The following is a 67,995-nucleotide window of genomic DNA, read 5'->3' on the forward strand; positions in this document are numbered from 1 at the left end:
GTTGTCATGAGGGGAAGCGGGTGCGAGAAGTGAAAAGCTTTTAAGAAGGAATAAGAAATGTAGTGTCATTGAAAATCAACACGAAGAATGTAATAAGACTTACTGGAAGCGAACAAGAAGCGTGAAGAAAGAGATGGAGTTCAAATAAGTTAAGGAGGAATGGTTAATGTAGGTTGGGATCACAAGTAAAGAGGACTTCACCTCTAAATATAATTAAAAGTTCTAGGAATTTATTGTTTCACATATTCTATTCATGCAGATTTAATGTTAATTTTTTGGACACAGATCCACATAAATTATATTTGAAACTTAAAATGACTTTATAAGTTTTTAATACACACCTTATGTAAATATGACCAATCTCCTACATGCTCTAGTGGTAGAGGCAATAAGTACTCATGTTGCCATGAGGTGTAGGTTCAAGACTGGTACAGAAAGACTCAAAGACCTTGTGTAAATATAATTTTCCTGCATTATCAACAGGGGAAAAAAATCTTTTAGGAAGAATAATCACCTAGGTAGGAAGCATTTTCTTAATTACGAGGAAGTGTGTATGAGGCACACTTCCATTAAATTTGGAAAGCAAAATGAACTTAGTTTCTGAAGTGCGCTTCCCACCCAACTAGAAGGCTTAAGATAACTACGGTAAATTTTTTTTTTTTTGAATTGTATCTTAATCTGCCCATGTTCTTCCTTATTAGGCCTCTGAAAATTCAGCGGGCTTGTTAAACCCACAAAAATTCCTAATCGACCCTACAAGAAACATCAGAACCTTATTTCGCAATTAGCAACAAACGAAGCTTTATATCTTTATCAAGTAGCCATGTATTTGATATATCAAACACCACGGAAAAATACATGAACTTGGCATCGGGAAAAAAAACCTATGCAAAGGAAAAACCAAATCAATATATTAATGGTGATTTGCAAACTACACCGTCCAGTTTATTTATTCTTTGCCATTTGAACAGTTCAACCTATCTATGAATCAACAGGGTTCCATCCATAGGATTGCTGGATTATTGGCTATGCCATCGATTTCTCTGAAACCTTTTTTGATTCAGGATAAGGAGCTTGAGACAGTGAAGGTCATGTTAACACAAAATAAGGTGGCAATATTCACATATTAGAGTCCAATCACGCTTTCAAGTCCAAAATATGACTAAATTCGTTGCTCAAAATTTTGCCTTTTCAGTTTCTTGTGAAGGGTTGACATTAAAAATGGAACAAAGAAATAGTATATGACGGTGGCTGATGTCAGTCACAAAAAATAGTTGCTTTTTTGGGATTTGCTAGGGGCCATTGCAGAAGGCATTTTGCTGACCAGCTGTTGCATGAGAGGGCAGCCACCTCAGGTGAATTACACTAATAAGACAAAATCTGTTGAAAAGAAAGCCTATGTGTCTGCTCTCTGATGCGACAGCCTGCGTGAGAAATGCCTTGATGGTCCCTAGCAAATCCCTACTTTTTTTAGTGATGAAGTTAGTCCTCCCAATCTCTTTTAATGAAATCAAGAGTAAAAGGAATACCAACACATAGGGCTGCACACGGTTCGGTCCGGTTCGGTTTAGGGAGGTATTTTGAACCGAACCGATCCCATCGGTTTGGAGAAAATCCAAACTGTAACCGAACTGATGGAGGGTATAACCGAACCAAACCGAACCAATTTTAACCGGTTTGGTTTGGTTCGGTTCATGGTTTATCCGATTTTTTATTCCACTTTAAAAATTCTCCCTCAAATGAGGCTTTTAAGCCTTTTATGTTGCATTTATATCTAGGGTTGATATTCTTAGGGTGATTGCAATGACAGAATTACCCCTAGACTACCCAAAATGGCAAAAATGCCCTCTAATAAGAAGACAAAAGAAAGGAGGTGCAATTTTGGGTTATGGGTGGCGGCCAAAAATGGGCGTCTACACGGGGTGGCCAAAATGGGGTGTCTACAATTTCCCATCGGTTCGGTTCAGTTTATTTTCTGATTAAAACTCAAAAACCGTGAACCGAACGATGGGATCAGTTCGGTAAAAGTCTTTACCGTGACCGAATCAATGCCTAGAAAAACCGAACCGAACCAAACTGAAAGGCTCGGTTCAGTTCGGTTTATCGGTTTGGCCAGTTTTTTGTGCAGCCCTACCAACACAAGGGGTTGGAAATATATGCTGCCATGAATGTGACATATTCACTGCCTTTTCTCCCACAAGCCACCCCCTCTAGTAGTCTAGTGTATTTATGACTACCTTTTTATACTACAAGGGGGTAGCCCTATGAAACAACCAATTACTCCAAAAGCTTAATACATTTGATCTGTTATACTTTAACAGGTCCTTGGAAGAAAAGGGGGAACATATTTCATTTCCCCGTGAATTGTTATAACTATGGCTCATTAGTTCTAGGTTGAAATTCCGGATTGTTCCCATTTTAGAAGATCTTCTACTTTTCTTTATGGGACTACTTGCAATCCACTTTGCGTGTACAACAAATGGTCTAATCAAAATATTTGGGGGACTGCCCTTCTCACCAAGCAATCCACATTCAGAAAATGTGAGTGCGAGATGCCACAGTAATCTATCAATTTGCAGAAACACCCACAGTGCTTCAGTTTTACCTAAATGGGACCACAATTGCTTGATGTGTTGTTCTTCATTCTAGCCCCCCATGAATGCTGATGTAACCTATGTTCGGTGTTTGTCGATTTTTACTTTGTTAGTAGATAGAAAAACACCTCGCCGGTAAGATGTACGGGAAGAAAAATTATTTAGTATCAAATGAAGAAATTTATATTTTGAAAAGATTTACGTCTTCTAAAAATTAAAATTCACGTGTGCCAATATGATCAGCTCTCTCCTTCTTCTTCTTCCTCTTCTTCTTTTCTTCGTCTCCTTTTTAGTTTTTCCATAAGTCTCCTTCTTTTGACATAAAATGGAAAACAAGCTTTAATTAAGCTCAATTTTAAGGGAAAAAATGGGCATAAAATTTGTTTTAGTCCCATTTTCGCCTGTTGAAAACTTAAACATTGTACTCACAATTGGGGGTGGCAATCCAACCGAAACCGACCCAATACCAAACTGAAACCGAACCGAAAATCCGGTTTTGGTATGGTAAAGCCAAACCGATACAAATTTCGGTTTGGTTCTACCAAACCGATTCAAATTTCAAACCGAACCGAAACCGAACCCTTGCCCATAAGTTTCAATGATTATGAGTAAGGGGTGGCAAAATTGGCCGAACCGAACCGATTCAAATTTCGGTTTGGTTCAGTTTGGGGGTCAAACTGAACCGAAACCGAACCGTTGCCACCCCTACTCCCTGTACACGTCGCATATAATGTTTCCATAAATGAAATGCGACTTGGATGCACATCAACACCTATTTGTCCATCTCGTCACCCTGGAAGTATAGAAGATATCACCATCATATCACCCAAATTATGACAAAAATATCAAATTAGACCTTTAAAATAAGAAAAGTATGAGAACAGATGAATATTTTTATAAAGATTGAAGGTCAAGGAGTGTGAGAAAATAAATACACGTGGGTGAGAGTTTAACGAATGTGGAGAGAGAGAGAGAGAGAGAGAGAGAGAGAGTTAAGTTACACATTAGATTGAGAGTGAGAATGAGATCATTGCCCCTACCAGGAAAGGCCCTCTCTATTTTGGATTTTGAGAACTGATTGTGAGTCCAATACTGATTATTGGACTCAAAATTAAACGTAAATTTGAGTCCAATACTGATTATTGAGGACTCACAATCGCTTCTCAAAATCCAAAACAAACAAGGCGCCTAAACATAATTTTGAGTCCAATAATCAGTTTTAGACTCAAAATTAATTATCAAAATCCAAAACAAACAAGGGCTAATATGCTGAGTTAGAATTATTTAAGGGAAGTGATTTCAGCGCTCCATTGTTTTGATAAACATGCGATCCACTTGTTTGTCATGTAATATTTAAAGGTCTTTAAGTGGTTTTTGAGAACCGTAATATTCCTTTGACAGCCCTTTAAATGCTACACGATAAAAATTGGAGCGCCTGTTTATCAAAACATTGTAGAGCAGAAATCGTTTCCCTTATTTAATTGTGAGAGCAACTTCTTGCCCAACTTATGGCCCTGTTCATTTAAGACTATGACAACCGATTGTTTTAAAGTATTTTAAGTCCAATAATAAGTTTGGGACTCACAATCGGTTGTCATAATCTTAAACAAACAGGGCCTTAGTGATGGTTCGTCAATCACCATATATAGATGTGGGTACGAGTTCTGACTAAGAATCCAAATCATTTTCCTTCAATTAATCCAAACACGATTGAAAATGACAAATGCTACGGTGGTCCATAAATTGTTGGACACGGGCAGAAGAGGCCGAGCCAACCCGGGACAAATAGGGCTCATTGTCTACTACGTACATCAGTAAAGTTGCTTTAAGCCAGCTAGCTACAAGGTCAAGTGTTCAAACGGAGTCTTGATCAAGGTTTGAAATTTCCACCGAAATCGAAATCAAGTATACTCGAAACGTTACCCAATTTTGAACGAAATTTAAAAATTTCTTCTTTTTTTGCCGAAATTTAAGGCATTTCACCTAAAAATCTCGATTTTATATATTATTATATGTTTTCCTGAAATTTCACCAGAAATTTCGTAGGAGATAAAATAATATTTTATTTGATTTCGGCCGAAATTTCAGTTTAATTTGATTTCAGCCGAAATTTTGGTTTCGGTGAGGATATAAACGCACTCAGAAACCGAAATTTAAAACCTTGGTTTTGATCAAGGTTTTAAATTTGTTTTCGGAGGTAATTTCGATCCTATCCGAAACTGAAATATTAGGCGAAATACCGAAATTTAGGGCAAAATTCGCTATGCTACGTTTCGGTTTCGGTGATGACCGAAATCCTTAAAATTTAAAACCTTGGTTTTGATAACTATGATAGTGAACACTACAGCTTATCATGATCAATATTATTTTAATTAAAAAAACGTATTCACAATAAGCTTCCCATGTGCCTCGTTTGCAACAAAATCCATATCGGATCCATCTACAATGGATTATCGGATCCATCCACGATGGATCGCCCGTCTCAAAAAACGCTATCTGACCCTGATTTGTTTGTCTGCTTCAGTTTTCTTCTGTATGCAAAATTACCGCATGCCCATGTTAAGACAATTCAGTGGTCTCCACACCATGTGCATTGAACGCCACGTTCTAAACTTCACATCCCTTGTTGTCGATAAATGCGAGATATAGTACAACTGCATTTAGTGATCCCTCGTGACTCTCGCAGGACGGTTGTAATGGAGTTAAACATTTTTTTTTGTTTTTGAAAGGACAGTCGTCCCGCGTGGGCTTCTCTCCCAGGACTGATAGAGACTTTCCAAAATGAAAACTCGTGTTGGGTTCTTTCATAAGATATACGGTAGCAATGGAAGGAGGATTTTCTAGGCTACCATGATCAGGACATGTTGGAATCTTTTTAAGGAAAGAGGTCCCACATGATAAGTAAAAATTATGTGTTTTTGGTCCTTTTTTATTGCTGCACAAGCCCAACCCTAACGCAATCCGACCCAATTGAGACCGATTTGGAAAATTGGGTTTGATGGGTGAGACTAGGGTTGAGAGATAAGGCCATGTCAAGTTGCCAGGAATAATTTTTTCATGATAAATTGGTATCTCCAAGTGGTGATAAAGGGGTAGGGCAGTGATAGAAGGATAGGTGATTTGAGAGGGCATAATTGAGATGAGTCTGAGAAGTAGTTAAAAGTGAGGAAAAAGTAAAGCCAATTTTGATTAGAGTTTTTTGTTTCCTGATTCTTAGCCACTTATCATCACTTAGAGACGCTAGTTTCTTGTTTTCTTGTCTCTTGATGTTTAGCCACTTCAACCTCATCTCCACTCGGAGACACCAATTTATCTTGAAAAAAATAAAAATAAAATTCATGGTAGCCAAATGTGCCCTCAAAGGCTGGTTGGTTTAGGTTTTACTTGAAGCAACTAGCCAACTCGGGTTGGGGCGGGTTAGTGTGGAGGTTTTGGGTCTTTGGATCAGGCAAAGGATTGGCCTTAACCTGGCCCAACTCGACCCGATCGACTTGCACTAGTATCATGCTTTCTTCATGAATTGAGGCCTTCCTTTTTTTCTTTCTTTTTTTTAAATCTTGCCGTTTAACAACCACATATTAGTGAGATAGAATCTTCTAATAGTAGTGGATTTTGCTCCATAGCCCATCCATCACTAAATAAGTAGGCCCCACATGTACCTGCGGCCAATAATTCTCAGGGATTCATTATACGAGAAACCGACCCGATTTTACTTCAAGATAGGCATGGGCCCTACGAAATAGGAGTCCATGGGAAAGTGCTGACATCATCATTGTGTTTGGAAAGCAGCTGTTGAAAATTTTCTCATGCACAATTGCACATTGAGGCATATACTTTGATTAGGGCTGCAACTTGAGCCGGGTTTTACCCGACCCGCATCGACCCGACCCGAAAATAGCCTGGGTTGGGTTCAGGTTTCATGGGTTTCGGGTCGAGCATTCAAAAGCCCGCATGAATCTCGGGTCGAGCCGGGTTTGATGGGGCCCGACCCGACCCGACCCGAGTTACATAAGTATATAAGTATAGTATGTACATTTTTTTCTATTGTTAGTTAAAAGTTAAAAGTGAAAACCCACGCACCCACTGTTACTGTTACTGTATGTGAGTGTAATTTCTGCTTCTATGAGTTGATTTGATTCAAGTGTTTGATTCAACATTGTTTGATTGTAATTACAACATTGTTTGATTACAGCATTGTTTGATTCAAGTGTGATGTGAGTGTAATTACATCATTGTTTGATTCAAGTGTAATGTGAGTGTAATTTCTGCTTCTATGAGTTGAGTTGCCTTGCCAAACAAGAATTTTCCTTTAAAAAATTGCGTCAACGTGAAAAAACCCGAACCGACCCGACCCGAGATATTTCTCGGGTAGGGTTGGGTTCTCCAAAACCCGACCCGCCCGACCTGAGTTGCAGCCCTAACTTTGATGGCTAAAGAAACATCTAGACATCATTTTCAGTTAAATTTATGCAAGATTGAATTTTTTTCCCATGATAAATAGGTGTCTCCGAGTGGAGATGCGAGTGAAGTGGAAAGTCAGGAAACTAGTGTCTACGGTGAAGATGACTTTTTCCTGATTTTTAGCCACTTTTAGCAAGTGATTTTATCCTCAATCTTGCTGATGAGCTCTCCCTTCAACATTGAACCTGGCCCACTAGGTCGCCCCCATCAAATCAGCAGTAGCCACTACATTTCTGTTCTAAAATTAGAAACTTAACAAATTAGTAGATAATAAAAAAGGCTATTGATTATCAATGAGATAACTTGATAATTAGAGGATGTTAAATTCAAATTTTTACACTTTAGCTTTAATGATAATTTTGTATTTAGTAACTACGTGTAGTATTTAACTTAAATCGGTCATCACGGGCAGTAAAGACCTTTCTTTAAAAACTAAATATGAAAAAGCAATAACATAATCCCCAAATTATATCACCGATCTAAGTTGTTGAATTGACTGTCTTGAATTAAACCCGGTTGGGTCGCCGTTTAGCCCGGCCCGTTTTATGTTTTTTTTTGGCCCGTTAAGAAAAAGTTATGGTCCGCTTTATAAGTGGCCTTTAGGGCTTATTTCGTATTCTAGTCTTGGAAAGGGTTGAGAGATAAAAAATAGGGGATGGGGGTGCTAGAGTTTCCTGTATGGGTTTTGGTGAAAGACAGTGATCTTCTCTTGTGATCTCTTGAGCATATAGTGAATTTTCTCGTTGCCTCTATTGTGGACGTAGGCTTTGCTGAACCACGTAAATCTTTATGTCTTTTTTGCGATTGCTTGTGTTTGCTCTTTAGTTTTGCTCTGCCATTGAAATTGCAGATCACTTTAGAAGAGAGGTTTTTTCATAACATAAGGTACTCATTGAATGGTTACAGTCATCTATACATAACATTCTCACAGTGGGGCTCACTAATTGGGTGGTTAGGTTCTACTCTAGATAGATGATTCATGGTGGTACCCGCTCATTGAATGGTTAGGATCATCTAATCAGGACAGCAATCAATAACCATGACAACAGTTCAGATCATATTATGATCCATCGTTGCTATAATTCGCAAGTGACCCTGAGCTTTGATAAATCCAAACCATCCATATCAGTGGCCCCCACTTTCGAATGTTGAACTTTGGACCAATACATGTTAGCCATCGAATGTGGAACTTCGCCCACAACTTTTCTTGTTTGTCTATGTATGGGGTGTCCATGCAACGGTTAGAATCATTTGATCATACAATATCGGAGCGAGATTTTCTATGGTGTAAGAACGTAGAGTCTAGTATTTTTCAAAAAGCCTATACGGCTAACACCATAGGATGATCCAAACCGTCCTTTTGATGTGCCGCAAAGTAAATTGGCTGTGCCCCATTAATCATTTCCATAGGATGATCCCAAACCTCATATCTATAGAGGTTTCCTTAATACGTAGTCCTTCTATAGATCGGAGGGCTAGGATCATCATAGCAACATGATTTTTTGGGGACAACCTATTTAGTTGTGGCCCATCAAATGGACGGTTTTGATCATCCTATAGTGTAAGCCATACAATGGTTTTTGAAAAATGCTGCCCTATACGGCTTTACCGGTTACTCCATATGCACCCTTCCGCAATATTCCTCTAACAACCCTTTAAATACTACAAGACAAATATGGGGGCGCATGTTTATCAAAACATTGGAGCGCTGAAATAATTTCCCTTTGGAAAAACATGATCTTTTTTCACTATTTTGTGATTGCCCATGACTTGGTTGAGACTTGAGAGGACTCGATTGCCACCTATAAGTTTAGGCTTTTCCACCCATGTTACATTTTCCTATTTCATTTATTTCTACTTTTTACCATATGCATGAATAGTCAAATTGTGGGAAGATTCGAATGGTATGGCTGATAGTGACTCTGATATACTTCCCAAGTAATAGGTGTGGACGCCTAAAGTAATGAGAGGGGTATATAGCAACTATTTAAAAATATAGCCATTATTACTATTCAACGTTTCTGAAGTATCATATGCCTAAATTGTTCCGATTTTCCTGGAAAAAATGGAGAGAGAGAGATGCTTAATAAAGTGATTAATGAGAGGAGAAGGTACCCATATCCAATAGTATTCCACCTTAAATAATTACCACATGAAACTCATTCACATATTATTCATATTTTTCTTGAGAGAGAGAGAGTTCTATATAAGTAGCAATTGCATGAGAGAGAGAGAGAGAGAGAGAGAGAGAGAGAGAGAGAGAGAGAGAGAGAGAGAGAGCTCTTCCATATAATTAGCAATTGCATCACCCAACCCTCATATTTCCAAACCCTAACTACAACTAGCCCATCTTCTATATAAGTAGCAATTGCATCACCCAACCCTCATATTTCCAAACCCTAACTACAACTAGCCCAGATGTTGAAGCCTCAGCTCCTTCAACAGTCTCCCCTTGCTCCCTCCACCATCCTGCTCCATAACTCCTTCACTTCCCATTACTTGAGTCCTACATCCATTTCCCAGGTCAGGCCAGTTTTCCATAGCCGGAGAGCAAAATCTGGTAGCATTCGGTGTGAGGTCTCAAGCAACTCTCCCGTATATGCCACTGACACAGAACAGACCACTGTCAGCGTTAATGCCATTGTAACAGTTAAGGTAACCATCGGCAGCTTCCTTACAAACGTAGGGTTGGGCCGTGGCCTCGACGATATAAGCGATTTGCTTGGTAAATCTCTTCTTCTAGAGCTTGTCAGCAGTGAGCTTGATCCAAGTAAGTGATTATTAGAACTAAATTTTGAAACCTTTTTTCCCCTTTTCTTAGTGTTTATATAGCTTAATTTGAAAAACATTTCATACTATTATTATCATTGAATTTTTGTGTAAATAAATAAAATGAAATAAATTAAACTGAATATATATACATATGAGGAAACTACCAAACTTATGGTGAGCTAGCTAGCCCAATCACATGGGGGCCCACTTTGTTAGGATGATCCAAAGCATTCATTTGAAAGTCCCTTACATAGATGGGGGGTGTACCAAAAATCAGCTCCATAGGATCATCCTAACCCCTCCATTTGTCGAGGACAAAAATGGACAGACACAAATCTGCCCCATTTTTGTCCTCCACAACTGGAGGGGTTAGGATGATCCTATGGAGCTGATTTTTGGTACACCCCCTATCTATGATAAGGCCTTGCAAATGAATGGTTTGGATCATTCCCCAAAATCTGGGACCCATGTGATTGGGCAAGCTAGTTCACCATAAGTTTCCTCATTAAAAAATATATAAAGGGTTCAAATATCTCTTCTTCTTCTTCTTCTTTTTTGAAACGGTGTAATTCATTAAAAAACGCATGACCAAGAGAGTCCAGGCAGACAAAAGTAGGAGAGAGAGAGTATAACTCATATAACGAAACCCAAGGCAGAAGAAAATAAAAATCTCTAAAGCCAATCTTGATGCCCTTGCCCGAGCTAGCCGATCCGGGGCGATACAGCTCCGGTACGATGTCCCAGCGAGGACGTTGGGCCCAAAGGGGGGTGGATTGTAGGATCCCACTTCGTAAAGGAAGAGGAGCTATACATTTAGAACCCCCTCTTTCCCATTGTAGACGTGCTTTCAGCATCTCCAAGGGGGGGCCGCAGAGTGGGTCAGGCACAGTTAGTCTTGCCGGAAAACAAAACTGGGAGGGTGGAAGATCCTATACCGGACAATATCGACACAGTGGGATCGGGACGTGACAGCCTCTCCATTCGCCGATCTCCTGATATGGAGGAATTGAACTAAATGACTTTCCATGAGAATTCTCATCAATAGGCTCTTATCTCCAAGGGTGGGAAGATCTCCCATCCAACCATCAGACAACATTGAGAGAATCACCCTCCACCATAAAGTTGTCAAATATCAAAAGTTTCTTCTTCGGGTGCTTCTACGAAAAGTAAAAAAAGTCACTTCAGCTATATTTAGCTTCTTTTTGGTTTGGTTAGCGATGTTGCTGTGGAATCTCTACATATATTAGAGTTTGAATAGCCTATCCTGGATGAACAGCATATCCGTTAGATCAATGCATACAAGAGTGACTTACCGATCAAGGGCTAGGTTAATCCAAATACGATGGGACCCACGGCAGCTGTTTGCGTACATGGTTACCTATTGGATCAACAGAACGGATCACGTCGGATCACATCGTTAAGAAAAAGAACTACCAGTGATAGCTGGATAAGACTTTTTGAAGTAGTAGGTAAACAAAGATGTAGGAAAAATCTAAGCTGGAAATGAATGGAGAGATTCTCTACCGATAAAGGGAGAGTAAGACCATTGTAAGATTTTGCTGGAAAAGTTGGTAGAAGAGATTTTTTTCCAGAGTTTCCAGCCTTTTTATTGTTTGATTACACATGAAAAAGAAGTCACTTTAACCACAGCAGTTCAAGTTTTATTTAGAGGGACCTTCAATTTATAATGATGTCCCACAAATCAGTTCTCTCTAATTTGTGGAAATGAAATAATTGTCCCAGGAAGAAATATTTTTCTTGCAATTCAAATAGGGTGGGCTAAGCTCTCTTTTTTATTGAATAGAGCAACATTGCATAGAAATAAGCCATTAACTTATTTATTTTTTCGGTTAGAAAGTAGAAACTTGTCGGGATGGATTTTTGTTCACGTCAAAGCTACTCATAAAAATATAAGTTAACTGATATTGGCACTACCATGTTTTAAAAAATTCAAAAACTCAGCTTGTCTTTTCATTTTTAATTTGGTTATTAAAGCTTTTTGGTAAATTTAACAACCTTTGACAGCTGATTAAATAGTAGAAGACGAGATGAATTAATGCCAACAAATGGGCGAGCTAATATCAGCATCTAAAATATAGGGTGTGGAAATGATTTTTGGGGCACAACCTATTTACGCTGTGGCCCATCTAATGGACGGTTTGGATCATCCTATGGTGCGGGCCATACCATACTTTTAATGAAGTGAGGAGTGCGGTCATAAAAATACAATAGTGTTGATAATATTTCCCAAAATATATTGTACCCTAGTTTTTTTTAGGGGCAAAATTATTGGGAGGGGCGCACACATGGATGTTTCGTGTCCGACTATTCTAACATTTGATTTTTTTAATTTTTTTGACTTTCTCATGAAAATCTCCTCGATCTTTTGGTAAAACATCTTTCCCATTCAAAAAATAGGATAAATGAAGAAGAAATGAAAAATAAAATGATGTAGAATAAACTCACTACACATCGTTGATATTTAGGGGCCGTTTAGATACGCGGATTTTAGAATCCGGGGTTTCTTCAAAATTGTAACTAAGAGACAAGAGAAGAAGCGGACCAGCCGTCGTTTTTGACTTCTCACCCTTCTTTCCGTCAGCAAGAGAGTAGCAGATTCCCCCATATTTCCAGGTTTTAGAAATCTCAAGATGCGGGAAAGATTTTTAAAACCTAATTTTCTCACTTAAAATCCAAGAAATGCTGTCATGACCATGGTTTAAAATTTCGACCGAAATCCGAAATTTCGGATACCGGTGGGGACCGAAACCAAAAATTTCTGAAATTCATTTTTTCGCCATTTTCGGATTTCGGTCCGAAATTTCGGTTTAATGACATTATTTATTTTAAAAAAGAAGTGTTACAAAATTTCGGCGAAAATTTCAAAATTTCGGTCCAGAATTTCGAAATTTAAGTCCGGAATTTGGAACCAAATCACCAAATTTCGGCGAAATCCGAAATTTCGGTTTTTTGTGGGGTCCGAAACGGTTACCGAAACCGAAATTTTAAACCTTGGTCATGACAGCATACAACAGCTTGATCAAGAACCCTCGTTTACACTGTTTTCAAACAAAAAACCTGGATTCTAAAATCCGTGTATCCAAACGGCCCCATAAAGTACGAAAACCCCATATGCACTCACATCCAATACCCCCAAAAGGTGAAAACCCTACATACACTTATATCCAAGCATCTAAACGACCCCTATATCTGAAGTGAATGCAACCCGTCAAGGAAACTGAAAGCTAGCTGAGGTCTGGATTATGAGAGATAGAGATGTGGGGATTGGAAGTTTCTTGATAATTAATAGATCATTTAAAAGATTGAATAAATATTTTGCAAATTGTGGTTGTTATTTAATATTCTCTATAAGTGGTGGAAGTTGGTTTCGTGCTAGGGAGATGAAGAGAAACATTGTTTCTTTCTAAAGATTTGATTAAATATTTTGCAAATTACTATTGTTCTTATTATCATTATTATTATTAATTTTTCTTACAAAAGTGGCATTTTGGAGTAGCTGGAAGCGCGAAGAACTAGTTGGGATTGATCTCCGTCAACCACCGATCAAGTAAACCTTCGAATCTACAAAGGAAAATTCTACAAACCCATGAAGAACAGAGTAAAACCAAGAAGAAACATTCTCATCCTTTGATTTTCATCAAATATAGTCAATTGTGCAAACAAACCTTCCACATACGTTTTATAAAACTACTAATTTTCTATTTCAAACAAAACTCTACCTAAACCATTGATCTAATCTATTGGTTGCAATTAAACCCTTACAACTCAAGTTCCTAAATCTACTATGGTTCTCATTATGCAGTGGGCAAAAGTGAGCTGCGAAATGACTTAGCAAAATTGTAGTGGCCAAACCCCACCGCCAATAACACCCGCTAATAACACACGGAAATACCCAAGATCTTGCACAAGAAGATGGAGAAAATATATGCAAACAAACCACAACCACAAAAATGGAGCAATTCACAAGCAACCACAAGAAGACAACAATATACGTTGTTCACCACAATGGGCTACTCCACGGACAAGGCAACACTCAATCCACTATTTAGAACCAAAACAGTATAATGTTACCGTCAACGGTAAAATCCACCAATAAAACCATTCTCTCCAACCTTCTACGTAGCCACAAAATAACCTCAAGCTCTACACCGGGCACATAGAAAAACCTTTTATGAGAAATAGTTGGAAAATCCTCCAACACAATGCTTGTGCTACAATAGAGAAAATCCAATGGAGAAGAAGAATGCACCTTGAGTAAAGAAGAAGAGGAGGACAAACCCTTTTTGCTTCACTACAAAAAGCCTTCCAAAAGCCCAAGAGAAAACCCTTTTTTTGCCCTAATTTCTTCTCAACCTTCAGTAGAAGAACCTTGCTTTTGCATCACCACCAAATCCCTCTTAGAGCCCCCAAGAGAAAACCCCTCTTGCCTTGCCCTAACTTTCTCAGCAAAAAGAACCTTACTTTAGCTCCACCAAAAAAGCCCTCCTAGGGGCCCTCCAGAGAAAACCACTTGTCTTGCCCCACCCTTTCTCATCTCTTCCCTACATTTTTCCTTCTTCAAACCCTCTCTTTCAAATACATACCCTCTATACAGTGAGAAAACACATCCCAGGGCCAAGTGGGACCCACTCAAAAAATGAAATAGAACCGGTGATTTTGTATCACCAACTCAACACAAATCCCATGCTATATTGATTGGTCTTAGAGAGGGAGAGAGTGAGGTAGATTTTTTCAAGCGTCGTCATCTGTAGTAGATAGATGTTGAATACGGGTGAACAAATGAAGACAAATATTGTCCAAATAATTGTCCCGTAAATGGATGAGATGCAACAAATTTTAATGGGAACGAATGATACGCTTTTGGTGTCTTCCCAGTCCAGTCATTTGCTGCCATAGTGATATCTATTTCAACACTTTGTCTATACTCGTGGGCCGCGTTCCGAGCCATGAGGGGACCATTGGGAGTAGCAAATATGGGGATAGGGGTCTGAGTCTAGTATAATCACAACAATGATCGTTGGATAGAAATTTGTACCTAGACTGCCACATATGAAAGAGACCACCCACATATATAGTTCAAATGAAAACTCCATTTTAAAAGTGAGTCAAGCTCGAGTTAGCTCAAACAAGTGATCTCTAACCCTATAAAAATGGGAGGACATCATTTTTTTTTTATTGAAATGGTGGTGATTTATTAATTAGAAAAAGAAAGCTACAAACCAAGGGGGTTGAGAGCGCAAGCATTGCAAAAAAAAACAAAAAGAAAAAGAAAAAAACAAAAATACAATAGAAGTCAAGGAAGCAAGGAATCAAATATCTCCAACATCGATCGTTCTACTCTGGCCTTACTCCAGCCCTGGCAAGCCTATCTGTCTCTCTATTAGCCGACCTCCGAGTATGCTAAATCAAACTGAGAGACTCTCCACATAATCGAATATCTCATCTATAATCTCCAAAAATCTCCATGTGGGATGTGCGGCCCATCCCATCCCCCCCCCCCCCCCCCCCCCCCCCCCCCCCACACACACACAACCCACCACCACTACACACACACACACACCCCCACGCCACCACCACACACACACACTACTCCTTCCTGTTAGATGCATTGATTTTTAATAGATATATTAAGATTCATGATCACATAGATGGACATCTTGTCCAGTTTAATCATGCCCGTCGTTCTGCAAATAGAGAGGCAGATCGGCTAGCTAGAGATGAAGTTAATTGGACGAGATTGGAGATATTTGATCATCTTCGTCCTTGAAGTTCTGTATTTTCTTTTATTGCTCTCTTCTCTTTTGTATTTTTGACCATCTAGGTCTTGGAGGTTTTTCTCTCCCTTCTAATTTTTTTAAAATGTCTCTCCCTTTTAATTAAATAATACCATTAAAAAAGAAGAAGATATTTTAATATTTGTTATATTAATTTGACACGAGCCTAAAGTCCTAGATATTGGCGTTATTTTGCTCGTTGGTTCGAATCTTCCGGTAGGGTTTTGCACTTTTTATGTCTCACGTGTTGCTAGGAATTCAATGTATAAATGATTAAAAAATAATAGAAACTCTTTCAGAGATATTATCTCATGGCAGGCTTTGGGTTCAAAACCAAACAAAAACTTTATATTAAAAATCCATGTGTATGGCAACCCAAAATAAGAGGGGGAGTGATCTAGTACAAATGATTAAATAACACCAATTCTAACAACCTAAGCTTTTGGAGTAATTGGTTGTTTGACTTTCAACTCGTTTAAAATACGAGTCCAGTCAACTCAGGATGATTTTCTAGTTGACAAGTTTAGTACTCTCTCTCTCCCCTCCCACCAGAGGTGGAGCTACATGTAGCATAAGGGGGGCAGCGGCCCCTGTTGAGTTGGGCCAAACTCCTCAATAGGCCCAACTCAATTGGGCTCAACCCCTTAAAGATTTGAAGTTTGCTCTCCTTAAGTATAAGCCCGCCCCCCTTATGTCTAAATCCTGGCTCCGCCACTGCTTCCCACGTGTGTATGGACCACATTACGAGTCCGGACCAGTCTACGAATCCATTTCAGATGCTAGAGTTCTCCGGAAAAAAATATATTATGTAAATGAATTTAAAATGGTTTTATATATCTGAGAAATTATATGGTGCCCGACATTGAAGTCCCTTGTGGGCAGTACTTCAAAAGTACTGCCCTTGATATTTGATCCAGCAGCAGACCACTTTTTCAGAGTCTGCTGTTGGTATTGTTAGCAAGGTACTTGATAGTCGGGGCACCATATGATGGTGTCAGAATCCGGGTCTGCGATTGCGCGGTGGGTAGAGAGCCTCCGCGGGGGTTTGCAATTACAAATAGAGGGGTCAGGGAGGTCCGGAGTGGGTCCCGGGCGACCACTTTGACACCCAAGTTAGATTCTGGACCAACAATATAAAGGACAACAAGAAAAGGCTGAGGTGCAATCAGGTTTACCAAGGCCAAAATGCAGATTCTTCTTTCTGTGCATGGGTGGACGGGTCGGAGGCGACGAGTGGGAAGTGGAAGAAGAGGAGAGCGGGGGAAAGGAATCTGGGCGTCCTGCACCTTTTTCTTTTCTCCCCAAGATTAATCTCCCTACTTCCTTTGTTGTCACTTCGCTTTTTAAGGATTTGCCCCTTCCTTTGGGTGGCCTTGAGAGGGATGGGATTTTCTTCTCTTCCCCGGCCCCCCTATTTTTTTTTCTCTCCCGTCGCTCCCCCTTTCTCCATCTTGCTTGCGAATCCTTTTAAGGGGCGTCATGCGGACCCTTTCATCATTTCAGATAGAGACCACACTCGTCGGATTGGGCTACCTCCCTGGTGTGACGGCACGCGTGGCTTTGCCGTGTAATCTCGTTCATAATCGTGATGATGAGGTTTGGGCAGCGGGAGGGTGACACGTGACGGGATTACACGGTCTTGTCGCTCATTAATGCCCTACTTAATTATGATTAGATTTCATCGGTGCATGGGCGACACGTGGTGAGATTCAAGGATCGCGCCGTATTTATGTCCCATCATAATACCCCCTACTCCTTTGGTCTATTGAATGGACCAAGGGAGTAATGTCTGGTCAAGTAATGTTATGGTGAGGGCATTTATGGGAGCCTCGGAGTACGAGGAGACGTGTCGTTTCGTTCGGCGGTTTCTCCCGGAGAATTGCAATGTCATTATGTAGCTTTAGCCGGTCACCCAATAGAAGGGAGACACGTAAAGGGTGGGTCGCCTCGCTTCCTGACCCAGTGGTTTTTCTTCTGAGTTTATAAGGGAAGATCACCCCGGTATTTTTTATTATTGTTTTCTTTCTTAGGCCGATTGCCTCTCTGCATCTTTTCCTTTTCTGACAACATGTCCAGTTCTCCTTCGCGAGCTAGGGGCAAAGCCCCTCTTTCCCAGGAATCCTCAAGCGACCCCGATCTGTATTCTGACTCGGAGGAGGATCTCACGGCTCATCAGAAGAGGATCAGGAGGGACCCGGATCCTCCTCCAGGCTTTCCCCCCCTTCGCCTTTCTTCCTTGCCTAGCAAGGACAAGTCGTCCCGCTCCTATGTCGCTAAGGAGTGGTCTTTTTTCTCCAAGGTCTATCGGCAGGGGATGGAGATGTGCGACCGGGTCTTGAAAATGGGTGAGGAGATTGAGGACTTGAAGTGGAGGAACGAGGAGTTGCAAAGAAGGGTCCATGTCCTTAACGAGCAGCCGATTGAATATGAGGTGGACCCTTTCCTGGAGAGCTCCTGGGAGGAGGAGGGGGATTCTTTGGAGGAGGAGTCTTCTTCCAGCCGCTCGGGCGATTAGTCTCTGTGGGGCCAGGCTCCCTCTGCTTCTTTATATGTTTTTTCTCTCTTTTTTTGTACCGGGCTTGCGTGCCCTATGTTTGGTTTCTTATTCCCTTCCCTCTTTTGTAAGCCTTCGGGCCATAAGGATGTGTTTATGAATGGATGGCCTCTTTTTTTTTTTTTTGAATTTGTGATGTGTTTCTTATGCTGCCTTTCTCATCTGTGCAGTAGCTACATTTATTTGAGCGGAGCGGAGGTAGCAAGGCCGGGCTTCGTTGTTGGACCCATGCCCTTTCCAATGTGTTTGGTATATGTTATCCTTATTCCGAGGGATTGAGGTGGCTCGGCCGGACCTCGTGCATGGTCCCGAGCCTTTATCTAGTGTGCTGGGTTTCTTCCATCTAGTGGAATCGTATGCCGAGCCCTTGTGCCGTGGTTCCGAGTCTTTTCTGCCGTGCCGTATGTTTTTTATTTGGTGCTTTGAGGTCAGATCCCCTTGCCAGGTTTCAGGCCTTCGAGCCCTCTCTCTCATTAAGTGGGGACGCTATAAGTGACGTCTCACCTTGTTTTTTTTTTGGCGGGAACGTCGTGGGGATGGCTTGTTAGGAAAGTTTTAGTGGTAGGGGTAGAAACATCTTTTTAGTTGTAGGGAATGGCGCTTCGATTTCTGGCGGTTTCCTCGAGTTCCTCAATCTGCGCCACGTGTATATGTCTCATCTGATTAAAAAGGGAGGGAGGTTGATCGACGCGTGTCCAAACCCTAGCTTTTGAGGCTTTTTTCAGGGATTGTTTTACCCTATTCCTTTGTCTTCTTTTCCTCTGCGGCAATTTCGTCCGATGGCTAGTCTTTTATCGACTCTTCTTTGGTTTTTGCTCTCCTTCACTTATTCGCCTCGGTGAGTTTCATTTTTTTGTTTTGTCTGATATTTGATTATTTTACGATGTCTGTCGCAACCGGTTCTCAGAGTCCGTCTATCGAGTTAGTAGAAGTAGCGGAGAAGGCTCCGCCAAGAAAAAGGAGGCGGTTGGTAAGAGGCGGGGGCAGTGGTTCCCGAGATGAACAGATGCCCAGAGAGTTGAAGGATAGTTCCGGGGTTTCTGGGTCGTCGTCGGGGACCGCTTCCTCTGGATCCCCCGCCCGAGTTTCTTCTGCTCGTGAGGCGGAGATTAGGGATATTCAATCTGGTGCTGTCATTCGCCCTAGTCGGGTGGCGTCCTGCAAGAGTTCTTTGGAGGAAGGGGCGGCGGAGAGGATCAGAAAGGAATAACACATTCCTGACGAATACGGGATTAGGCTTCCTTCTTTTAGGGACGGGGTGTGTGAGGGTGTTACGGAGGAAGAAGTGGCTTTTTACGTGGAGGCTTTTAGGGCGGTGTAGACACCCCATTTTGATAGGGCCCTAAACCCGCGTATTCGAATGAAATCCCGAGGCCAGGCGGAAAATGAATGGAATTAATCCGAGCAAAAGAGAATGTGGGGCCCGCTTGTGTGGGGCCCGCTTGTGTAGGGCCTGCTGATGTGGGACCCGCTTGTGTAGGACCCGCTTGTGTGGGATCCGCTTGCGTGGGGCCCGCTGGTGTGGGACCCGCTTGTGTGGGGCCCGCTGATGTGGAACCCGCTCGTGTGGGGCCCACTGATGTGAGATCCGCTTATATTCAAATTTCTTTCAATCATTTTCTTTCAGAAATAGTGTCGTTACTAAATCACTAAAGTTAAAATTGAAAATAACACCTCCACTAAAGTTAAAATTGAAAATAACACCTCCACTAAAGTTAAAATTGAAAATAACACCTCCTATAGATTTTCAGTTGAAAATAACACCTCCTATAGATTTTCAGCGGTAGCATCGCATCTATATATTAAAAAAAAAAGAGAGAAGAAAACGACGGGTCTTTAATTCTCTATTACTTTATGGGAAAAAGGGTGCCTTGTTGCAAGTTTCAAAATGCACAGAAGCCTTATGATGGTTTTTGATTTTTTTGAAAAATCAAGAGAAAATTAAGAAGTTAGGGGGGACAAGAGGGGGACAGAAAAATGATGATTACTCTCCTCATGATGGGTCTCCCCACTCAAGAGGAGAGCTCTTATCTCTCGCACAGAGGAGGAAACAGAAGAAAAGAACCAGAGGAGAAAAAAGGAGGGCAGAGGAAAAACCAAAGGAGAAAAAACCAGAGGAGAAAAAAAAAAGAAAAGGGGAAGGAAAAACCCACAGCCATTCTCCATCTTCCTCCTCTACCGTACCCCACCACCTCTACCAACTCCGGCCAAGCCTCCTCCACAGCCGCCCATCTCCGGCCACCACCACTGCCTCCAGCCGCCCACCTTCTTCTCCGGCAGGCTTGCCGGAATCCGGCAAGCCTACAACCTCTCCATCTTCCCCCACCATCCGAACCTCTCTCCACGGCCAATCACAGCCGCTCATCACCGCCACCACAACCACCTTCCTCCACAACCATACCCTCCACCATTGCAGCCACCCAAAATCCCCAAACCCACCACCACCAAGCCTCTCCACAGCCACCTCCTTTGCCACAAAAAAATAAAAGTAAAAAAACCATTGCTTTGAGCTGCAGAGAGAGAGAGAAAGAGAGAAAGAGAGAGAGAGTCTTCTCCTCCGGCGACCCAACCGGATTCCGGCCACCACCTTTGCAGCCACCTCTCCAGGCCACCATCTCCCATCTCCGGCCAACCTCCCACACCTCCACCATCACCTCCACAGAACCTGCAAACCGGCCACCCCTCATCGCCACCGGCCACCGCCACCTCTAGCCACCAAAAACCCTTCGAAAATCCTCCCAAGCCGCCGCCCATCCACCATCTCCACCCTAAAGCCGAACCACTTTCTGCAACTCCCTTTCCCCCAAAACCCATTTTCAAAAACCCAAACTCACCACCACCGTCGGCCACCACCCCCATTTCTTCCTCCACCCCCCATCGGCCGCGATCCCCATCTCCTATACCACCGAAACCCCACCAAAAACCCATCTCTACCACCGGCCAACCCCATATTCGGCCGGCCACACCCACCAATCCCCAATCACAAAAACCCATTTCTCTGTAAAACAGAGAGGGGAAGAATAACAGAGAGAAACAGAGAGAGAGGGAGAAGGGAAAGAAGGTGTTGGGCTAGTCTCCCCCGGCGGCCATCACCGGTCTTCCACCATCAACCGCCACCTTCTTCACCGATTGCCACCACCTTCTTCACCGTCCGGCCAGCCATCTACAACTCCCACCGGCCGGCCATCACCACCCAAACCCATTCGAGCCACTCTCTGCAACTTACGGCCATCACCACCCAAACCCATTCGAGCCACCCTCTGCAACTACACCCAGAACCCGAACCAAAACCTCCATCACCACCACCCTCGAACCACCTTCTTCGAAGCTCCGACCCCCATCTCCATCGATTCCGGCGACTTTGCCGGAATCCGACCCACCGGCCCTCCTCTCCTCCCTCATCCCCATCGGCCACCATCACCACCGGCCACCCTCTGCCCTTTTCCCCAACCCATTTCAAAAACCCAAATTTCTTCACCTCCCCCACAGCCGCCGCACCTCCCTTCTGTTTTGGCGATATTTATCAAAATAAAAAGAAAAAGAGAGAGAGAGAGAGAGAGAAAACGTAGAGAGGGAGGCTCGGCCCGATCGTGTCTTAGATCTGGCACCGTCGCAAGCCCGGAGATGCTCGACCATCATTTCCGGTGCCGGCATTAAAATTTCAGGGAACCCTCTGCATTGATGGTTTGGCTTCAGACAGGTAATGCTATTTGCTATATAATATTGCTTATAATATTGCTTTTGCTACATTTTGTTGACCACCGAGTCCTTAAAATAGCTTCACGTGTGAGAAGAATTCTAATTTTCTTTTTAGGCTTGATGTGCGCAAAGATGAACTCATATGCATGTGACCATTATACCTTGTATAAATGGTTTTCACACTCTCTTGATATTAATAGCCCTCATGCCTCATTTGATAATGGCAGCCCACTTTCTGTTGATATTGGCAGCCCACTATCACTCATTTGATAATGGCAGCCCACTTTCTGTTGATATTGGCAGCCCACTATCACTCATTTGATAATGGTAGCCCACTTTCTGTTGATATTGGCAGCCCACTATCACTCATTTGATAATGGCAGCCCACTTTCTGTTGATATTGGCAGCCCACTATCACTCATTTGATAATGGCAGCTCACTCTCTGTTGATATTGGCAGCCCACTATCACCCATTTGATAATGGCTACCCACTTTCTGTTGATATTGGCAGCCCACTATCACTCATTTGATAATGGCAGCCCACTCTCTGTTGATATTGGCAGCCCACTATCACCCATTTGATAATGGCTACCCACCCTCTGTTGATATTGGCAGCCCACTATCACCCATTTGATAATGGCTACCCACTTACTGTTGATATTGGCAGCCTACTATCACCCATTTGATAATGGCTACTCACTTTTTGTTGATATTGGCAGCTCAATATCACCCATTTGATAACAGCTACCCACTTTCTTTTGATATTGGCAGCCCATACTCTTATTTGATAATGACAGCCCTCACATCATTTTGGTATGTGCAACCCTCTTGCAAATGGTGTTAATACCCTTATTTATCCTCTCTGCTATAGGAGACATGTCATGTCTCATAAGCGTCAGTTGTCATTTTTCTTTTCAGAGACTAACCTAGTCTCACTGGCATTGTTCTCTCTTTTTTATAGAGCTATTGGTTTTAAGTTGTCCTTAGCCATAGAGTCAGTCTTTCAAGAGTCGGTCTTATCATCATAGGGGTTAGGGTTCTGTCCACCCTCTCATCAAGTCATGTGATTTTGTCCGCTCCTGCAAGGTATAGGATGCTGTCCAACCCTTGCAGAGTCGTGATTCTGTTCATTCCCCCCCGCAAAGCATAGGATGCTGTCCAACCTTTGCGAGATATCAGGAGCCTGTCCTCCCCTTGTGATGATAGGATTCTGTCCTCTTGTGTCGAAAAAATCAAAAACATCTGAAAAATCAAAAACTCGAGTCATTAGGAGTAGTTAGGAAATCCAGGTCCGAACTACGGATGGCTTGATCCCTAGCTGAGGGGTACGTAGGCAGCTCAGGCGTGCTGCTGGCATCCTGAGTGCAGTCACCATTTTTGTAAATATTTCTCACAATTCCCACAATTTCCGTCACTTCACAACTTTCAAAAAACTTCCTTCCGAACTACGGATGGCTTGATCCCTAGCTGAGGGGTACGTAGGCAGCTCAGGCGTGCTGCTGGCATCCTGAGTGCAGTCACCATTTTTTTACACACCATTTTCACTTTCACTCTTTTTACACCACTTTACAAATATTTCTCACCTTTCCGTCAGAACTACGGATGGCTTGATCCCTAGCTGAGGGGTACGTAGGCAGCTCAGGCGTGCTGCTGGCACCCTGAGTTCAGTCACTCTTTTTTATACCACTTTACCATTATTTCTCACATTTCCTTCCGAACTACGGATGGCTGGATCCCTAGCTGAGGGGTACGTAGGCAGCTCAGGCGTGCTGCTGGCATCCTGAGTGCAGTCACCATTTTCACACACTATTTTTACACCCTCTCACCTTTTCATCCACCCAAGTTCAGTCAAACCTTCTTAATAAATATTTCCAAACATTTCAAAACAAAAGCAAAAATGGGCAAGGATGGTGATTGCCAGGTCACTCGGAGCCCTCTTTTCATTCCATTTCCGGTTTTCATCGTGGTTTGCCGGTTTTATCGATTTTCCGACGTTTTTATCGCGTTTTGGGACGGGCGACGACGTAGCGTGGCCCCTTCGCAGGGATTGTCCTCGCTGAGCCCAACGATAGGCTATGACGATCGTGAGACCTATCCGATCTTCAGCGGATCAGGATTGTTGAGTTTGATTCATTAGACTCCCTGAGCCTATCGTATGCTCCCTTTTATTTTCCCTGGTATTCTCGGTCCTCATGTACCGTCGATTTATCGATTCATTTCTTTCCTCACATCTTTTGTTTATCGTGTGTTTGTCTTTGGTTCCTTGTGTGTTTACTTTCAGATTGCTTATTATTTGTGCGCTTAGTTTCACATGCTTAGCTGTGGCTATTTACTGCTTTTCGCTTACCATATCTGATATTGCTTGTTTAGCTGTAGCTGTGCATGCGGATGTTACTGCTTTCCTAGATGTGATGGGTTAGGAGTAGATGCGGTGAGTTAGGATTTGGATGTCTATTTTCTTTTGCCCATCCCCGGGTCATGCATGCTTAGATAGACGTTTTCTCGGGGATGCTCGTTCCCATTTCACATGATTTTCGCCCAAAATTCTTCAAAGTTAATAATAAATGGCATAAGAGACCAGGTGCTCGCACTTGGGCGAATTGGGGGCGCCTAACCCCTTCCCCATTCGTCATCAGGCACGGACCCTTTATATCTCTGGTTATCTGTTGCGACAGAGCACAGCATGGGATCCAGGGCCCACTTCCTTGGATGGCGACTCTTTCTTTGTTTTCGAGGTGCGTCTCGAATCCGGGCTGGTCCCCGAATCGAGAGGTATCTCACTTCACATCGCCGCTCATGCTGTGAGGGGCACTCTTTCGAGAGTTCCTTGGCGGAGCTCTCCTTCACGTGGATGGTCCAGAGACTCGTCGTGGGGGCACGTCCCCCGCGCCCCCGTCTCGGATCGCGGGTCCACAGGCTGGCGACTCTGCTGGGGAATTTTTGAAACATTGCCTAACTCTGTAAAAATGCCATTTTAATTAATTTTGAAGAAATTTGGGTCAAAATCGAGTTAAATGGGAACTTTATCGTTAGAAATCCAGGGGCACCAAGTAGGCGTGTAAATAAAACAAGGGATTCACACATCGCACATCATACATTGTCATATTCTTTATTTCTTTCATCATTTTCATTATTGGCCTCAGGGAATAGATATGACGCGTACCAGATGGGAACCGTTGTATCTATTTCCGAGCTATGCGCCGGAGCTGCAGCCGTAGACACTGGGTGTGCTGGTGTTCTACAGCAGCCGATGAGCAATGAACATACTCTGTATAATGCTGGGTGTGCTGGCGTTATACATCAAGGGTATGGTCATAAGCATAGTACCCTGCAGAAATGCCTGGGCCCTACTTTGTTTTATATATTATGTATATACTTACTGGCTTAGTGAAAACCAACTAGGAAGTACCCGTGCTTATATACATCTATATTGCATTCATATGAGGACGAACATGTGTTGCTTACACATGTGAAGCCTAGAGTTAGGAGTCTTGTCCCATTTATAGACTAGGATGGCTCACCTTGCGTGGCTACAGCGCGGTTCTAGTACACTCATCAGTCTGTCACGAGTCGAGACCTCCTTGGCTCCGCTAGATTAGACTAGGGTTGGTGCCCCTGGTTAGGATGTATATATATATATATATGTATATATATATGTACATATTTGTTATTAGATTAGGGTTTACTTCCTAGTTAAGTTTTCCTTCATAATCTAATCAATTATTCCTCTCTCTCCATTCTATGGATTATCATCAGATGCTTGGCTCTTTTAGCCATGATCTATCTCCCATGTGCTTGATCATTTGATTGATCCTGATCAGATGTACTCCGCATGTCGATTGTGAGTCTATCTTGCCATTATCATTATCGGAGTGTGTGTTCTTGCTGAGAACCCTGCTTTATCTTGACCATGACGGCATACTCTTCATGTTTAGTTGCTGAGACCCTCCTAGTATAGCCGTCATGCTGCCAATTTTTTTTAGAACCCTTGAGCGTAATCATTATCCTTTTGGGTTCATTGACAAACCATGTGCTTACCTTACCACATCTCCTGGTATAGCCGTTATGCTGCCGAATTTTCTCCAAATACCTTGAGTGTGGTCATCATCCTTTTAGGCTTGTTGACAAACCATGTACTTGTCGTACTACATCTTCATGTACAACCGTTAAGCTGTCAGATTTTACCCAACGGAAGGATGTATTTGTGCTACCTTTTGTCTCAACTTGCGCATTGCATTGCCATGTGATTAATTCTCATTGAGCTTAGTGTTTGTGGTGTCCATGAAAGGAGTCTTAGTCACTCGTCTACCATCAACCCCAAAAAGCTTTCATCTCTAAACTCGCTTGGTCTAGCCCGCTATACCTTTTTCCTCTCACATTGCCCAGATGGCTGAGTATGCTGAAAGTCTCGTCTTGAGAGAAATGAGAGAGATGGTGATGACATCCATGACCTGATAGACGGGGATCCCCTCAGTCTTCTCGAACTCAAATGCTTCTGAGAACCCTGCACATAACCGTGTTGCACTTCTTTCACCCACCATGGGAACCATTCAACTCATTCAACCCTTCACAGATCTTACCACCTCTACCTATACCACCTCTGGGCTGGAAAATGATTAGGAAGGGAAAAGAAAAATGTCAGAGCTTGAACTCCTTGAAAACATTATACCAGAGAAAGCCTTGCCATTGTCAGGTGCTAAAGGACAATTTGAGCTGGATCAACAGAAACCAAAGAGGCCCTCTCTTCTGAGATTCTAACTCCAGGATTGCTCTCTCCAATCATTATCAATGAAAGCACGTTGTCCTTGAACTTTCAGCGCCAATCCGTTGCCTCCGATGAAGTGTCTCATCTTTGAAATTTGTTTGGAAGAGTGTATACCAACCCTCCTGTCAAAGTTGGTAAGCCTAACCATGTCAATATCAATTCTACGTACGTTGTGTTTATTGGTCTCTCTCATTGTGAACCAATGTCCAATCTTTTGTTGAATTTGATGGAAAGCCTATCGTGGCGCGTCAAAAATCAATGTATGTACTTCAAACATTCAATGCAACGAACATTTGATTCCAGTGTCGTCATTATTCTTATATATGTTCACTCTTGGATCTAATGTTAATAAACAAATTAAGACACCCTCCTCAGACGAGGATGCCGATGAAATTCTCCTCGAGATTTGAAAGCTGATCAAACGAGGGGAAGAGCGTCGAGCAAAGCCACTCGAAGATGAAATCGATACCGTGGATAGTGGTATCCAAATCCGAAACTCGGGAAATAAGGATTGGCAAAATCTCCCGAAGAGCGCAAAGAATCGATAAACCTATTTAGAGGGTTCAAATAAGTGTTGCTTGGTCCTATGAGGATAAACCAGAAGCGTGCCTTGGCATTGTTCAACGTAAGTCACCCTCAGCTTCAGACATCGGGTCGAAAAAGCAAAAATTTCAAACGAAGAATACCAGATATCAAGTGAAGTTAATGAAAAATTGAGAGAAGACTTTCGGACAACAAAGTCATGAGCATAGAACATGAACCCCAAAAAGAATACTTGGGCTATACATTACGATGGAATTCTAAGTTAAAGTAATCAAAGGGTAAGGGCATTCCCGCATTTCAAATGAACAAAAAAAGAAAGATAGAATCCAGAGACGAAAGGAGAAGGGAGCATGCCCCACGTCAACTCCTTAGAAATATCAGAATCCCGAGAATTTGAGTCGGTTTTAAAGCATCTTCAGCATATAGAGAAGACCCTGAGTCTTAGAATACTGAGCATCAGTGCAAGATCCCAAAGACAAAGTGGGAATTCAATCAGTCAAGTTTGCGCAGTACAGATGAAGTCTTGCCAGGAAATGCCGCCAGACTCCTAAAAAAAAAAGAGAAAAAAGTTCAAAGCCATTGAACCTTAGCCATTCAAAAAGCTTGTATGCCAAAACACCAGAAGGCCATCCTTGGACGCCTGCGCTTTAAACGCCAAAAATCCCAAGTTTGAAAAATCCTTTTGCAAACACCTTTGAGCCTCAACAAAATCAAACATTCTTTTCAAACACCCACAAACCAGGGGTAGTTCGTTCCGAACTACGTCTGACCTGATCCCTTTCTACAGGGTACGTAGGCAACCTGATCAATTCAGGTTCGGTCAACCTTTGGAATAAAAGTCAAATTATTCCCTTTCAACCTTTGGAATAAAAGTCAAATTATTCCCTTTCAACCTTTGGAATAAAAATCAAATTATTCCCTTTCAACTTTTGAGCTTAAAGCCAAATCATTGTGTTCCAAACCCCAGGAAACTACGCGAACCTGATCCTCCATTTTTGGGGTACGTAGGCAACCTGACCAATCCAGGTTCGGTTGAAACTTTGAAATCCAAAGGAAATATCCAACCCTTTTGAATCCAAGCCCACCTAGAAAGTCCTTCTGGTGAACAAGTTTGCGTCATTCATCCGGTGAGGTTCAAAGTCAAGAAGAAAAAATGATGGAGTCTGAAGACCCGCTAGGCTGAAAACCCGAGAGGGCGGTCTAGGCAAAATTTAGGGTCATTCACCCGCTAAGTTGACAACTGAAAAGTCGGCTTAGGCAAAAATTAGGGTATCAAGCCCGCTTGATTGAAAACCCGAAAGGGCGAACCAGGCAAAAGTTAGGGCAAGCGGTCCGTCAGATTGAAAACCTGAAAAGGCAATCTGGTCAATGGCAATGACTTCCAACAAAAAGCGAATCATCGAGATGGAGAAACAGTCTTCAACCAGGGTAAAATCTCGGAGTCCAAGTAGTGCCAGCAACTCTAAACTAGGGGCATTGAAACCGAGCAATCTGAAAGGGGTAATAACCATGACATAAATACCGAAAGAGGAGAATAGTGCCTTTTGACACGGTCTTCGAAATACTCTAAGAGTGGCTAAGCCAAACCCTTAAAAATGACACATCAGATCCAAGAATGAGTCGAAAGCGAATCGAGTCCTTCGAACAACAAGAATCTTCTTTGATTGAGTCCTTGGAAATCTGTTCCTCCTCCATATTTGTGTTCCCTTTCCTTGCAAAGTCCAAACTGTCGGGTGCTGGAAGAATGGGACTGTGCCCTCCAAAATGCAAAGAAAATTCAGAGTAAATCCTGGTTTAGGTATCAGAAGGGGCGAGAGACATCTTGTTCAAACTTACTAGAGACCTTAAGCCTCCAAAAGTGAGCAATGCGAAAGAAGGGATTCTCAGACCCAGCCATCATGGTGATTGTCCTACTCTCTCCATACAAAAAAAACTGTGCAACCTCAAGCCTTCATGAAACGAAGCATCTTTTCTTCAACCATCATTGTCCTGCCTCCTTAAAACTCCTGTCATGGAAACACAATATACTAGGGGCATCTTTTATGACTTGTGTCATAAAAGATGTCAAGCACAAAGGCAATCAGTGCCAATGTCTCCAGCAAGTTAAGATAAGAGGAGTACAAGCACATCTCAAGCCAAACCTCTAAACTCCTCAGTTGAGTTCACCCTTTAGAAGAGTCAATTCTCCAAGAAAATCAGTTTTCCCCAGCGGAGTCTAGAATTTGCTCTCACAACCTTCAATCCCCTGCCGAATTCAATTCTCTCAAAGAAATGATCAATACTCAGAACCTCAGCAGATCATGTGAGTCTGGTCCTCAGCAAAGAACTCGCACTCCCATTTTCTCGGCAAGAGACAAAGCAATTTTCAAAGGAATCAATCTGAATCAATAAATCAATCAATCAAAATCAAAAGAAATATCCATCCCTTCTGTGTAAGACCCTTGAGAGCATCCAACCAAAGTCTCCCGGAAAGCACCTCACTAACGTCTCCCCGAGAGCACCTCACCAAAGTCTCCCTGAGAGCACCTCACTAAAGTCTCCCTGAGAGCGCCCATTCCTCTTCGTTCATCTGTCAAGATGCTGTCTTCTCAGATCCCAATTTAGGAATGATCATGATGCTGTCTAATCATTCCGCTGTGTTCATCTGTCAAGATGCTGTCTTCTCAGATCCCAATCTAGGAATGATCATGATGCTGTCTAATCATTTCGTTTTGTCAATCTGTCAAGATGCTGTCTTTTCAGATCCCGATTCAGGTTTGATCATGATGCTGTCTAATCATTCCGCTGTGTTCATCTGTCAAGATGCTGTCTTCTCAGATCCCGATTCAGGTTTGATCATGATGCTGTCTAATCATTCCGCTGTGTTCATCTGTCAAGATGCTGTCTTCTCAGATCCCAATTCAGGTTTGATCATGATAACTGTCTAATCATTCCGCCGTGTTGATCTGTCAAGATGCTGTCTTCCCAGATCCCAATTTAGGTTTGATCATGATAACTGTCTAATCATTCCGCCGTGTTGATCTGTCAAGATGCTATCTTCCCAGATCCCAATTTAGGTTTGATCATGATAACTGTCTAGTCATTCCGCTCCGTTCATCTGTCAAGATGCTGTCTTCTCAGATCCCAATTCAGGTTTGATCATGATGCTGTCTAATCATTCCGTTGTTTTCATCTGTTAAGATGCTGTCTTCTCAGATCCCAATTCAGGTTTGATCATGATAACTGTCTAATCATTCCGCCGTGTTGATCTGTCAAGATGCTGTCTTCCCAGATCCCAATTTAGGTTTGATCATGATAACTGTCTAATCATTCCGCCGTGTTGATCTGTCAAGATGCTATCTTCTCAGATCCCAATTCAGGAATGATCATGATGCTGTCTAATCATTTCGCTTTGTTCATCTGTCAAGATGCTGTCTTTTCAGATCCCGATTCAGGTTTGATCATGATGCTGTCTAATCATTCCGCTGTGTTCATCTGTTAAGATGCTGTCTTGTCAGATCCCGATTTAGGTTTGATCATGATGCTGTCTAATCATTCCGCTATGTTCATCTGTCAAGATGCTGTCTTTTCAGATCCCGATTCAGGTTTGATCATGATGCTGTCTAATCATTCCGCCGTGTTCTTCTGTCAAGATGCTGTCTTCTCAGATCCCAATTTCGGTTTGATCATGATGCTGTCTAATCATTCTGCTTTACAATCTCCAAATCCCTGAGTGGCTTAATTAGATGCTGTCTAATCATTCCATTCTGCAATTTGTGAGAGTCTGTCTCACTCCCCCTTTGAGAGTCCATCTCAGTTTTCTTTTCGAGATTCTGTCTCGTCAATCCATCTTATCATTCCTCCTCGATGAGAATCTGTCTCGTCGCGTCAATCAATCTTATCATTTCCTCTCGACGAGAATCTGTCTAGTCGATCCATCTCGTCACCCCCTTGCATCCATTCTGTTTGAAATCTTGGGCCAGTCAAAATGTGTTGTCTGTTCGGCTTTGGCTTTCGTGCGACAAGCACACTCTGCCAAAGAGGGGCATCTGTAGACACCCCATTTTGATAGGGCCCTAAACCCGCGTATTCGAATGAAATCCCGAGGCCAGGCGGAAAATGAATGGAATTAATCCGAGCAAAAGAGAATGTGGGGCCCGCTTGTGTGGGGCCCGCTTGTGTAGGGCCTGCTGATGTGGGACCCGCTTGTGTAGGACCCGCTTGTGTGGGATCCGCTTGCGTGGGGCCCGCTGGTGTGGGACCCGCTTGTGTGGGGCCCGCTGATGTGGAACCCGCTCGTGTGGGGCCCACTGATGTGAGATCCGCTTATATTCAAATTTCTTTCAATCATTTTCTTTCAGAAATAGTGTCGTTACTAAATCACTAAAGTTAAAATTGAAAATAACACCTCCACTAAAGTTAAAATTGAAAATAACACCTCCACTAAAGTTAAAATTGAAAATAACACCTCCTATAGATTTTCAGTTGAAAATAACACCTCCTATAGATTTTCAGCGGTAGCATCGCATCTATATATTAAAAAAAAAAGAGAGAAGAAAACGACGGGTCTTTAATTCTCTATTACTTTATGGGAAAAAGGGTGCCTTGTTGCAAGTTTCAAAATGCACAGAAGCCTTATGATGGTTTTTGATTTTTTTGAAAAATCAAGAGAAAATTAAGAAGTTAGGGGGGACAAGAGGGGGACAGAAAAATGATGATTACTCTCCTCATGATGGGTCTCCCCACTCAAGAGGAGAGCTCTTATCTCTCGCACAGAGGAGGAAACAGAAGAAAAGAACCAGAGGAGAAAAAAGGAGGGCAGAGGAAAAACCAAAGGAGAAAAAACCAGAGGAGAAAAAAAAAAGAAAAGGGGAAGGAAAAACCCACAGCCATTCTCCATCTTCCTCCTCTACCGTACCCCACCACCTCTCCCAACTCCGGCCAAGCCTCCTCCACAGCCGCCCATCTCCGGCCACCACCACTGCCTCCAGCCGCCCACCTTCTTCTCCGGCAGGCTTGCCGGAATCCGGCAAGCCTACAACCTCTCCATCTTCCCCCACCATCCGAACCTCTCTCCACGGCCAATCACAGCCGCTCATCACCGCCACCACAACCACCTTCCTCCACAACCATACCCTCCACCATTGCAGCCACCCAAAATCCCCAAACCCACCACCACCAAGCCTCTCCACAGCCACCTCCTTTGCCACAAAAAAATAAAAGTAAAAAAACCATTGCTTTGAGCTGCAGAGAGAGAGAGAAAGAGAGAAAGAGAGAGAGAGTCTTCTCCTCCGGCGACCCAACCGGATTCCGGCCACCACCTTTGCAGCCACCTCTCCAGGCCACCATCTCCCATCTCCGGCCAACCTCCCACACCTCCACCATCACCTCCACAGAACCTGCAAACCGGCCACCCCTCATCGCCACCGGCCACCGCCACCTCTAGCCACCAAAAACCCTTCGAAAATCCTCCCAAGCCGCCGCCCATCCACCATCTCCACCCTAAAGCCGAACCACTTTCTGCAACTCCCTTTCCCCCAAAACCCATTTTCAAAAACCCAAACTCACCACCACCGTCGGCCACCACCCCCATTTCTTCCTCCACCCCCCATCGGCCGCGATCCCCATCTCCTATACCACCGAAACCCCACCAAAAACCCATCTCTACCACCGGCCAACCCCATATTCGGCCGGCCACACCCACCAATCCCCAATCACAAAAACCCATTTCTCTGTAAAACAGAGAGGGGAAGAATAACAGAGAGAAACAGAGAGAGAGGGAGAAGGGAAAGAAGGTGTTGGGCTAGTCTCCCCCGGCGGCCATCACCGGTCTTCCACCATCAACCGCCACCTTCTTCACCGATTGCCACCACCTTCTTCACCGTCCGGCCAGCCATCTACAACTCCCACCGGCCGGCCATCACCACCCAAACCCATTCGAGCCACTCTCTGCAACTTACGGCCATCACCACCCAAACCCATTCGAGCCACCCTCTGCAACTACACCCAGAACCCGAACCAAAACCTCCATCACCACCACCCTCGAACCACCTTCTTCGAAGCTCCGACCCCCATCTCCATCGATTCCGGCGACTTTGCCGGAATCCGACCCACCGGCCCTCCTCTCCTCCCTCATCCCCATCGGCCACCATCACCACCGGCCACCCTCTGCCCTTTTCCCCAACCCATTTCAAAAACCCAAATTTCTTCACCTCCCCCACAGCCGCCGCACCTCCCTTCTGTTTTGGCGATATTTATCAAAATAAAAAGAAAAAGAGAGAGAGAGAGAGAGAGAAAACGTAGAGAGGGAGGCTCGGCCCGATCGTGTCTTAGATCTGGCACCGTCGCAAGCCCGGAGATGCTCGACCATCATTTCCGGTGCCGGCATTAAAATTTCAGGGAACCCTCTGCATTGATGGTTTGGCTTCAGACAGGTAATGCTATTTGCTATATAATATTGCTTATAATATTGCTTTTGCTACATTTTGTTGACCACCGAGTCCTTAAAATAGCTTCACGTGTGAGAAGAATTCTAATTTTCTTTTTAGGCTTGATGTGCGCAAAGATGAACTCATATGCATGTGACCATTATACCTTGTATAAATGGTTTTCACACTCTCTTGATATTAATAGCCCTCATGCCTCATTTGATAATGGCAGCCCACTTTCTGTTGATATTGGCAGCCCACTATCACTCATTTGATAATGGCAGCCCACTTTCTGTTGATATTGGCAGCCCACTATCACTCATTTGATAATGGTAGCCCACTTTCTGTTGATATTGGCAGCCCACTATCACTCATTTGATAATGGCAGCCCACTTTCTGTTGATATTGGCAGCCCACTATCACTCATTTGATAATGGCAGCTCACTCTCTGTTGATATTGGCAGCCCACTATCACCCATTTGATAATGGCTACCCACTTTCTGTTGATATTGGCAGCCCACTATCACTCATTTGATAATGGCAGCCCACTCTCTGTTGATATTGGCAGCCCACTATCACCCATTTGATAATGGCTACCCACCCTCTGTTGATATTGGCAGCCCACTATCACCCATTTGATAATGGCTACCCACTTACTGTTGATATTGGCAGCCTACTATCACCCATTTGATAATGGCTACTCACTTTTTGTTGATATTGGCAGCTCAATATCACCCATTTGATAACAGCTACCCACTTTCTTTTGATATTGGCAGCCCATACTCTTATTTGATAATGACAGCCCTCACATCATTTTGGTATGTGCAACCCTCTTGCAAATGGTGTTAATACCCTTATTTATCCTCTCTGCTATAGGAGACATGTCATGTCTCATAAGCGTCAGTTGTCATTTTTCTTTTCAGAGACTAACCTAGTCTCACTGGCATTGTTCTCTCTTTTTTATAGAGCTATTGGTTTTAAGTTGTCCTTAGCCATAGAGTCAGTCTTTCAAGAGTCGGTCTTATCATCATAGGGGTTAGGGTTCTGTCCACCCTCTCATCAAGTCATGTGATTTTGTCCGCTCCTGCAAGGTATAGGATGCTGTCCAACCCTTGCAGAGTCGTGATTCTGTTCATTCCCCCCCGCAAAGCATAGGATGCTGTCCAACCTTTGCGAGATATCAGGAGCCTGTCCTCCCCTTGTGATGATAGGATTCTGTCCTCTTGTGTCGAAAAAATCAAAAACATCTGAAAAATCAAAAACTCGAGTCATTAGGAGTAGTTAGGAAATCCAGGTCCGAACTACGGATGGCTTGATCCCTAGCTGAGGGGTACGTAGGCAGCTCAGGCGTGCTGCTGGCATCCTGAGTGCAGTCACCATTTTTGTAAATATTTCTCACAATTCCCACAATTTCCGTCACTTCACAACTTTCAAAAAACTTCCTTCCGAACTACGGATGGCTTGATCCCTAGCTGAGGGGTACGTAGGCAGCTCAGGCGTGCTGCTGGCATCCTGAGTGCAGTCACCATTTTTTTACACACCATTTTCACTTTCACTCTTTTTACACCACTTTACAAATATTTCTCACCTTTCCGTCCGAACTACGGATGGCTTGATCCCTAGCTGAGGGGTACGTAGGCAGCTCAGGCGTGCTGCTGGCACCCTGAGTTCAGTCACTCTTTTTTATACCACTTTACCATTATTTCTCACATTTCCTTCCGAACTACGGATGGCTGGATCCCTAGCTGAGGGGTACGTAGGCAGCTCAGGCGTGCTGCTGGCATCCTGAGTGCAGTCACCATTTTCACACACTATTTTTACACCCTCTCACCTTTTCATCCACCCAAGTTCAGTCAAACCTTCTTAATAAATATTTCCAAACATTTCAAAACAAAAGCAAAAATGGGCAAGGATGGTGATTGCCAGGTCACTCGGAGCCCTCTTTTCATTCCATTTCCGGTTTTCATCGTGGTTTGCCGGTTTTATCGATTTTCCGACGTTTTTATCGCGTTTTGGGACGGGCGACGACGTAGCGTGGCCCCTTCGCAGGGATTGTCCTCGCTGAGCCCAACGATAGGCTATGACGATCGTGAGACCTATCCGATCTTCAGCGGATCAGGATTGTTGAGTTTGATTCATTAGACTCCCTGAGCCTATCGTATGCTCCCTTTTATTTTCCCTGGTATTCTCGGTCCTCATGTACCGTCGATTTATCGATTCATTTCTTTCCTCACATCTTTTGTTTATCGTGTGTTTGTCTTTGGTTCCTTGTGTGTTTACTTTCAGATTGCTTATTATTTGTGCGCTTAGTTTCACATGCTTAGCTGTGGCTATTTACTGCTTTTCGCTTACCATATCTGATATTGCTTGTTTAGCTGTAGCTGTGCATGCGGATGTTACTGCTTTCCTAGATGTGATGGGTTAGGAGTAGATGCGGTGAGTTAGGATTTGGATGTCTATTTTCTTTTGCCCATCCCCGGGTCATGCATGCTTAGATAGACGTTTTCTCGGGGATGCTCGTTCCCATTTCACATGATTTTCGCCCAAAATTCTTCAAAGTTAATAATAAATGGCATAAGAGACCAGGTGCTCGCACTTGGGCGAATTGGGGGCGCCTAACCCCTTCCCCATTCGTCATCAGGCACGGACCCTTTATATCTCTGGTTATCTGTTGCGACAGAGCACAGCATGGGATCCAGGGCCCACTTCCTTGGATGGCGACTCTTTCTTTGTTTTCGAGGTGCGTCTCGAATCCGGGCTGGTCCCCGAATCGAGAGGTATCTCACTTCACATCGCCGCTCATGCTGTGAGGGGCACTCTTTCGAGAGTTCCTTGGCGGAGCTCTCCTTCACGTGGATGGTCCAGAGACTCGTCGTGGGGGCACGTCCCCCGCGCCCCCGTCTCGGATCGCGGGTCCACAGGCGGGGATTATGTTCCCGCTTTTGGGCATCATAGTTGAGGCCCTCGAATTTTATCGGGTGGCCCCCTCTCAACTGGCGCCCAATAGTTGGCGTACTCTCTTGGCTTTCGTGGCCAAGGCAGGTCTTCACAAGATTCAGCCTACCCTACCTCTGCTTAGGAGTTGCGTTGCTCTTAGCCCATTGGTGAAGGGTGAGGACAACTGGTTGTACCTGACCCAGCGTCCTCAGGTAAAGATCGCGGCGAACTTGCCCTCTTCCATTAAGAAGTGGAAAGAGGACTATGTGTTTATTATTCCTCCGTCGGATGCGGGTTGGGGCTTTCCTAGGTCTTGGAGGGGCTCTGTCGAGTGGCGAAGGAAATTCCTCCCCAATGAGTCCGATTATAGCAACTTTGACCTGGAGAAGCTTGCCTTCGGGGAGGCTATTGACGTTTCTGAGTTCAGATGGGAGAGGAGTTTGAGAAGGTGTAGTCTGCTTGGTGCTTTGGAGAGGAGGGCCAACCGGACGGGCGAGGAAGTGGGGGAGAGTTCCTCCAGCTATCGTGGTGAGCCTCTTTCCTCACTAGCTATTTCCCCTGGGTTTTCCTTTCTTTGGCGTCTTTCTTCTTTCTGAGCTGTTGTTTTTCTCTTTTTTGGCAGCAACATGTATGTCTTCTTCCGATGATGTTGCTAAGGGAAAGGGGGGTTTGGTGGGGGCGGCGAAGGGCCCAACTGGCCGCCTGAAGATTCCTTCTGGTTTTATGGCTGCGGCCAAGAAGGACCTGTCGTCGACTAGGCTTCCCGAGCCCGCACCATCTAGTTCCTCCGGCAGATCGGTCGGTTTGAAAGATAGGCGAGATCTCCTCCTAAGGAGCTGGAGCCTCCTGCCAAGAAAGTTGTTCCTCCTCGCGCCAAATAGGGGAAATCTGGTCGAACGGTCTGTTCCTCGTCTACCTTTGCAGAGGACATGCCGAGCCGGCTGGAGGGGTCGGTCATGACCAAGCTGCTCTTGGAGCAAATGGAGTTCTCTCCGCGTTGCTACAAGGCACAAAGGGAACTGTTTAAGCCGGACTGGAAGATTGGTGTTGAGGATGGCGTCCTCTCAAACCCCCGGGTTGGGGTGGAGCTGGGGTTGATGACCGCCCTTCCCGGTGACGAGGCTAAGTTGGAGAACTTTCCTCGTAGGGCACTGGGGGCCTGGTACTTTCATTCCATATCTTGCGTAAGTATTGTGCGTTTGGCTTTCCGTTCGTTTTTTTTTGAGGTCGCTAATGGTTTGGTCGTGGCGGGGCTTTTGTAGGCCCAAAGTTATTCCAGGAAGATGCTGCAGTACATAGTCGAGGATGAGTACGAGATCGACGCTTTCGGGGAGCGAGTTCGCAAGCTGAGTGAGGACCTCGAGAGGGTTCAAGCCGAAAAGGCGGAGTTCGACGACACCGTCCAGAACCTTCAGGGGAAACTTAAGATGTCTGAGGATGGGAGGAACCGGGAGGAAAATAACTTGGTGGTGGACCAACTGACGCATGTTGAGGAGCTTGTGAAAGCGCGAGAGGAATGGTGTGGTTCGGAGGAGTTTTTTAGGGCCGCGGCCGCGTTCAGTGTTGACGTCGAGATAGAGGCTTTCATCGAATGTCGGCAGCTTGTTCGTGATGTCGACCCCTCTTTTCCTTTGGAGAAGTTGGTGCATGATGCTGTTCCGAAGGATCTTTTGCAGGGGGCAGTAGATGCCAGGGGGCCAGTTGAGGATCCGGTGGCTGCGCCGAATGTCTTTGCTGTCGCTGAGGCCTCCGCAGGGAGCCAGTGAGGACGTTTGCTTTTTTTTTTTTGGAGGGGATTTCGTTTGGGGCCAAGGTGCTTAGTCTGTAATAACACTTTGAACTCTATCTCTTTTTTTTGTTGGGAGGGCCTGGAAAGGAAGGCTCGTTTGCCTCCTGCATTTTTATGTGATACTACGTGGGGTGGTTGAGCCCTTTTGCAGGTTTCTCCTTGATGGATTGTTGTTGGCCTCTAGTTGCGTCGGCAAGAATACCTCTAGTGCGCAGGGCGTCACCTTAAGGCATCTTGTTTGTGGAAGGGTCATCTTCCTCTCGAGTGATTAGCTCGGAGTTGATGGGCCCTGCCTGCCCTTTAGAAATGACATGTCTTTTTTTTTTCATGGGGAGCGTCTTAGGGTATTTTCGGGGGGATCAACCTAGATGTTACCTCTGTCCCACTCTCTGTTTTCTTTCGGTCCCAAATGTGTCGAGGGCCGGAAAGTGGAGATGCGCATAGCTCAGGCGGTGTGGACTCCGATCCGAGGACGGCGCCGAGGGACGCGAGATCCCTCCTGTAATCCTCAAAGATCTCCACAATGGAAGAAAGAGCTCTACCAAGGAACTCTCGAAACTGTTGCCACCCTCACAGCATAGCATGAGTGGCGATATAAAAAGAAAGAGATACATCCTGATCCGGAGCCAGGGCTCGAAACCAAGATATATCTGAAAATAACTCAGAGTCGCCATCCATGGACACGCCATGGAACCAAAACAAATGCTCTGTTTGCAATGGATAACCAGAGATACAAAAGGTCCGTGCCTGATGACGAATGGAGAAGGTCCGAAGAGCGCCCCCAATTCGTCCGAGTGCAAACACTTGGTCTCTTATGCCATTTACTATTAACCTTGAAGAGTTTCAAATGAAAATCATATGAAATGGGAACACGCATCTCCGAGAAAACGTTTATCTAATCATGCATGTCTCGGAGATGAAAATAAGCACACACAAAAGAATCGAAATAAATGTCACCTAATGATAACTAGGTTATGAGTGACATGCCTAATGGGTGTCTAAGTTCTGATGTGCAAACACATGCAAGCTACAGCTAAAGGTATAGGATCAGTACAAGAGAATAAGAAAACACATCAAAACATACAATAACAACACAGCAAATCCTAAGACTCTAAACAATTTAGCCCGAGTCCTCGGATGGTCTGATATTCATCCAAAGAAGCCTACGTATCCCCGCCTCCACGAGAATCAAAGCAACGTAGTTCTTCGCGCCTATTCTAGCTATGATGCCTAAGACACCTAGACCTCTATCCTAGACTCGATCTAAAGGATTGGACTAATTCTTAAAGTTTCTTGTACGATTAGTTAAATTCCAGTGAATTGTAGATTTTAGGACACCCTATATGCCCTAACTAAATGCAGGTTAGCCCTAAGCTAATGCAAGTGGGTCCTACATCCTATTCTAGTCATCAGTCGGCGATGTGAATCGCCCACTGACCGGATGGAGGCGCTCCTATAACTCTAGGACAAACCCCTAACTCTAAAACAAACACAAACAAGCACACAACACATCAAAGACGAACTCCTAACTCTAAAGCTCTCTATCTAGGACAAACTCTTAACTCTAGAGGAAGATTTTGTTGAAAACAAGGTTTTGAAGAAAAAAAAAGGGTTAAAGCATTTATTTACAAAGTTTGGCTGGACTTCGGATGAAGATCCCAAGCTGCACTACGTACCTCGTGGAAGAGGATCAAGCCAACATAGTTCGAAACGAACTCTCAAACTACGCTTCTAAAAGAATCACTCAACACTTTAGACTTTTTTTTTTTAAGGTTTTTGATATTTTCAAATGTTTTTGAAGTGTTTTTATATTTTTGACGATTAAAAGATGCGTTAACACCCTTCGGCTAAAGGGGATCCAATAGAAGAGCCTCCTTACCCACCATATCGCGGTAGAGTAATTTAGAGGGAAACGGGATCCCTAAAGCCTAAGGGGAAAGAAATCAAAACAGGGGGGACTAAAGTCCCGAAGAAAAGAACAATCTCGAAGAGACGAAAACAAAACTAACGAGCCCTAATCAATCTCCAAAGGAGACAATATCTAACCTGAGAGGGAAAACCCTAAATAAACGAGAGATGAAAAAGATTCTAACCCTAAGGGCAGACTTCTAAATAAAAGGGACAGACAAGAACCCTATAGGAAGAACTACTGAACAATCAGCCACTAAGGAAGGGTCCTAACTAGTTAAACGCTCTGAGAGAAGGAAATCCCTTAACCTGCAAGAACTCTAAGGCAGGAAGGGAAGAGGTTGGCTCAAGAAACGTTCCATCGTCGCCGAACCCAAGAGAAAGATGAGAAGAGCCCCCAAAATCGATGGGATCCCGAAACTCAAAAATGATCCAAAGGAATGCGCAAAGAACAATCCCGAAAAGAAAGGAAACCCCTCAAACCCTGTGAAGACCCTAAGATAGGAAAAATGATAGGAAGGGCAAGGGGTTGGCTCAAGAAATATTCCGTCATCGCCTAACCTCGAGAGAAGTGTTCCCATGATCGATGAAATCCTGAAATGCAAAGGGAATCCCGAAGGAACGTGAAGAGAGTATGCCCGGAGAGGGAGGAAATCCCGAAGAAAGGATCACAACGAAAACAATGAAGGAGTTATGCTTGATGTACATATATATGAAGCCACGGAAAACAATTGCCGAAGAGCGAATGTGGTAGCTTAAACATAGGTTGCTTGGTGGAAATCATATTCAGTTAAGCTCTTGGAGACATTTAACAGGTATAACCTCAGGTAAACATAGATGGAGGTAAAAGAATGCAAGGAAGCTTTCAACCATAATACATCGAAACCTGAGACTTCTAGGAATTTGGATTATATGACATTTGCTTGAGAGGCATGATCATATCAACAGAACCTTTAAGCAATAGAAGTGATAAGGTTGGGCCAAAAGAACCCAAACCGATGACAAGAATAACAATGAGAATATAAACCAGATGATGCTTTTCCAACCAAATGGATACAATCAGCAAGATGAAAGGTTAATCAAGATCTGAGAATCCCAATGCTGCACCGAAACAAAAATAAGCCCTACATTCAGAAATCAATTAGCATGCTCTAAACTAGAACTTCATAGGACAACATCTTAAGCACATTTAAATTCAACCCTATGTATATATCCAAGGATAGAAGTTTACACAGTCTGTTTCGTCCAAAAGCAAACTGAGAAAGTAATCTAGAATCGAAACACAAGAGACAATGAAATCACCCTCTCATGGCTTTGCAAGGAGACGACCACTTAAGCTGATTGGGATATACAAATCAAATTTTCATAAAGGAAGCCTTGTCCGCAAAAATGCAAGATCAGATCTTAGAACCGAACAGAATACTCTGTTTTTTAACCAAGCAAAATCATGCTCTAAATAGAGATAAGCAAGCACATGCCATTGAATCAAGCACCATCGAAGAAGAAGAAGAACTAAACGAGAAAAATCTGCCGGAATAGAAATAAAAGAAGAGAACATCTATTACCAATTTCGCTCTTTTCTCCGATACCCGGGGAATCACCGTAGCCACAGGATTCGACGTTGGGCGTGTTGAGATGTGAGACAAGCCTCCTTCAACTTCTTCTTTTAAATGGCTGAGGGGTTTATGAGCAGAGGATGGCAAATGTGGCCAAAGAAGGTGATTTATGTCACTGGAAATGGGAGAGAATGGGGGATCTGATGATAATGGTGGTTTCGGTGGAGAATTTGATGTGGGTTTCGAAGTGGTGGTGGCAATGGTGTTGGCGGTGGAAGTGAGAGGAGGTGGTTGGATTTGATGGAGATGGGGAGATCGGATGGCGTGGGTTTGATTGGATTCCGGCAAGCTTGCCGGAATCAATGGGTTTGCCGGAGGTGGAAAGGGGTGGTGCGGCTGGAGTGGGGACCGGAGATGGTTTGATGGAGAGATGGCTGTGAAGGAAGGGATAGAAATAGGAGACAGATCAGATGGGTTTGATGGTGGCTGTGATGGGGGTAAGGGCGGCTGATGGGGTTAGGGTGGTCGGATTCCGGCAAAGTGGCCGGAATCAATGGTGGATGGGATGGAGTAATAGAGGTGGTAATGGTGGAGGTGGGTTGCAGAGAAATGGAGAAGAAGAAGAAGAAAGAAGAGGGAGATGACCGGCCGGAGGTGGGGATGATGATCGGCGGCCGCAAATCCCCTTTCTCCACCCTCTCTTGCGGCTCTGTGCTGCCTCCTCTCTCTCCCTCTGTAATTTTCTAGAAAATGGGTCCTCTGTGATTTTTTATTTTTTTTCCTTACGAGAATGGGTTTTGGGTTTTTAGAGGTGGTGGCTCTAATGGTTTTTGGTGGTGGCAAGACCTAGAGGGGGTTTGAGATGGTGGTGTTTATAGGGTATAGAAGGTGGTGGTGGGTTTGGATGCTGCAGGTGAGATACGATGGTGGTGATTACGGTGGATTCGTCGGAGGAAGTGGCTGCTAGGAGAAGGGGTTCCGATGGTGTCGAAGATGGGGTCGAGCTCCCTCTCCCTCTCCCCCTCTGCGGCTGCCAAAAATCAAGCTCCTCTGTTAGGAGAAGAAAATCCAGCGCCCCCTCTAGCCCTAATTCGTTGGCTATTTAAGAGAAATGATAAATTTGCCTCCTTTCCATTCCATGGACAGCCCCTTTACATATGCTTGCCTTCATTTTCTTCCCATAAGATGGGGTCTAGGTAAGAACAGGGGCATACTAATAAAGGAAAGCCATATGCTTGCCTCTTTTTCTTCCTTAGACAGCCCACTCTGGGTGTATTTTCATTGCAAAAGGGGCGGTCTAGGTAGGAAGAAAGGGTGGATGCATCATTCCTCTTGAAATAATGTTGGTACAACTATGCTTTGATAATAGTACTAATTCCGCTTGTCTTTTCTTTAATTTTCTTTTGGCCCATTTTCGGCATAATTTGTCAGGGACATCTTTGAAAATGGTGATGACCTTTTGGTAGCTCTTTTACGCACGAATGGACAAGGTGAATTAGCGAAAATATCAAAATCACGTTGTAGTCAAGCATTTGGAATTCAAAGACTCAATTAGAGGAGCGTTAATGGGATTTTCGGGGTTTCTTGGGTTGCGAAGAATATTCAATAGGCCTGACAGCAATAACATTTTTCGGATTTTTCGGGTTTACTTCGCACTTCAGGACCGTATTCAACTTCGGGATTTTATTTGAATTTGGAAAATCGGGTCAGGTCAAAATGGGGTGTCTACAGGCGGGAATGCTATTTCATTGATTGCAAAGGGGGATACATGGCTTTGTGCTGAAAAAAAAAAAAAAAAAAACAATGCATACATAATAACTTAAAAGAAAGCACAGTTCCTACCCTTTCTTTTCACTGATAAAACTTTCGGAGGTTGTCCATGTTCCAGCTTCGGGGGACTGGGGTCCCGTCGAGGTGCTCGAGCTGGTAGGCTCCGAGTTGGACCGCTCGAGCGACCTTGTAGGGTCCTTCCCATTTAGATACGAGTTTTCTGGAGTTTCGGGGGTTGGATACCTTTGCTCGTCGTAGTACTAGGTCTCCGGGTTTTACTGAACGCTTCTTTACGCGGGAGTTGTAGTATCGTGCCACCTTTTATTGGTAAGCGGCGGTCCCGAGGAGGGCTCGCTCTCTTTTCTCTAGTACGAGGTCGAGAGCGTTCCAGAGGAGCTCGGGATTTTCATGTTCGTCGTTGTTTTCCTTGCGGAAGTTGGAGAGGCCGATTTCTACTGGAATGACCGCTTCGGCCCCTAAGGTTAAACAGAAAGGGGACTCTCCTGTTGCGGCCCGGGGTGTCTTCCGGTACGCCCAGAGGACGCTGGGGAGCGCTTCTACCCAGCACTTTCCGGCTTCTCCCAACCGTTGGCCTGAGGGTGCGCTATAGAGGCGAATTGGTGCTCGATGCTCAGATTATCGCAGAACTTGCCGAACTCAGCACTCGAGAACTGGGGTCTGTTGTCTGTTACGAGGACTCTGGGAATGCCAAAGCGGCAAACCACGTCAAGATAGAAAAACTTTTCTGTTGCCTTAGAGTTTGGTCTCGCTACGGCTTTAACTTCGACCCACTTGGTGAAATAATCGATGGCGACGTATAACATCGTATGCCCCCCCGGGGCCTTCGGGAATGGCCCGAGCAGGTCCATGCCCCACATGGCGAAAGGCAGCGGCCCCGCCACTGAAGTGTAGGGGGTGGCCAGTCGATGGGGGGTGGTGGCGAATTTCTGGCATGGACTGCACTTTTTGACGAATTCCTGGGCGTCTCTGAGGATCGTAGGCCAAAAATAACCATGCCTTACGATCTTCTGGGCTAGTGTCCTCCTGCCTCCGTGGTCTCCGCAGATCCTCTCGTGCACCTGTCGTAGTGCATAGTCCGACTCGGAGGGTACCAGGCATCGGAGGTACGGCCATGTGTACGACCGTTTGTACAGCTTGGGTCCGTGGAACACTTAGTGGGCGGCCTTCGCGGTTAGACGTCGGGCCTCCGGTTTGTTCTCTGGTAGTATTCCGTCTTTCAGGTACCGTACTATGGGATCCATCCAGTTGGGCCCTGGTGGAATTTCCAAGATTTACACCTCGTCGATGCTGGGGTGAAGCAGTATTTCCGTGAGCACGGCACCAAAGTCATGGGTTTCTTTGGAGGCCATTTTGGAAAGGGCGTCCGCGCGATCGTTCATGCCTCGCGGTACCTGGAGAATCTCGACTTCCCCCATTCCTTTCAACTTTTCCCTTACCTTCTGGAGGTATCTTTTCATCTTGAGTTCCTTGGCCTCATACGCTCCGTTCACTTGCTCGACCACCAGTAGCGAATCGCTGTAGATTCTTAACTTCCTCGTGCCCAGCTCTGCGACTAGACTCTACCCCACCAATAAGGCCTCGTATTCAGCCTCGTTATTGGAGGCTTTGAAATCTAGTCGGAGGGTGTACTCTGCTATGAATCCATCTGGGCCCTGGAGGACCAGTCCTGCCACGCATCCTACTTTATTTGCCGAGCTGTCCACGTGCAAGATCCAGTGGATCTCGTTGTCTTCTTCCGGCGACTCGGGCCCGCTGCGCCCGCCTTCGTGAGTTGTTTGCCCAATGGGGGCCATGGTTTCCTCCCTTGCTGCTGGTTCTGCGGCTGGGGCAGTGAATTCCACTATAAAGTTGGCGAGGATCTGGGATTTGATGGCCGGCCTTGGTCGGACCTGTATGTCAAATTTCCCTAACTCGACGTCCCAGCTTACCATTCTACCCGAGGTCTCCGGTCTTTGTAGAATTTTTCAGGGGTTGGTCAGTCAAGAGTATTATGGGGTGGGCCTGGAAGCAGGGGTGGAGCTTCTGGGCGGCGCTGACAACTGCGAGGGCGAATTTCTCTATGTCCAGGTATCGAACCGTCGCACCGTAGAGGGTCTTGCTCACGTAGTACACCGGATGTTCTCGCTTGTCATTCTGCTTAACCAGTACCGCACTTACGGCCGTAGGGCTCACGACCAAATACAAAAACAATTCTTCCCCAGGTTCGGGCTTGGCCAGCACGGGTGGTGTTTGAAGGTACTGCTTTAAGGCATCGAAAGCTTCTTGACAGGTCGGAGTCCATTCGAACTCCCGTATGTTTTTTAGCTGCTTAAAGAAGAGCTGGCACTTTTCGACCGACTTGGGCATAAAACGGCCGAGGGCGGTGATCCGCCCCGCAAGTCGCTGCACCTTTACTGCCGTTGCTGGGGGCTCCATATTTAGGATGGCCTGAATTTTTTCTAGGTTGGCTTCGATGCCTCTCTGGCTGACTATGAACCCTAAAAACTTTCCGGATTCTATCCCAAAGGCGCACTTTACGGGATTGAGTTTCATCCGGGCCCGTCGCAGGGTGTCGAAGGTTTCTTGAAGGTCAGAGATGTGTTTGGGGGCTTCCAAACTCTTTACCAACATGTTATCCACATATACTTCCATATTTCTGCCTATCTGCTTCCAGAATAGTTTGTTTACGAGCCGCTGGTACGTAGCCCTCGCGTTTTTCAACCCAAAGGGCATGACAGTGTAGTAGTAGACACCCTGGTCGGTGATAAATGCAAATTTTGGAATGTCGGGCCCGTGCATCTTTATCTGGTTGTAACCGGAAAAGGCGTCTAGGAAGGTGAGGAGTTCATGTCCGGATGTGGCATCGATGAGCTGGTCTATGTGTGGGAGGGGGTAGGGGTCTTTCGGGCAGGCTCGGTTTAGATCTGTAAAATCTATATAGGCTCGCCAACCCCCGCTGGCCTTTTTTACCATGACCACATTGGATAGCCACTCGGGATACCGAATTTCTCTGACAAATTCGGCTTGTAGCAACTTCTCCACTTCCGCTTTGATGTGAGTTTGTCGTTTTACCGCGAAGTTCCTTTTCTTTTGTCGAACGGGTTTGAGGGTCGGATTTACGTTCAACTTGTGAACGGTCATTTCTGGAGGTATACGGGGCATGTCCAGCGCGGACCATGCGAACACATCTTTGTTGGCTATGAGAAAATTGATTATCTAGTCTCGCAAGGTGCCTTTTAGCAAGGAACCAATTCAGACTTGTTTCTCTGGCTGGTTTTCAGACATAGGAATGGAGTCTAGCTCCTCGGTGGGTTCCCCTCTTACCGTACGGACTCGCTCTCGGGGGTCTTCGCTCCCATTCGTGAAATTTTCGACCGGGGTGTTGTTTCCTCTCAAACTTGCCGCGTAGCATTGGCGTGCCATCATCTGCTGTCCCCGAACTTCTCCTATCCCGGTTTGAGTATGGAACTTCATTTTGAGGTGGGGGTGGAAACTACTGCTCCCAAGTCTCTCAGAGAAGGGCGTCCAATGATGGCGTTGTAAGTGAAAGGAATGTCTACGACCATAAAGGTGGTCATAATGGTCTTTTGGAGGGGGTATGTTCCGAAGGATACTGGTAAGTTGATTTTGCCATTGACCCGCACCGGTGCCCTGGAGAAACCGTAGATGGAGTATTCTATGGGCCCCAGTCTTCCCTCGTCCAGCTTCATTTCTTCAAAGGTTCCAAGGTGCAGTACATTGACAGAGCTCCCCGTGTCCACCAAGATCTTTCCTATGTCGAAGTTGGCGATGATTACCCTGACTACTAGCGCGTCGTCGTGTGGAACTTGTAGCCCGTTGAGGTCTTCGGTGGAGAAAGTGATGATCTGGTCTTCTTGGGGGGTCCGTCCGGGCCCTTTTGGAGGGTATTTCTAGGGAGAGTACCCATTCCGCGTATGCTCGCCGGTTGGCTGTCGTCGCCCCCCTGCCGCAGATCCTCCTGTAATGATGTTGATTTTTCCAACGTTGGTGGGTGGTTGTTCGGGGGTCGGATTCTGTTGAGGTGGCTCTCCCCTGTCGGGGCATTGGTGGTGGCGCGCACTGTGCCTACTGCGGGATCGGCGCCTACTGCGGGACCGGTGCCTTCTAGGTGACCGATGCCTGCTTCTCTGCACGTTGGCGGGGAATTGGGCTTCGTGCGGGGGTTCAATCAGCGTGGGGCACTTAAGGTATTGATTTATATGTCCCTCGTTGGCCAGTTTCTCTAACTGGAGTCTGAGGTGGAAACAGTGGTCGGTTTCGTAGCCGTGGTCCCCATGGAAATCACAGAACTGTCCATTTGACAGCTTCTTCGGGTCCGTGCTCATTTTCCTGGGAGGGGTCAGAAGACCTTGATCTCTGATGGTGAATAGGAAATGGGAGAGGGGAACCTTCAGGGGGGCACTACCCAGCCTTTCCAAGACGGGGGCGGGGTTCCGATTTGCTTCGGCCCGTGGCCTCATGCCCCTCTGCCATCTTCCTTCCTTCTTTCCTTGGGGCCGGTTCGGCTTCGCTCTAGTACGCATGCTTCCTCTGCCCGTATGAACTTGTTAGCTTTGGATTTAAGTTCCTGCAGGTCCCATGGCGGCTTGAGGGTGAGATGTAGTTTGAGATTCGGGTCGGTGGTAGCGTGTTTTAGTGTCGCGACCGCTATTTGGATGTCGATGTTAGCAAGTTGGGCCAGCTCGGCGTTGAATTTCAACATGAAGTCTCTCAAGGGCTCGTTTCTTCCTTGTCGGAGGGCTAAGAGGGCGTCCGCCGGATCGTGGCAGAGGCAGTTGTTGGCTAACCTTGCGGTGAACTTTCTCCCGAATTCATGGAAAGATACGATGGAGTCTGGCTTCAGGCGCATGTACCAGTCGTTGGCGGTCTTTCTCAGCAAGGAGGCAAAGGCTCTGCACATAAATCCGTCCGACGCACCTCGGAGCGCCATTACCCTCCTGAAAGTTTGGAGGAACTCAAGAGGGTCTGTGCTTCCATCGTAAAAGCCAAATAAGGAGAGATCTATTCTTGCTTCCACGGGAGTTTTTAAGATCTCTGAGGTGAACGGGGACGCCGTCTCTCTTTCCCATTCGTCGAGGATGTCGTGGGCGTAAGGTTTCTTCATCTCCCGTTTGACTTCTCGGATTTGTCTCTGCAGGTCGGCCAGTGAGTCTAGCCTGGGGGGCTGCGCCGAGGTTCCTACTTCTTCTACCCGTGTTGGGGGCAATTCTTGGAATCGAGCCGTCTGGGTAGGGGGCGTGGCTTAGGGTAGCTTGTCTCCCGTTATTTGGTTGGTGTCCCCCAACTGGGGGAGGTAAAGGGCTATTTGTCGAAGGGGAGGGCGTTCGCCGGATCGGCGCTCGCCTTCGCCGAGGATGACGTTCCTCTGGCGACTCCCCGTCGCCTTCGTTGTAAGCTTCCGTGCGATCATGCGTGGCTGGGGGCATCCCCAGGGCTGGAGGCTCTGGTGGTGGCGACAGTCGTTGGAGTAGCTTCTGGGGGAGTTCGTTGAACATTTCCATGCTAGGGACCATTTGTGGTGTGCTGGAGGCGGGCCGATGGTGGCCCGAGAGCGGCGAGTTCGGCTCCTGAGAGTTTGAGGTATGAGTTTGTGCATGCGGGGCCTGGCTCCTGGTCACTACACCTGTTTCCTGTTGTTCGGTGTGGTTTCTCATCGTTACGAGGCGTTCAAACTCAACGGGTCCCACAGATGGCGCCAATATGATGGCGTCTGAGGGGTCAGGGAGGTCCGGGGTGGGTCCCGGACGACCACTTCGACACCTAAGTCAGATTCTGGACCAACAATATAAAGGACAGCAAGAAAAGGCTGAGGTGCAATTAGGTTTACCAGGGCTAAAATGCGGATTCTTCTTTCGGTGCATGGATGGACGGGTTGGAGGTGACGAGTGGGAAGTGGAAGAAGAGGAGAGCGGGGGAAAGGAATCCGGGCGTCCAGTACCTTTTTCCTTTCTCTCCAAGATTAATCTCCCTACTTCTTTTGTTGTCGCCTTGCTTTTCGGGGAGTTGCCCCTTCCTTTGGGTGGCCTTGAGAGGGATGAGATTTTCTTCTCCTCCCTAGCCCCTCTCTTTTTTTTTCTCTCCCGTCGCTCCCCCTTTCTCCATCTTGCTTGCGAATCCTTTTAAGGGGCATCATGCAGACCCTTTCATCATTTCAGATAGAGACCACACTCATCGGATTGGGCTGCCTCCCTGGTGTGACGGCGCACGTGGCTTTGCCGTGTAATCTCGCTCATAATCGTGATGATGAGGTATGGGCAGTGGGAGGGTGACACGTGACGGGATTACGCGGTCTTGTCGCTCATTAATGCCCTACTTAATTATGATTAGATTCCATCGGTGCATGGGCGACACGTGGTGAGATTCGAGGATCGCGCCGTATTTATGTCCTATCACCATATAAAATCTCTATATATCTAATGCTTAAATTGTGCCCCCCTTTCAACATACCTAATTATTTCCAAAAAAAACAAACTGTTGCATCCTAATCTGCAATTTGATTTCATTGTCTGAACATAACTCTCTATATTCTGAACATAACTCTCTATATTTATTTATTTTGAAGAAACTGGATTGGAGAAGAGTACAATTGAGGCACACGCACATAGGTCAAACTTGGGTCATGCCAACGACGAGGTGAAATATGAGGCTAATTTCGAGATCGTGGAGAATTTTGGTGAAGTTGGAGGTATTTTTGTAAAAAATGAGCACCACAGGGAGATGTACTTGAAAGACATTGTTCTCTCTGGCTTTCCCAACGGACCTTTGCATTTCACATGCAATTCATGGGTTCATTCCAAGACATCTAGTCCAGAGAAGAGGATCTTTTTCGTCAACAAGGTCTGCTCTCTCTCTCTCTCTCTCTCATCACTTAGTAGGAGGAAGCTCTATTTTATTCTAGTTGCAGCTTATTGAAGTGTGAATGATAAAAGTTTAACATGGTATGAAAACAATTGCCCCGGGCAGGTCTTGGGCTCCAAACCCAACAACTTATGGAGTAATAAAAAGATCCAAGTGTACGATGAACCCAAAAAAGAGGAAGTATAAATGATTAAAGAACACTAACTTTGACAGCTTAAGCTTTTAGTGTAATTGGTTATTTAACACGGGCACCTATCTTTCTCCTTTGAATTGATTGTCGACCCTAAAAATAGGAAAAGGGAAATAAAACCTTTGCACCTACTAAGAAATTATTTACCTAGAGAAATTAACATCCGAAACTAATTAAGAAAACGATTAATAAGAACATTTCTTTATTGGTTTTTAGCAACCACCAACAAACTTGTAAAGCAATTATTAAAAGGGGAGTGATAAAAGAGACTCCCAAATGTGATAAATCGACGCCCCATGTGTCTTTCTCTCTCCTCTGGGTTAGAGAGAAAGAGGAGAGAGATAGACACATGGGGAGTCGATTTATCATTTTGAGGGTTCAATTTATCACTGCCCTTATGAAAATTGGCTAATATCACTACCATGTTTTGATAATGGGATGAATACACCTTGTCTTTTCTTTTCTTCTTCTTCTTTTTTTTCCAAATTGGCTACTGAGAGTTTTTGGGAATTGTAGTAGCATTTGACTGCAGGATAAACAAAAAAGACAAGGTGAGTTTGCTTATATCCAAACATGGTAGTGGGAATATCAGTAGCCTTAAAATAAAGAGAGCTTAAAGAAGGATTTTCTCTATGATCCCGGATGAATTTCAACCGACAAACAATGCGCCAAATGGCAATATTTTCTAGACAAACTACCCCCATCTTTTTAGAAATTGACCAACATTTCTCTGCTTTAGTGAACATTGCCATTTTATGAACCGACACAAGGACACAAGGTCATGTCCTAGTATCTTTTTACAAATGAACTACATTATGCCTCTCCCTTTGTCCTCTTCTCTAGCCCCTTTGTAAGGTAAAGCCGGGTTTTTCTTTTCAAGATATGTTGAATTGTTTATCAAATGTTTTAATTGGGAAAACCTTTTACCCAAAAATATGGGTTGAATTTTGAATACATTTTTTCAACCATCTCAGCAACAGTATTTTTACGTACTTACGTGTATTTGTGTGTGGAACAGTCTTTCTTGCCATCACAGACACCAAGTGGTCTGAAGCGGCTGAGGGAGAAGGAATTGGAAACTCTACGAGGCAATGGACAAGGAGAACGCAAGACCTTTGAGAGGATTTATGATTATGACAAATACAATGATCTAGGGAACCCAGACAAGAACGATGACCTTTTGAGACCTGTTCTTGGTGGCAAATACCACCCTTATCCAAGGCGTTGTAGGACAGGGCGACCCAGATCGGAGAAAGGTTTGATGACATAAACCTTCCTCTCTGCCATGCATGCAAACTCACTAGGATTTTCTAAAGAGGAATAATCATGTCTTCAGTAGAGAAAACCAAGGTTTTAAATTTCGGTTCTGGGGGTAATTTCGATCCTCACGGAAACTAAACTTTTAGCCGAAATTCAGTAAAGGCGCTCAAAATGTCATTTTTTGGGGCCGAAATTACCGAAATTTCGGATTTCAGTAATTTTGGCTGAAATTCTTTAAAGGAATAAAAACTTAATATTTTATCAAAAAAATTGCCAAAATTTCCAAACTTTCCGAAATTTCAACCGAAATTTTGGTAAATTTTGGCAATTTTGGTTTTATAACGTTTCGGTTTCGGTCCTCACCGAAATTTCAGATTGCCGAAATTTAAAACCTTGGAGAAAACTACCCTTTTTTTTTCAAGATTTGCACCACCCTTTGTTAGGGGTGCAACACGGCCGACGTTGGGTCAGGTTGAGGCCAACCCTATCCCAACCCAAGGTTGCATTGCCTAACCCTAACCGGGCCCAACCCGAACATCAGGATGACGAGTGTCAACCCTAACCCAACCCGACTTTAACTCAAACCTAACCCAACCTGTCTAACCTCGGGTCGGGTTCAGGTCTGCCCCGAGCAAAATAAGAAAAAAATATACAAAAAATGCAATATTGGGTTCGGAGTTGGTTGGGTTTGGGTCTAAATAAAATCATGATAAAATTATGGGGACAATGTCAGTTCGGGTCAGGTGGTGTTGCCTAGGGCCTCAACCCTAATCCAACCCATAATCAAATCGGGTTAGCTTTTCCCAACCCTAACCAACCCAACTCGACGGAAGGCCAACCCAACCAGAGCAAAAACCTGCTTAAACTTTCGCTCGGGTTGGGGTTGGAGTTGGGATTGGGGCCTACCTTTTGTTTGTCATTTCGCAAACATGACTTTATTTTAAAGAAATTAAAGACAAAAAAAATGGATGGAAATTTTGGCAGGGGGTGGAAATATCATTTTCCTGATGCAAATTAAATCAGATTGTCATACCATGACCTTTGAGAAATTAATGTTGTTTAGTGTGTGCATGACTCAGATCCTTCATCGGAAAAAACTGGTTCGATCTATGTGCCAAGAGATGAAGCATTCTCGGAGGTGAAGAATGTGACCTTCTCAGCAAAGACACTGAAATCAGTGTTGCATGCTTTGGTCCCTTCCATTGGGACAGCTTTAGTGGATACGAAGCTCGGATTCTCTTTTTTCAAGAGCATAGACGACCTTTTTAATGAAGGTGTGACCTTACCACCCCCTAAACAGGCTGGATTCTTTCAGGTCGCCCTCCCAAGGCTTGTTAAGGCTATAAAAGATGGTGGGGACGACCTCTTACTCTTTGAGACCCCCAAAATGATTGAAAGTAAGAATAAGATCAATATCTTTCTCTGTCTCTCTCAACCTTTTTTTGAATGCATGATACCTCTCTCTTAGCCTTTTTTTTCCTTCATTATTCTCCACAGGAGACATATTCTCTTGGATTAGAGACGAGGAGTTCGCTCGTCAGACTCTTGCAGGCATCAACCCTATGGCCATTCAATTGGTTACGGTAAGAACATATATTGCTACGTATAAAAGCATGCATTCATGCATGGGATCTTATGTGTGATGTGTTTATTGTTTAATATACATCATAAGTATATTAGCCTGTAGGATGTTGAAGTATAAATGATTTAGAGGCCTGCTAGAAAAACTGAATAGAAAATAAAGACAAAACCCTATGTTATGAATTATGATACATGCGCAAGAAGAGAAAGTTGGATGAATCGCCACAAAATGCAAAAAAAACTATAGAAACGACCAAATCCTTGGTCAATTTCACTTTCATCTTTATTTTCTCGAACGAAATCTTGTTTTGGAAGTGTTTTACAATGATTAAATAACACCAACTCTAATGCTTAAGCTTCTGGAGTAGTTGGTTGTTTCACACGGGGTGTCAGAGCGCTATTGCCTCATGGTAGGTCTTGAGTATAAAACCTACAACTCCTTGACATTAAAAATTCCCTTGTTTGACTAACCCAAAAAACAGAGGGGCTACAGGTGAGGAGGAGTGTTGAAGTATAAATGAGGAAATTAACAACACCAACTGTAACAGCTTAAGCTTTTGGAGTAATTGGTTGTTTAACAAAACTGCTTTTCTTTTGGTAGGTATGCTGGGATTGAATCTAAGTACTCTAGATTGAGATACAAAGCCTAACCAATTGAGCTAAAGGCTCAATCACCATGTTAATTAAATTGCTTTAATGATGCAATTTAAATTTAAATTTGTGCAGGAATTCCCATTTGCGAGCAAACTTGATCCTGAGATCTATGGCCCACCGGAGTCTGCAATCACGAAAGAAATTATCGAAAGAGAAATAAAATCAGTTATGACAGTGGAAGAGGTAAGGAAGAAAACAACTTGCTCTTGTATAACTATCTTTTTATCACAAGTTAAAAATTGTTATCTCAAGGGAAGTGGTATTAACACCTAAATTTTTTGTCACGTCCGTGCTCATCGTATTTTAGAATTTTTTTTTCAATATAATTCATACAAATCACAGGGAGTTTGATATCTTGAAGTGCTATAGAAAAGGAATCATCTCTAAAATCGCCCTTAACTTTTGCAGGCCATCAAGCACAAAAAGCTATTCATTCTAGATTATCATGATTTGTTTTTACCACATGTGAACAAAGTAAGAGAGCTAGAAAACACCACACTGTATGGGTCACGCACGCTCTTCTTTCTTTCCCATGAGGACACTCTGATGCCCATTGTGATTGAGCTTACTCGGCCCCCTTCGCCAACCCAACCCCAATGGAAGAGAGTCTTCGCTCCTGGCTGGGATGCCACCAACTCCTGGCTCTGGAAGCTCGCTAAGGTTCACGTCTCTGCTCATTGCTCTGGCTATCACCAGCTTATCAGCCACTGGTAAGAATTCACCCTCCTTTCATTTTATTAGGCCATTAACCCCCAAGTCAGTAAGAATTCAAAAGATCAAACATTAAATAAACTTGTATTTCTTTAAGCATTTTGTTGAGTTCATCGTGAGAAAACACTACATTTCTATTAAAACAATATTGAGATTGTCTATGCCACCAAAGGATAGATCATTGTTGATAATCTAAGCTTGACCAATTGACTATCTTGAAACTTACTACATGCTTAGAGCTAGCCATGCACCCATTGAATCTTGTTACATTGGAACTGACTGTATTGAGACTTGTTACATTTGAGTTGACTACATTGGAACCTACTACATTAGAAATTTTTTCTCTTGGGAGTTTACTTAGGTTTTGTTTTGGAATTGTATAAATCATCTACTTTATTTATGTTTTGCATTTGTTATTGTGTTAGTGATAGCTTAGGGAAGCTACGTATAGTGTTTTTGGCAAGTAGGGAAGCTAAGTATAGTGATTTGCATTTGTTAAAGTGTTTTTGTTTTTGGCATCAAGAGAATAATTTTATCCTCTTGAATCGCATCTTCTCCTTCCATCTAGTTGGTCTCATTCCAGAATTCTATGCTATCCTCCCCCCACCCCCCAAGTAAGGATTCAAAAGATCAAAAGTTGAATAAAATTATATTTCTCTAAGCATTTTGTTTGGTTCTGTTATACGTCCCTTGGTTGAATCATAACGACTTACTTCGATTTTGACTCTATCTCCTGGTAGTATCCGTATAAAACTACGTCGGATCAGAAATCACCCTTGAAAGCTAGCCGTTAAGGGGAGGTTGCCCATTCCTGCGCCCCCCCCAAGACACACACACACACCCCACCACCACCATATGGAAGCAAGTGGACTCCACGCGGCAGCAATGTGGGAACTACGAGATCTTCTCCGAAGGAATTTTTCATCCTCGGGGACACACCGGGGTTACCACTCCCCGGCTCTGATACCACTTGTTGGGCCGGGTAGAACTCGCCCTTAAAAGCTAGCCGTTAAGGGGATGATGCTCATTCCCTAGTAAGCCCTTCCACATCTCATTACTTTTCCGATGTGAGATCTTTGCTTTCACGTGGAACCTCAAACAGATTCGTCATGATAAAGCACTACATTTCTATAAAAAAAAACTATTCAGATAGTCTTTGCCAAAAATGATTGACCTCTTATAATCAAAATTAACTGGTGAAACATTATAGTTCTCTTATCACTATGTTTTAATTATATAAGGATGCGCTCTATGTTTTTGCAGGCTAAGAACTCATTGCTGCACAGAGCCTTACGTGATTGCAACAAATCGACAATTAAGTGCGATGCATCCAATCTATAGACTTTTACATCCTCATTTCCGCTACACAATGGAGATCAATGCACTCGCTCGGGAGTATCTCATCGACGCGAATGGAATCATAGAGACCAGCTTCTCTCCACTTAAGTACTCCTTGGTATTAAGCTCTGACGCCTATGACCAGTTGTGGAGATTTGACATGGAGGCGCTACCAGCAGACCTGATTAGAAGGTAATCCCATTTGTAATCTTGAGTTGTTCATTTTTCAGTTACATTAGCAGAACTAATACAGTAACATCAGAGGGACCTTGCCCTTTATATAATCTCAAAATATGGTATTGCTAAAAATATAAGATACTTAAAAAATGAAATAAATTAAGAATCTTATATAATTAGGGCAAACTTTAATCCTATTCGAATTATGATGAGAATACCTTGGTATTTTCTCCAAACAAACAATTGTCATATTACTATTGGTTTGAATATTACAGACTGACACATCCACAATGGCAATGAGTTTCGACATTATAAGAAACTATAAATTCAAACAAGCTTTAAGTTGTAATTCGATTAAACTTTACCGGGACAACCTCAACTTTTCCAAGCCGACTCTAGCTTTTACCGAGTTACCCAACTTTTCTTTCCTTTCATTCTTCTGGTCTCTTCCATTTTTTCCAGCGTCTATTCATCTTTTCTCCTTTTTCTTTATTCTTTTCCATTTCTGGTGTCTTCCAATTTTCCAGGTGCTTTTCATGTTTTCCATGTGCTTTCCATTTATCCCCGCAATCATTCTTCTTTTTGCTTGTTCTTTTCTTCTTGATCTTCCTCCTTTGCTTCCTCTTCCTCTTCAACTTCTTCCTCTTTCTCTTCTTTTTCATTTTTTTCCGGCACCTTCTATTTTTCAGGTGTTATTTTTTATTTTTTTACCATTCTTCTTTTTCCTTTTCCTTCCATATTTTCTTCTTCTTCTTCCTCTTCGTCTTCGTCTTCTTGCTCTTTTTTCTGATTCTTCCACCCCTTTTTCTTCCGCTTCCCCTTCTTTGTCTTCTGAGTTGCAGTGATTGTGGGTGTTGGTAATGGAAAACATAAAAATTAGAAAAGAAGAAGAGGGCAAAATGTCTTTTGGACAGAAGGCACGGATATTAAATCAACTAATAGTGTCATTCACCTATCATTTCAGATATTAAATGCAATTCTTTAGTAAATGTCGCTAAAATAAATTAATCCAATAGAAATCTCATTCAAATAGCATACTACTTCAATTGAGAACACCCAAAGCTCGAGGTGGGAAAGCGTATGAAACATTTCTTAATTGTGTTTGCTATTCAATAATTATCAACATTATCAACGAAATAAACCACAAATTTTGAAAGTGTTTTTCTTTTCAATATCTTAGCTAACTAAAGCTACTTTCATGTTCCAAGTTAATAGGGGCATGGCGGTTGAGGATCCAATGGCTGCGGAAGGCCTAAAATTGACGATTGAGGACTACCCTTATGCCAATGATGGCCTCCTCATCTGGTCAGCCATCAAGCAATGGGTTAATGACTATGTCACTCACTACTATCCCGATCCAAACGGCGTTTCATCAGACTCTGAACTCCAATCATGGTGGACTGAAATCCGTACTAAAGGCCACGAGGACAAGAAAGACGAACCATGGTGGCCAGTCTTGAAAACCACAGATGATCTAATCCAAATCCTAACAACTTTAATTTGGGTTGCTTCCGGCCACCACGCTGCCGTCAACTTCGGCCAATATCAATTTGCAGGGTAATGTGAATCAACCAATTACTCCAAAAGTTTAAGCTGTTAGAGTTGGTGTTATTTGATCATTGGTTTTGCAAACGAGTGCCCTTAAGGTGCATTGGAAACTTCATTTCACACATGTTTTGAGATATTTTATCAAAACATGTGTAAAAGTCTCAAAATATGTGTAAAATGATTGCAAAATAAAATTTCCATAGCACCTCAAAGGGCAGTCAGGACAGACATTAGCAAAACCCTTCAATTATTTATACTTCAACACTCGCCCTCAAGTGTGGCCCCTCTTTTTCATCTGCTGGCCGAACATGTGGATATTTATCATTGGGTTGTTGGGTTTTTAACCCAAGACCTAAGGCAATAGCTCTGATACAATGTTAAACGACCAATTACTCCAAAAGCTTAAGCTATTAGAGTTTGTGTTATTTAATCATTTATACTTCAACAGGTACTTCCCCCACCGGCCGACGATTGCTCGAAAGAACATGCCAATAGAAGATGAGACAAGCGAAGAGTTTGCACGCTTTCTTCGTAAGCCAGAATCTACACTACTAGAACTTTTGCCTACCCAAATTCAGGCCACCTCAGTGATGGCAATTTTGGATGTGTTATCGAACCATTCCCCCGACGAGGAGTATTTAGGAGAAGTGCCAGAGGAGGCTTGGGTAGAGGAGCCAATTATAAAGGCGGCATTTGAACAGTTTAGTGGGAGATTAAAGAAGATTGAAGGGATCATAGATGAGAGGAATGCGGATTTCACTTTGAAAAATAGAAGTGGTGCTGGGGTGGTCCCGTACGAGCTCCTTAAACCCTTATCTGTATCTGGGGTCACAGGGATGGGTGTTCCTAACAGCATCTCCATTTGAAAATGTTATTTTGTCCCTTTATTTGATGTTATTTTCAAGTTGAGCAAATCATGTACTTTTTAATAAGATATTTAATGCCAAATAACACAACTCAAGTATTTAATTTACACCTTCAGAGAGAAGAGAGAGAGAGAAGCAAAACAAACCTTAACTACATGTGACAGCTGCCTTGATGATGACACCTTTACTGGGACCAACAGAGAAAGAAACCACCGAATAAATCCCAACTAAGCTACAGTAAATGCTCCGGCCATAAAAATAAATCATACACTATTTTTTCAAGCATGATAGATGCAAGGGCCCTCTTTATGCCGGGGCTAAAGAAGGGCATTGAATAGATCTACTGAAATTCCACTTAGCAACTCAAGAGGGGGTGAATTGGGTGTCTTTTCAAATTATAAGGATTTTGAAAACTTAGATTGCGCTAGTTTTAGATTGAATAGGAAATCAAAAATAATATTTAAAGCAATAGTAAAATGCTTACCACAAGAGAAGAGGTGAAGAGACAAAGAAGCTTTGACACAAGGATTTTTATAGTGCTTACCACAAGAGAAGCCTTGAGAATTCCACTATCTTCTCCAAGGAACTTAAATACGGCATTTTTTCCGTCTTTACAAATCGAACTTCAAGCTTCAAGGGTCTTCTATGGTGCCCTTTGTGCCAAATACAAAGAAGATGAAAGGTTTTAGCTTGCTTGCCTCTAGATAGGCTAATTACAAGTAAAGCTCACTCACTCTCACAAGAAAATGATCAACAAATGAAAACCCAAAAGTCTCTCAAGAATAATTTAAGGTAAAGGCACAAGAGAGAGATGGAGAGTGAAAATCTTGAGGAGAAGGAGAATCAATGTCTTTTAGTGCTTTTAGAATATTTTTTGAACTCCTTAGTTAGTTCCCCAAAAGTCCTAATATTTATAGAGGGGAGAAAATACACATTTTTTAAGCTCCCCAACGGTCTTCTCGGACTTTGGGCTCGAAGCTCCGAGTGGGCCGAAATCCCTTTAAATTTAAACCTGGAACCATTCTCGGAGCTCTGAGAATTTTCTCAGAGTTCGGAGCTCGGAGCTCCGAGAATATTCTCGGAGTTCCAGAAGCCTATGCACAGCAGTTTTTCCTTATATTTTTGCTGACTTTGTTTGGGCTTTTGGAACTTTAATTAATCAAGTTAAATGGAATGTCATGAGTGTCCAACAATGTTGGGACACCACTATGAACATTCACAAACCCATTAAGTTCTGCTTAGTTTGATTTTAACTCTCATTTGTGCCATATAGACCTAGATTATACATGAAGGACCATTTACGTTTTAATTCTACTTGGTCTTCAATCTTGTTTGCACATTGTAGAGGCTTTGATATGTCTTTACTTAACTCCATTGATGCTTGAGCCAAGCTTGAACTTTTGAGTTGATTGCCATTCTTGTTAGGCTAGAGTTCAACCTTGTCTTTGAATACCTTTGAGATGGGGATGCCTTCTTCATGCCTTTGATATCACTTTGAGCTTGAATGATTTGCCATTTGTCATGCACTCTTGAGGATGCTACGCTATGAATACCATAACTTTGCCAATGGAAATCATTAGTGTATAAAATCTTTTTTTATAACAAATTGAGTTTGTTAATCATCAAAACATTTCAATGGGAGTACTTGTTGAACCCTTGGGCTAATAATCTCCCCCTTTTTTATGATGACAAACATAATTTATTTTTAGGGTAGGAGCTCCCCCTTTAGGGATGAATAAAACAATTTGTGCTCCCCCTAAGAGTTTGATTTAATTGAACATTTAAAGCATTACTTTTAATGATTGAAATTTGATTGCAAAATTATAAGCATGGAGCTTTGCTCCTCCTCAATATATGCATATTATTATGACTTAGGAGCTCAAATATTCTCCCCTTTTTGTCATCACCAAAAAGGTGGAACAAAAGGAAAAAGGGTAGGTGAGAGCCAATGAGACAAGTGAATTGCAATGCAATAGAGAAAGCAGGCATAAGACAAAGTATGCGAGCAAAAAAAATAGAACAGAGAAGCACACCGCACAGTAAACCAAAGATATATATATATATATATAATGTGAAATGGCATACATAGAAGTGTATACAACAGTCAAATGACATAGCATCCACGACACATCATAACAGTGACAGAATTATATAAACCGAATACATCCCAAAAAGATCCAACTGACCATAGAAGCATTTAGCTAAATAGGATCCATACAGCTAACTTATAATCCAAAGACGACCGAGGCAAATAGAAACATATAGATAAGCCTAATATAAAGAGAAATCTGAGCAAAACGGGATCTATCATCAGAGAACGAGAGCCATCTACTGCTCCGGAGGAGGCGGTGGCTGATGAGAAGAACTGCCCGGCGCCTGGCCCCACTAGCCACTGGAGAGGTAGCGATAATAGGCGGCCCACTGGTCATCAATGTGGGTAGTCATGGTCTGGAAGCGAGTAGAAATCTCAGATTCGACATGGGTAGACAGCCGCTCAAACTGTGAGGCCATGGATCGCTCAATGGCCTCCTGCATGTGAGCCAAATCCTGGCGAGTGCAAAACTGAGATGTATTTTGTGACGGCTGGGGTGCCGGTGCAGCCTGGTCCTCGGCTTCGTAGCCGCCTCCATCGTCAGAATCAATGTCAATCGCTGCTTGATTAAGAGCCATGCGGTTAAAGGTCTGATCATCAAACGGGGCAGTAGGAGTCATGGTCATCTCTCCATCCAAGATGATGCCAAAGTGGCGGAAGACACGGGTGAGAATCATGTCATATAGCAAGGAAGAGCGGTAGTGGCCAGGGGTCTAAAACATGTAGCGAAACATGATATAAGGCAGACAAGGCTGGCGGCCCTTTAGGATGTTGTAGATAATATAGGCCTCTAAGGGTCTTAGGGCTTCACGCATCCCAGCACAAGGTATGAAGATGTGGTACATGAAGTTATGGAGCATGTGCGCAACCGGAATGAGGTCGGCAGCTTGTACGGGCATATTAGGTTGGTAGCGCCATGTAATCTGATCATAGACAGTGCCATGATCAATATCATCAAGTGAATGTGTCCCATCTTCCGGCCAAAAATAGTGTAAGAAGCCCTCATTGCTAATCCCAAGAAGTGTGGTAAAAGTGTGATAGGTGAGTGAGATGACAATTTTCTTGATCTTAGATTCGATTTTGAAGAAGGAAGGGAAAATTGTGAGATTGGCATAGAAGAGACGCACCAATCGAGGGTAAACGGGTTCGTTGAGGTGAAGGATGGGTGTCCAATGAAGGGCATCAAATTTGGCCTTTAAATCAAAATTTTGAAGGATAGGAGGATCAATGTACCTACCGGTGAGGATGCCCCTAGTGCCGACGTCGGCCCAGAGTTTCTTGGCCTTATCCCCAGTGAAATAGGAGTTAGGCATAACCTCGACCGCCACAGCCTTGGCCTTGACCTTCTTCCTTGGGAACGTCTTCAGGAACGTATTCGGGGTCTGCAACTTGGGAGGAGCCTCCAATGTTGAGATGTTTGGTTTTAGGAGGCATGGTGAGAGGAAATGTGTGTGGAGAGAAAAATAATGTGTTAAAGAAAAATAGAGAAATAGCCCTAAAATGGAGGAAAACATGAGAAATAGAGAAAGAGAATGGAGAAAGATGGAGGAAGATAGAGGAAAATGAGAGAGAAAGGGAGAAAGGCAAGAGAAAGGAAAAAGAAGAAAGAAAAAACGAAAAAGGGGTGAAATCCTAGGGTTTTAATGGAAAAAACTAGGGTGTTAGGAAGAAGAGAGGGATTTGGAAGGGAGAGGAGGGTTTTGGAGGAAGATGTAGGGGGGAAAAACCGACTTTAAAAATAATGTGGATCTATTCAAGGGCCCTTATCCGGTCCTTGCATAAAGTGGGCCCTTGCTTCTAGCCTACTTCACAAGATAGGTGTAATTTTTTATTCGATACATAGGGATGTTTTTGTTACTTTCTCATGAGACATGGGTAGCTAGGTTAATTTCAATATAATGATATAGAGGTGTACTTGGGTCATTTTCTATGAAATAGGGTCTTTCCATTTTACATGAGATAGGGGTTATTTTATGTGAAGATCGGTTCATCACCGAAAATCGTAAATCCCAGTTGGTTCGGGTGTCCGAGAGTCCACCCTGAAAATTTGCAAAAATTGGGGCTCTCGGATTTTATTGGTCCCGTTGTTTCTGGCATACGAACCTTGATGTTCTAGCGTCCAAACCCTGAAATTGGGTTTCTTTTCCGAGACCCGCGAGTTTGCAAATTTTCCGGTGTTTTCAAAACTTTGCGTGATCGATACCCTTCATTTGACCTCCCATTTTAGCAAGGTTGGATCCGACGGACTCCTTACGATGGGCGGGTTCCATCAAACCCAATCAGACCACCGGAAACTTGCCGGACGACGATTAGAAGAGAATTTAAGATCTAGTACAAAAAGTCATAAGAGCAAATTTCAATGGCCAAAACAAATAGATCTTAGGTTCGTTGGGGATCAGAGAACAAGGTGAACCCCAAGGAATCTAAGATCAAACACGGAGATCCTCCCGAACCGAATCATATATCCAAAACAACATCTTTTCGATTAATACCTCAAAAATCTTAGGGTTTTCGATGATCAAAACTATTCCAGAATGTGGATCTTACCTCTAATTGCAATCTTAGTTCTCTAGGATCGTTTCTCCTTGCTCTCCAAGGGCTGTAGTGCAGTTAGATTTAGTTTAAACTCTGGAAAATCACCCAAAAGTTGTATTTATAGGTGATTAAAAAAGAAGCCCTAATCCAGGATTTGTAGAAAGACAAAAACGGCCTCTTTAAGTAAAGAGGGGGACAAATTTTACTTTTGGTTACTTCGGGGTGTTTCATTGGGCAAGCTAATATTCTAGGGAAAAAAATCCATGGTAGCCAAACATGCCCAAAAGGATGGAGGAAGAGAAAGAATGGCTTAATTTTTTTTTAATCGGTAATCTGGGGTTAGGCGGACCCCTACGAGTATATTAATTAAAGAAAGATGATACAAAAAGATAAACAAGACCGCTCTCCAATCTTTAGAACAATGACTAAGGAAAGGTGCATAACAACCAAGGAAATGACACCCTAGAAATCAAAACTTAAAACAAGTAAGAATGGCTTAAATTATTCTGAGGTAAAAAGAAATTTACTTTTCAATTACGAGAAGTGATATATCCACCCCCTTTTTTAACTTGGGACAGTCAAGTACAGTGTATCTATGACTTCAGAGGGGCTGCTGTACTTTTTTTTTTGATGGGTAAGCTGGGATTAGGCAAGACCCTGACCAGATGTATTAGATAAAGAAAAAATATACATGAAGCTTGAAAAGCCAACCCCAACAGCATAGGGCAATACATTAACTCCCACATGTAGGGGGAGCAGAAGGACAAAGAAAAATCAACAAGAAGAACCAAAACAAACTGTGGACCCCGATCCGAGAGGGGGCGGAGGGACATGCCCCCCACGCGAGTCTCAGGATCATCCACGTGAAGGAGAGCCCCACCAAGGAACTCTCGAAAGAATGCCCCTCACAGCATGAGCGGCGATGTGAAGTGAGATACCTCTCGATTCGGGGACCAGCCCGGATTCGAGACGCACCTCGAATAAAGAAAGAGTCGCCATCCAAGGAAGTGGGCCCTGGATCCCATGCTGTGCTCTGTCGCAACAGATAACCAGAGATATAAAAGGTCCGTGCCTGATGACGAATGAGGAAGGGGTTAGGCGCCCCCAATTCGCCCAAGTGCGAGCACCTGGTCTCTTATGCCATTTATTATTAACTTTGAAGAATTTTGGGCGAAAATCATGTGAAATGGGAACGAGCATCCCCGAGAAAACGTCTATCTAAGCATGCATGACCCGGGGATGGGCAAAAGAAAATAGACATCCAAATCCTAACTCATCGCATCTAATCCTAACTCATCACATCTAAGAAAGCAATAAAATCCGCATGCACAGCTACAGCTAAACAAGCAATATCAGATATGGTAAGCAGAAAAGCAGTAAATAGCGCACAAAGAATAAGCAAGCTGAAAATAAACACACAAGGAACCAAATACAAACACACGATAAACTAAAAGATGCAAGGAAAGAAGGGATCGGAAAATAGACGGTATGCGCAAACCCAAAATGCCAGGTAAAAGAAAATGGGACATACGATAGGCTCAGAGGGCGATTCAAAGGAATCAAGCCCAGCGATCCTAATCTGCTGAAGACCGGATAAGTCTCGCGATCGTCATGACCTATCGTTGGGCTCAGCGAGGACAATCCCTGTAAAGGGGCCACGCTACGTCATCGCTCGTCCCAAAACCCGATAAAACGTCAGAAAACCGATGGAAACCGGAAAATCACAATGAAAACCGAAAATGGAATGAAAAGAGGGCTCCGAGTGACCTGGCAATCACCATCCTTGCCCATTTTTTTGCTTTTGTTTTGAAATGTTTGAAAATATTTATTAAAAAGGTTTGACTGAACTTGGGTGGATGAAAAGGTGAGAAATATTTGTAAAATAAGTGTAAATAAGAAAAGAAAAGGTGAAAGTGAAAATGGTGTAAAAATAAAGAGTGATGAAAAAGTGGTGTAAAAAAAGGGTGAAAGTGAAAATGGTGTGAAAAGAAAGGGTGACTGGACTCAGGATGCCAGCAGCACGCCTGAGCTGCCTACGTACCCCTCAGCTAGGGATCAAGCCATCCGTAGTTCGGACGGAAAGGTGAGAAATATTTACAAAAATGATGACTGCACTCAGGATGCCAGCAGCACGCCTGAGCTGCCTACGTACCCCTCAGCTAAGGATCAAGCCATCCGTAGTTCGGACCAGATTTTCCTAACTACACTCTAATGACTCGAGATTTTTGAGATTTTTTATTTTTCAGATGTTTTTTGATTTTTTCGACACAAGAGGACAGAATCCTATCATCACAAGGGGAGGACAGACTCCTGATATCCCGCAAAGGTTGGACAACATCCTATGCTTTGCGGGGGGAATGAACAGAATCACGACTCTGCAAGGGTTGGACAGCATCCTATACCTTGCAGGAGTGGATAGAAAAAACACGGAATGAACAGAATAACAACTCTGCAAGGGTTGGACAGCATCCTATACCTTGCAGGAGTGGATAGAAAAAATGCACGACTTGATGAGAGGGTGGACAGAATCCTAACCCCTATGATGATAGGACAGACCCCTGAAAGACTGAAGGACTGACTCCTATGCTGAAGACTGACTCTGAAAGATGGAAGGACGGAATCCTAAATTTTATGAAGGGATAGGACAGAATCCTAAACTCTACAGGGGTAGGACAGACACCTAAACCCTAGGGTGGTAAAACTGACTCCTAAACTCTCTAGGACTGACTCTAAAGAGGAAGAAATCCCTTAACCTGCGAAGACTCTAAGGCAGGAAGGGAAAGGGTTGGCTCAAGATACATTCCGTCATAGCCTGCGCCCGAAAAAGACAAATTCCCTGAGGCGAAGAGTTCTAAAACCCCCGAAAAAGACTGATTCATGCTGCCACTGTACAAGGAATTTTCTCTTTTGCAATAAAACAAAAACATAACAATTCAATTGAGACCTTTGTTAATGTGCGATCTGAACCACGAACAGAACCTGTTTGGGCTTAATCAAAATATTCAACTGAGTCGCGAAGACTACTAAAATGCTGAAATTCATTAGATAGGAAACATGAAGATAAAGGTTGATCATCAGGAATGCAGAGAAAAGGAATGCCCTGAGATGAGCCATTTGATAGATTTCCAACTAAAATAAAGAAAATCACCATCTGAAGATGACTACTATAAGCTCAAGCTTATGAATCAAGGTGCATTGGATCATAAAGCACTGAGAATAGATGTGACAAAGAGAAAACCTGAGAACTGAATTTCAAGAAATAAGCCAAAAGAATTTCCAGAGATCATAATAAACTTCAAAACGTAACCAGACAACTAATCCCTACTTCGAATTCAGACCAAAATGCCTAAGAGGATGAGAAATTACCTGAGTTGGGCTAGTTACTCTTTAATTTTCCATTGCCGGTGCCGCACAAAGTTGCCGATCCGGAGACGAACCCCGCGCCGCGAGGACGCAATGCATGTACAGAACCTCTCTTGGGTTGAATGCAAGACCAGCGATGACGATGATGAAAGATCCAAGATCAGAGGAGAGGAAACGGTCGGATTCCGGCAAAATTGCCGGAATCGATGAAGGTAATCTCGATAGTTGCTGGGTTGGATCGGAGATGGGGTGTCAACGAAATGGGGGAGACGGAGCCTCGGCGGATGAAACAGGGTTGATCGGAGAGCGCCCGGAAAGTGGAGCTCGAGCTCCCCTTCTAATTTTTTCTACATATAAAAACAAATGAGAGAACCCCTCATCTGCTCACAGAAATGGGGCTCCTCCCCTCTTTCTTTCTCTCTCTCTCGCTCTCTCTCTCTCTCTCTCTCTCTCTCTCTCTTTGCTTTTCTAACAAAAAAAGAAATCCCAAATCTGAGATGAAACGGAGATGGAGATGATGGTGGATGGGTGGGGGTTTGCCGGCGGCAAGAGAGACGGCTGGCCGGAGAAGGAGGTGGTCTTGCCGGAGATCGAAGAAGTGATGGTGGCGGTGACTACAGAGCTGAAGCTCCTCCCTCTCTCTCAATCTCAGCTTTCCTCTATCTATCCCTCTCTGCTATTAGGGTGTTGAAATGGGTTTGGGCAGAAAATCGAAGTGGGTTTTTGGGAGGTGAAGATGGTGGAGATGAAACCGAAATGGGCTTGGTAAAAATAGCGGAGGTAGTGGATGGGGGTTAGAGATGGTGGTTTGGCCGGAGCTCCGGTGGAGTGGGATCGGAGAAGAGGGTTTGGGGATGGTTGAAAGGGGTTTGATAGTGGCTGTGAGAGGAGAGGTGGAGACGTAGAGAGGGTGGAGGAGATGGTTCGGATGGGGTACGGTGGCTGGGTTTTTTGGTTTTTTTTGAAATGGGTTTTGATCTTGAAAATGGGTTTTGGGTGGCAGAGGAGGTGGGGTATGGGTTTTAAATGGAGATGATGGGTAATGTAATGGCCGTGAAATGGGTTCGATGTGGTGGAGCTCGGCCGGCAGCTATGGTGGTCGAGAAAACGGTGATGGGCTTGCCGGATTCCGGCAAGACCCGCCGGAGAAGATGAAATAGAGGAGGTTTTGACAGAGATGGGTTTTAATGGGGTTTTGAGGGTATAGGAGATGGGGATGGCGGCTGAGAATGGGTCGGCCGAATCTTGGTT

The 67,995-nt window shown here is 43.9% G+C and overlaps 1 protein-coding gene across 1 annotated transcript; it reads left to right on the forward strand.

Annotated features, from left to right (window-relative positions):
- The first annotated feature begins 9,294 nt into the window (after positions 1-9,294).
- LOC143849814 (linoleate 13S-lipoxygenase 2-1, chloroplastic-like) lies at positions 9,295-58,861 on the forward strand. Its single transcript, XM_077359020.1, has 10 exons — positions 9,295-9,825; positions 50,134-50,408; positions 51,638-51,875; positions 52,959-53,276; positions 53,377-53,462; positions 54,187-54,297; positions 54,523-54,824; positions 56,089-56,355; positions 57,556-57,897; positions 58,337-58,861. The coding sequence occupies exons 1-10, from the start codon at positions 9,474-9,476 to the stop codon at positions 58,752-58,754; spliced, it is 2,709 nt and encodes a 902-aa protein (XP_077215135.1). The 5' UTR covers positions 9,295-9,473; the 3' UTR covers positions 58,755-58,861.
- The last annotated feature ends 9,134 nt before the right edge of the window (positions 58,862-67,995 follow it).

Source organism: Tasmannia lanceolata, unplaced genomic scaffold (assembly GCF_043159265.1).
Source record: "Tasmannia lanceolata isolate RefF3 unplaced genomic scaffold, GAP_Taslan_0.1 ptg000003l, whole genome shotgun sequence".
In the NCBI taxonomy this organism is placed as follows: Eukaryota; Viridiplantae; Streptophyta; class Magnoliopsida; order Canellales; family Winteraceae; genus Tasmannia; species Tasmannia lanceolata.

What these genes read in the sequence shown, in the direction of transcription:
- LOC143849814 (XM_077359020.1), top strand. Translation starts at nt 9,474, where the DNA reads ATGTTGAAGCCTCAGCTCCTTCAACAGTCTCCCCTTGCTCCCTCCACC. An exon ending in GACCCCCAAAATGATTGAAA is followed by an intron (nt 53,277 to 53,376) that starts GTAAGAATAAGA and finishes TATTCTCCACAG; the next exon opens with GAGACATATTCTCTTGGATT. An exon ending in GGCCAATATCAATTTGCAGG is followed by an intron (nt 57,898 to 58,336) that starts GTAATGTGAATC and finishes ATACTTCAACAG; the next exon opens with GTACTTCCCCCACCGGCCGA.